Source organism: Raphanus sativus, unplaced genomic scaffold, assembly GCF_000801105.2.
Source record: "Raphanus sativus cultivar WK10039 unplaced genomic scaffold, ASM80110v3 Scaffold0164, whole genome shotgun sequence".
Classification (NCBI taxonomy): domain Eukaryota; kingdom Viridiplantae; phylum Streptophyta; class Magnoliopsida; order Brassicales; family Brassicaceae; genus Raphanus; species Raphanus sativus.
Genome location: NW_026615484.1, coordinates 1 through 57,041, shown reverse-complemented (window position 1 = coordinate 57,041; position 57,041 = coordinate 1). Strand labels below are relative to the sequence as shown.

The window sequence follows — 57,041 nt, the reverse complement described above, 5'->3', positions numbered from 1 at the left end:
TTATTTATATATATTTGTTTTATTTAATTAGTATATATTTTTAAAATTATTCATATATTTAAATGTTTAAATTACTATTTCAACTACAATAATTTTATAGTTTTCATGCTGTTAATTAACTAATTATTTCAAATGATCACACACATATATAATTTATTATGTATTTAATTTTTCCTATTGAATTTGATTTTGATGATTAAAAATGACATACTTGAGAATTATTTTATATTTAATTTATTATAATCTCGACCCGTAACGCAAGTTGCTAGATTTCTGTTAGTAATTTATTTTGTTTATTCAGTTTTATAATAGATTATTGTATATATAAAATTTTAAGATAAGTTTAATTTTTTTTATACATGTTATATGATTAAACAGAAATGGATATTGCTTTCTAACAAAATCTTTTTAAAATCTTTGTAAAATGTATTTTTGAAAATTAATCATTTTAAGTGGTTATTATCATTACAATATTTCATATAATTTTTATTTTTTGTTTATAAATCAAACTAAATTAAATTTAATTTCTGATTATATTTTTTTGACAATTAAAATTTAATTAATCAATTTTCGAAAATAATTTTGAAAAGATTCTGAAAAGATTCTTCTAAAATTTTGTTAAAATTTTCTTAAATTAATATTTATTTTATTTTAAATAAAAATAAAGATATTAAATGAATATTATAGTTAAGTTATGTTGTATTTTATAAATCTTCTAAATAATGGACCAACTTAAAATATCACACATGAAATGAAGTTGTGACTTCTATTTTAATATAATAGATATCCCTATAATTCACTTACACAATACACCTCTTTAAGTATTATACTAGATTTTGACCCCGCACAACCGTGCAAACATTTATTTTCATGTCTTATATATATATTTGTTTATTTAATTAGTATATATTTTAAGATTACTTATATATTTAAATGTTTAAATCACTATTTCAACTAAAATAATTTTATAGTTTTCATGCTGTTAATTAACTAATTATTCAAATGATATATAATATATATATATATATATGTGGTGTGTGTGTGTGTGTTTTTATTATGTATTAATTTTGTCTATTGAATTGATTTTGATGATTAAAAATGACATACTTGAGAATTATTATATTTTAATTTATTTAATCTCGATCCGTAATTCAAAGTGCTAGATTTCTTTTAGTAATTTGTTTTGTTTATTCAGTTTTTATAAATAGATTATTGTATATATAAAATTTTAAGATAAGTTAATTTTTATACATGTTATATGATTAAACAGAAATGGATATTGCTTTCTAACAAAATATTTTTAAAATCTTTGTAAAATATATTTTTTGAAAGTAATCATTTTAAGTGGCTATTATCATTACAATATTTTTATTTTTTTTGTTTATAAATCAAAAGTAAACTAAATTTAAATTTCTGATTATATTTTATGACAACTAAAATTTAAATTAATCAATTTTTGAAAATAATTTTGAAAAGATTCTGAAAAGATTCTTCAAAAGTTTGTTAGAGTTTTTTTAAATAAAATTTATTTTTAATTTAAATAAAATGAAGATATTATATTAAATGATATTATAGTTAAGTTTATGTATATTTTATAAATCTTCTAAATAATGGTCCAACTTAAAATATCACACATGAAATAAAGTTATGACTTCTATTTTAATATAATAGATTTTTTCCTAATATGCTAACCCATTACGTACTAAATCAAAACAACTTTCTTTTTGCTAAAAAAATCAAAACAACTTCTACCTGTCGTGAACTATACAAAAATATCACCCTAAGATTATCATTATTTTATTTGTGGTTTACTATTTGATACATTTATTTATAGAAATACATTTATTTATAGAAATGTATATCTAAAAAATTAATTTAAAACACGAGGACATGTTATGTTGACTACTTTCATAATTTATTTTCAATAGCATAGTTAAGTTATATGTATTGTTACATTTTATAAACAACATTCTCCGAATAGGGATAGGCGTTCGGGTACTCATTTAAATTTGGTTCGGATCTATTTAGGTTTAGAGTTTTCGGTGTTAAATATTTTATCTCCATTCGAGTATTTAAAAGTTAAATTCGATTTTGGTTCGAGCCTGGATAACTCATTTAAATTATCTTAAATTTTTTTTAGAATTCAGATATAATTTAAATTTCGCAAAATCTAAAAACAAAAATAATATATAACATATAAATTTGAATAATTTATGCCAAAATACCTAAAGTTAACATAAAATTTGATTTGACTTGAATATTTGGATGGAGAATCAATAGATGTTTTAAGTCTTTTGGATGTTTTGAGTATTTTTATCTATTTAAATATTTACTTTTGACTATTTGTATATATTTAAAAATATTTTAGATAACTTCAAAATATTTTATACATTTTTGATATTTTTGAATATTAAGTCTAGAAATAGATAAAATATTAAAGTATATAAACCTGATTCGAGTATATTCGGATGTCCAAAATATTTTGTTTCGGATTGGGTTTGGTCCCGTTTATTTAGATACCAAGATTTTGAACTCATTCGTATATTTAACCATTTTTCGGTTCAGACTACTTAATTTGAAAACCATAAATTTATGAACTAAATATTTTCAAATTGAAATTTTACAATACTTATTTTCCATATTATAATATTTTATCATCAAAATATGATATTAATTTTAATTTAAGTTTATAGATATAATCTCAAATTTCACAAACAGTGATATACTTAGTTTATAGATATAATCTCAAATCTACTACATCACAGAACCGAAACTGAAACCGAACCCAAGACTAAACATATTAGTGAACAAACAAACGGGTTGATAAATTTATCAATTAAAACAAATCCCGCGCTTTCGAAGTGCGAATTAAAATCTAGTTATCACTTATAGTTCAAAACTCACGTAAATAATATGATTTTCTCAAATATATAAAAGAAAAGAGTATATCATACTGGAGCCAATATTTTTTGTAATACAATATATCTTTTTGTCAAAGAAAAACAATATATCATACAATATCCAATATAATCTTTCTCTCAAAAAAGTGAACCAATATATCACAGTATAAACTTCATTTGTTGTTCAAAAAAATAATAATCATTTTCATCTGAATTCAAACCGGGGGCACAACATCACTAACTGACGAAGGTCCAGCGACAACAACTAAAATACTTTTGTTTCTAAAAACGACAAAACTAAAATACTGCGGCTTCTGTTAATTTACGAATCTAAATATATCACTTTGAAAATTAAAGAAATGGTTAGAGCAACACTGAAGATGCAAAAAAATCCATCTCAAGAATCTAAATATGTCTGTTTGAAAAAAAAAAAATCTAAATATGTCATATTTTCCATGTCACTTTACATGGATATTGACTACTGTATTTCTCCGTTTAAATACCAGAATAAAATTTATCTGTGGGCTGCATTTTTTATCCGCATGTTAGGTTTATGTCTTTAATAAATTCGGATTTAATCCTTTAAAAAGGAATTTGACACAGCATAAAATACAAATCATTTTCTTAAATCATAGGTTTTAAATGAAAAAACTTGCGATACTTTATATTAAAGATATTATTTTATATTCTATTCATTTAGTTATTAAAATCAATTCATTTTTATTCAATTACATACTTTAAATATATTATTTGTCATCAACATAAAAAAACTCATTAAAAATATGCAAACTAAACTGACAACTCTACGTCGATATGAACGGCAAAATACATTTGTTTCCAGGCACCGCATGCAAGGTTATCCGTCTTTGAATTCAATGTTAGAAATTTTTTTTATTTATGTTAAATATATTGCCTTTTTATATCAAATTATTTTTATTTATATAAAAGGAAATTAGTTTTATGAGATTACATGTTTAAATATTATATGCTATATACATATTTATATAAGATATTATATTTTTCATAATAAGGTGATTTAGAAACAAATATTAACAAAAAGTTAAACAAAAATATTAATAATGGTATTTTAATAATTAATTTAATTCATTAAGAATATTATTGTAATTAACATTATTAAATTATAAAAATATTGTTATAAAAATAAAATATTATTAAATAATTAATGATCATACTATTACTTTTTTTTTCTTAAACCTTGAAGATATCCTGTACCCATGGAGGGATTCAAACTAATCTTCAAAAGAGTGTTGGGGTACACAGATGGATTCTCAGTCTGAATATTCAAATGGACCGCAAAATAGACTCATAGTCACATCACCACAACTTAAAATGTAGTGGAATGCCTTCAACCCGGATTCTTAGCAACCCAAAATCCGTCTACTACTATACAACCATCATGTAGTTTACTACTATTACTTATGTACAAGATATTTACTTTATCGAAACAAATATACTAGAAAAAAATCCTAACAAAATTAATGAATATCTATTCTATTAAGACATAGATACTAAAATATATCTATTACTTTTGTACAAGATACTAGTAGATATTCATTAATTGTTTTAGGATTACTTGAGAACTCATATTAAAGAATTTTTTTTTTTGTTGACCAAGACATTAAGAAAATAATTTCATAATTGACAATGTATTTACTTGTCTTTGACTCACTAATCACGTTGTATAAATAGATGCTACACCCTATGAATTCATAATCATCTCCATTAAAAATATAAGCAGGACAATATAAAAGTAAATGGAGAAAATCTCAGCATTTCTTGTCATCCTCTTCCTGGTCTCATCAAGTAAACATTATTTGTTTTATGATCTCGATCATTTGATATGTTACATCCTTATTATGTCTAATTGTTTTGGTGTGTGCATGATTGATTAACAGGCATGGTTCAAGTGACTGTGACAATGCCTTCCATAAGATGTCAAACAGAAAAAGATTGTGCAGTGAAGTATGGAAGATGTAAGGTCACAGGGGAGATGCCAATTTGCCTCGCCTATTACTGTAGCTGTTACCATGAAATGCATACTCCTTCGTCGACAACCTCCAACTCTTGATGATTTTCATACATACATACATATATATATATATATATTCATATTGATTTGAATAATGAAAAGGCTTTATAACTCTTTCATTGTTATCTTTTCTCCATGCATCTTCCTTTTGCAGTGTATCTCTATAATAACTTAAATAACTAATGGCGTACTTGGCTTTGGACCGTTGTTTTTCTATTCCAGTTTAATAAAATAATACAGATGTTATATTGGATCTTTACTTAGAAATTAAAATTTTTAATGGTATTAAAGCTTCTGGTATGTCATGTAAAGAGCAGAAGTCACACTTACAAATTTTTGTAAGTTAAAGATGCATAACTTTTATAGACAAAATCTTAGTGCGCCTCCAGGTGCTGAAGCCTTACATTGATGCTCTAAATTCTGAACTCCAATGTGCTAAGTTATGTCACGAGTGAACATCAGAGTTTGCTAGCTCGTTTAGAAGAGCTCAATAAGGAACTCCCTTCATCAAACCGTTTGCAGGTTCAGTTAAGACTATACATCACATTTAAAGGATAAGTTAGCATCAAAACTTAGAATCCTGGGATAAGATATCAAAAAAAAAAACTAAAAGAGATGTAGTTTGAAAGATCACTCTCATTTCTTCGTTCAAACTCCAGATAATAGAAATAATGTAATCCCCAAGAAAAAAATAGGGCAAGAAGAGTTTTGTGATAACCTTGATGAAACAGAAAAGAGAAACATATCAAGAGGAATATCATCTCTGTAAATCCATAATTTATTCTAACCAATAGAGCTATTTAATAGTCAGTGTAATCAACTGGAAAATACACATCTTTAAAAAAATACTAAAAAAAAAAAAAATTATCAAAAATACACATCTCGTTAAGAGCATCTCCAAAAAATACTCTATAACTTCAAATATAGAAGGTTTTTGTTCTCTAAAAATAAACTTCAAATTTTCAAATTTGAAGTTTCAATTTTTCTATTTGCATTTTGATCCTTACAATCACACATTTTATTTATGATTTTTAAATATCTTCTTATTTCTCATTTTAATCTTTTTAAAAAAATATCTCATAAACTTCAGATTAATTTCTATAAATTTAAGTTTTACAGATAAAATTAAATAAAAAATTAAAAAACAAGCTTTATATTATTTTAAAAGTAAAATTAGACAACAATGATATTACAAAACAAACTTAACAAAAACCTTTTAAAAAGAAGACATTATAATTATAGAAATTTAAATATTACAACAACACTAATAACCTGGTAAGTTTTCTTTGGAAGCTCCAAAATCTTAAAAAAATATATTATCCAAACAAATTTAGTGTAACCGAAAATGATTGTTTTGTTGTTCTTGGTGTCTTATTCGTACGATTCTTTCTTGTTCAGAACGAATATACTCACGAGTGTTAATATCACCGATATAAGCTAAGGGGGGCCTAAATCTTTCAGTAATATTTTATTTTCCTCTTTTACTTCTTTTAAAGCTAAGCTTTTTTCTTTCATTTTGCATTTGTAATTCAATCATCATCATCATCTCATGACTTGTTTCCCTCCTTGTTGCACTTTCTTTTAAAAGTTCAAAGATGTGTTCGTTTGATGATATCAAAGTATCAGCGGCCATATTATCATCTTCGGTAGTTTTCCTTTTGAGTTTTACTTTCTTCGATCCAATAGGACATGAACTTGTTTCGCTATCATCACTACTTAAATTGATTGAAAATAAAAGCATTTTCGGAGATTGTGATGTTGGATAGCCGAAGTATTGCTTTCGGTGTTAAGAGTATGTGGGATAGAGATGTTGACAGTAAACTTTTGAATATCCTTCATCATTATCCGCACATGATCAAATTTGAAAAATTTTTTAGTTTTGGATCAGTGGCAGAAGCAACGGATGAAATGGTGGAAAATCAAGATATCAGTTTTTAACAATTTTTAACTGGTAATCTACAAAATAAAAATAAAGAGAATTATTTTTTACGTTGAATGCACTAGTTGATCACATATAGGAGCATTAAAGAAATAATTTTGTAGAATAATGTGGTATTTTGCTTGTAATTTAATATTTAATTATGTATTTTTACTTCTAGTTTTATATTTTACTGTAAGCTTTTATTAATTAATATTTCTGTAATATTTATATATATGTATTAGTTATTTATAAAAGTTTTATGAATTTATATTAGTTGTGACAAATATAATCAAAGACCATAGTGTAAAATACAGATAGTTTTAAAGTTTTATTTTTGGAGAAAAACATTTTAAAACTTCAAATATAGAGTTTATGAAATTTTAAAATAGAGAATGATTTTGGAGATGCTCTGATAAGCTCCCGATATCACACCGTCACGATCCAACATAGTAATGGTGCCAGAGTAACTGAAACTCTCAACATTTTTGGTATATGAGAGATACAAAGACTGTCAATTAACTAATTTTGTTATGATTTTTGGAAACTTTAATTAATAATCACAGACTGTAGAAAGACTATTTTTGGTTGACCAAGACAGTAAAGAAAATTAAGAAATACTTTGATTATTGACTAACTATATTGGCAATGTATTTACTTGTCTTCAATCCACTAAACACGCTGTATAAATAGATGTTACACCCTGTGAATCCATAAACATCTCCATTCAAACACATAAGAATATAAGAAATTAAATGGAGAAAACCTCAGCATTTTTTGTCATCCTCTTTCAGGTCTCGTCATGTAAGCATTATACGTTTTATGATCTCGATCATTCGATATGTAACATACTTAATATGTCTAATAGTTTTGATGATGTACATGAATGATTAACAGGTATGGTAAATGTGACAGTTACAATGCCTTCGATAATATGTCAACAGACAAAAATTTCTGAAGTATGGACTCCCAAGATGTGAGGACTCAGGGAAGATGCCAATTTGCCTCCACAATTATTGTGGCTGTCCCCCTAAAAAACTTCTTGCTCCCACACCCCTCATTCATCAACAACCTCTAACTCTTGATGATCTCCATATATATCTTCATGTTGGTTTGGATAATGAAATGTTAATATGTATGCATAACTCTTTCTTCGTTATCTTCTCTTCATGTATCTGCAATGTATCTCTATAATACCAAACAAAACTAATAGCGATGTTTAATAAAATAATGATGCCTACTCACATGGTTTTTAATTAATATTATGAAATGAACTAAATAACTAAAACCACTCATTTCTAAGTACGACACTTTTTTAAAAAAAAAACTGCAAACTCTGTAAATTTTCAAATCTAAATACATCTTTTTGAAAAATTAAAGAAATGGTTGGATCTAGACAGACAACAAGGAGAAGGCTAAGCTAAAAATGAGACTGATGCATGGGGACACAAGCACGCTCAGATGCAATCTGTATAAGGCACAAGCAGTCTTTTAATGAATCAGAACTTATGAGCAGGTAGTTCGTGGAAGCATCTGCAAAGCTAAATGACAAGTTAGCATCAGAAGCACTCGAAGTCCTTAACCTTATTAAGAAGCACAGAGTCAAGAACAATGTATTGAAATTCACCAGTTCTGGCCATTAATTTAATGAAGTTCATGTAAAACTGTAGAGGAAAAAATGAAACGTAACTACAGATGAGATTTTTATTCAAATATAAAATTACATGAAAATGATCTTATTAAAGCAAACAAAATGAATTCAAATGAAGCATTAAGCTATCATATAATAAAGTAGCATCACCAATGTAACAACTAACAAGCACCAAGCCTACATCATCATCAAGAATGAAGAGCACAATCTAAAGGCTGTAACTAGACTGAGCAGTGTACAATCTATGAAGCCGTCTCCTTCGGTATCTCCAAGCTACCTGAATCTGCCTAGCTGCTCGTAGCCTCCAATATGGAGATTCATACCTGATGGCTCCTTGCACTCTAGGATTCCTTAAGAATCTCGAGAACAAGCTTGTTACGTCTTCAAGATCTGCTACACTCAGGGAAAATGCCTCCACGTTTGTCACACACCTAACATTTCTGTTGCTTAGCAATCCCTTTGATGGCATTCTTATCCTCGTCCCATCTGCAGTTTCCAAAGCATATTACAAAATTTAGTAATGTTTCAAGTTTTTAACCCAAAACATTGAGAATTATGAGCACATAGAGTCTACAAGGGATGTACCAGGATTAACAGCAGATCGTTCAAGGCACCAAGTGAGGAGCTCTTCACCACAAACGTCTCCTTCTGATAAAGGAAGAATAGAACCGTCTTCACCAATGCTCTCCATCTCACCCCTCACTATAAATACCATTTTCTCAACTAGACCTCCACGGTGCAAGACTGTGCTACTACTTATGTATGTCCTCTGTTTCAGCCTCTCACGGATGGCATCTAAGATTGATTCATCCATTAACGAAAATATCCTCACCTGCAAACCCCCACCAAACATTTTTAATCCACACAAGTTTCAGACAAGACAGAACCAACACTGACTTTGATGTTTAACCTTCTTGAGAAATATGAAGAGGTGTCGTCTTATATCTCTTTGAAGGTCATCAGGCATATTCTCAAATAGCAATTCTTCATTAACTCCTCTAGTTGCAGCCCAGTTGAACCGCTCTGCCTCTCGCACCCTCCTAAAAATGTAGAAAGAACTATTCATTTAGCTTTATAGTGACAACACATAACCTGAGACAATGTAAATCTTCAACCTGAGAAGCAAAGTTTAAGAGGCATAGTCCACATACTTTCTTATACCTTCTGGCAACCTTCTATGGCTCATCCATTGCTCTACATCACGTCGTCTCAGCGTCATTTCAAGATTCCTAAGATGGACAAAACACAATAACCGAGAATACTTTGTTGTTTAGAAGCCATCGACCGTGTCTTTGAGATATCTTCTTATGTAGAATGAATGATATGGTAGTTACTTACCTTCGACCAAGAGCTTGAAGGAAGTTCTGCATATTACCAATAAGAAGCGCAAAAAGCAATAGCCCCAGACCTATAATTCCCATGGTAAAGAAGACCTCCCCAAGAAAGTAACTTGGCTCTTGGTTTCCAGCAAGCGTGCTGATTTGCTTTTGAGAGTTGTAAACAATTTACATTCATCAAGTGTTCAACATGTAACAACCAATTTAAAGTAGTTGAACAGTTGTGTAATAAAACTCAATTACCTGAAACCCCCAGAAAAGAGAATAACTATATCTTGTGAAGAGGCTAGTATGATTGGTGAGATTGACTACCTTCTTGTAGATTCCATAAGGAAAACCATCCTCATGAAAACAAGCACTTGCACTTGCGTTACCTTTCCACGCAGCAAACGCTTCATAGCTATCTCCACGACCACAGTCTATAAGATTTCTACATTCATGATCAGAGTTACCGCAAGCGTCTCGTAGGCATTGATTAACTCTCTGAAATATACAAAGGAGAAAAGGGAGGCAAACAATGATAAGAACCAATATAGCCACTACATAAATATATACATATTATATTGGTAAGGACAAGAGAGGTAATGTAAGCAACAAAATTAATGTTATATTTAAGTGACTGAGACTTTTTCCATACCTGCAGACCAAAAAGATACCAGCAAGAGCCAACAACATGACCAGCAAGCATAAAGGTGAGAAGATTAATAACAAAATTAGCCCAAGCAGACTCAAATATGAAGCCTGTAGGTGTTTGGCCAGCAAGAAATGGTAGTAGTCTATACAACTTTGGAATGTACTGGAAAAGAACTGCAGCGCGTAAAAGGTTCTTCGCATAGTTTGCCCCAGAAGCACCCAAGTGTTCTGGTATTATCCATAATATCAATATCTGTAAACAAAAAGAAATGTAAAGTAAATGAACATATACCAATTACTTCTACTTAAAAAGTTGTGGCTCTAACATTATGATACCTGTGGAAGTGGCATTACAATGAATAAGTCTAGTAAAAACTTTCCTCTAAAGTAATGCCGAGCTATTTTTCTTGGATGAGCAACTAACTGGCCAGCACCAACAACTGTAGACTCAGGAGCTACATAGGCCAACCGGAACTGCAACAATATACTATGAAATAATGAAGCATTTGTGAAGATAACATAAGTAAAAAGGAAACACACCTGAAGCAGAATGTTTACAGAGAATAAAACATCTGTTGCACTTCTAACAGCTACAAATGCTTTGGCCATCGGCCAATCAATCACAATGCATTTGTCATTCTGCATTATACCAAAGATTGTTGTAAACGCAAGAATACAAAACATGAGAAGCAAAATATAGAAGAAAAAAAAAACATACCTGTTTGACTAATATGAGAAAGAAGAAGAGAGGATCTATGAAAATAGCCAACAAGCATGAGAGGGCAAAGAACTTAGTCCAGCTCTGAACGAATTTGGAGTGAGGATTCATGATTCCTGGTAAGCGTCTATTAGCAGATGTAGCAAACCGCCTAGCCCAGCCTTTAGCATCATCATACAGAGCATTGTGGAACTAGTAAGATTAAAAAAAAAGAAAACTCTGTTTCAGCTATATTTACTTGATCCTCAAGCTATTTTTGTGGCTGTGTTAGAGATATCAAAAGAAGATACCTTGGAGTCAAAGAAGGCAGAAACTCTGGAACTGGGGATTTGGGTAGCTTTGCGGTTGTAATAAGAAGGACAAGTGGTACAGTAAGGATCATTACACATACCTAACTGTCCAGACCTCAAGAGATTTGCGTGTTTCAACACGAACTCCTCGTCTGAGTTTTTATGTTGGAGAGTAGTGAAAGAAGGATACCCTTCCGGCTGTGACGAGGAGACACCAACTGAATCAGAAGGAGGTGGGAGAAGAAAGAGAGGCTCAGGAGTGCGAGTAGAGGAAAGAGGACCACTCATTTGACCTGAAGGAGGTCGTCTCTGGGCTCGGAGAGGACCTGTGTAGCCTAAAACCACAGTGGAGCTGTCGAACCCGTCGATGGTGGAACAAGTGTTTGCGAGGGAAACGCTACGAGACCTGGAAGTGAAAGGCCTAGTACGAGACGTGTCTGAGATTGGAAGCATGGGGGCATCATCTTTCTCCTTGGGGGAAGCCATCTCGAGACAAACTCCTCGCCTAGAGACAAAAAATCAAGAAGGAAAAAAAGATAGAGCATATGAGAAGAGTCTGCGGCTGAGAGTTTCCAAGAAGAAGATGAAACAGAGACTTTTAAAACGTTTCCAAGAAGGAGACGATGACTGAGTCAGGCGTCTCCTATAGAATCAAATCTCGACAAGCCAAGTGTATTTAATTTTTATTCTAAAATTGATTGACATATTAAAAGTGGTTAAAAGTGTGTGTGTGAGTGTGAACTCGAAAAAATAAGCCACGTCAGACAAAAATCAAGACATTTGCGAAGATTTGACTTTTTAGTTCATTGTCTATGAATATGGTGGGTCCCTGTACTGTCGTGTTTTTTGATCTTGTAATGGAAATAAATCATTTGACGCTACTATTTAAATAAATGTAGCGAAATTATTGCCAAGATGTTTGATTTATTCCATTATTGGATCACCTACTAACTGTCACTAATAGGAGGCAAATTTGCCGTTACCCACTTACTACTTTTCAGTATAATTAGGCCCAATATAAAATGGGCCGCCTTAGTACTAAAACAGAACAAGTGCAAATCATCTTCTCACTTGGTGAATCAAAAGTAAATCCACCATGTTTTTTCTTTTGAGACACTATTAATGGAGTATGTTTACCCCTAGTCCAATGATAGCCATTGTAAAGAAAACATGCCCCACTAAGTAACTTGGTGATAGGTTTCCACTTTCCAGCAAGTGCCTATTTGCTTTCAGAATTGCAAAAACTATTTGTTCAAATTATTTCCAACACTACAAGAAAACAAACAGATATTGACGGCCAAAACTGTCGGAATTTCGTTGGAAAATCCATATTCCAATAAAACTGTGATAAAAATAGTCGTCGGTATTATTTAGTCGAAAAAAAATTCATCGAAAATCAGTCAGACATTCTGACGACATTCTCAAGAATGCCGAAAAACAGAAATCTGACGAATTTCGGACAATAGTCCAACCACAATTTTCATTGGAATTGTGTCGGTGCCTTTCCGAAAATGTTTTTTATCCGAAACACTAATTTCCGTCGACGTAGTTATTTTATAGCGAATGAAGATCAACTATGTCTTGAAGGGATAAGAAATTTTAAAGTAAATTTTAGCTGGATTAAAAAGCTTAATGTATCTAAATAATTAAAATTATATGTTTATATAGTTCAGTGGCAGGATCTATAAATATATTCAAAATAAAAAGATATCTAAAAAATCTTCTGTTTTAATAGTATACTCCTTTAGTTTTGAATTATTTGTCGTTTTAGAGTAGAATTTTCGTTTTAAAATAAGTGTCGTTTTCGGTTTTCAATACAAAATTTATTGACTATATTTCCTACCATATTTTTTATTGGTTGATATATGGTTAGGTGTATTGGTAATAGTATTTTTATTTTAAAAAATATGTAAAACTAAATGTTTTCTTAATCTGTATGTATAAACCTAGAACGACAAGTAATATGAAACGGAGAGAGTAGATGATAATTATCTTAAATTAAATAAATAATTAGCTTTAAACAAAATAATTTTCTCCATAATCGTTTCTTTAGGACCAATTGCTTCTTCTCATATATTTTTTTTTGTAACGACTCTTCTCATATTTTTTTCTTTTGTGTTTCTCTCGTTTCTTTTTGATTTTTTATTATTTATTTTAGCAAGAGATTCAGTCAAAACAGCATTGCTGGGGATGCTCTTAAGACACTTTTGGATGATGCGATTTCATCATTTCCACGTGTTGGCACAACACAAGCATGCATTTCACGTACCTAATGTTCATCTTGCCTTATGATCAAATAAAGTGGTTAAAATATATATGAAAATCTATAAAAGCATATACAATGAGCATGCGTATATATACTTAACAAAATGTTCAAATATAGTAATTCTGTCTAGTCTATGTATTTAGTATGATCAAATGTTATTTGTGCTTGTCTAGTCTATATAGTATGATCAATTGTTTACTTACCCATTATCATGTATTATCAGAATATAATCTAAACAGAAAAAAGAGAGAGAATCGTGTGCATTTTCAAAAAGAATTCCAGCGGTGATGAATTAAATTAGGCATAGGCATCCGGGTCTTCGGGTCGGGTTCGGGTCGGGTCCTATCGGGTCCGGGTCCTTCGGGTCCTAAAAATTTAGACCCATATAGGTACCTATAATTTTTTGGGTCGGTTCCGGGTCGGGTTTTGTTGGGTTCGGATCGGTTCGGGTCTATAATTTTAATACTTATAAAATACCCATAATTTTTCGGGTCCATATCGGGTCCAGTTCGGGTTCGGGTATTTAAACTCATAAAAATCTATGACATACTCAAATTCACTTAAATTAATTAATATTTGTCACATATATCTAAATATTTACAAAATAACTTAAATTAAACTATTAATAATTAACATAAAATATTTTTAAACTCTAAATTTTATATTTTAAAACTTCATATTATTTTCAAATGTTACAAACTAATAATTAATATCGTTAATAAAAGATATTTCAACTAAATAAAAAATAATATATATATATAAAACAGAATACAAAAAATCATAGTTCTAAATATACATGTTTTTAAGTCGGGTACAAATCGATTCTTATCGGGTTGGATCTATTCGGGTCGGTTCTTTTCGGGTCCGGGTCTATTCGGATAAAAGAAATTTAGACCCAAAAGATACTCGTAAACTTTTGGTCGGGTTCGAATCGGGTATTTTTTGACCGGTTCCGGGTCGGATCTTCGGGTCCAGATTAAAATGCCCAGGCCTAAATTAAATTACAAGAGCTCCCTTATGCTCTTGGTTTCGGACTCTTCATATCTCTCTTAACTGTACCTATTGGTATCGGTCAGGGGCGGATACAGAATTATATGTAGATAGAGGCACATTAAATTTGTTCACTATATCCAATTTTCTATATAATTGGGGGCACTCATCATGTTTTGTACTAATAATAACTATGGGAAAATAAAAAATGAGACGGGGCACATGACCCCATACCTTTGGTTTTGCGTCCGCCACTGGTATCAGCTAGCACCACACTACTGAGATTTTGATTCCATTTAGTTCTTAGTTTAATTTTTTATGAACAAATAATTTGTGGTTTAGTTACGGTCTGGTTTCTCATTATTATAGAGATTTTAGTTCATAAATGAAAGGAACCTATCTCACTTATGTCACAGATGTATCACTAATATGAAAAGAACAAAAACATCATATCTTAGATTATGTTTAATATTTTCTGTTTCAGTTATTGAAAAATAAAACACAAAATTCAATTAAACCAAACTAATCTTATTTTCAAATCAATTTGTTATATTGTTTGGTTAGGTTTTGTTCCAGGCAAACATATAGTGAACAAACCTACACTATAACTACCAAGTACTATTGATCAAGACTCAAACAGACTCTTGAGAAATCACTCTTATGGTTTATAATGCCATGAAATAAAAACAAAAACTTAAGTTCAATGGTCTAAATTAAAAACCTTATTACCATGACTGGTCCAAAAAAGAAGCATGGTCACTGACTTAGCCTTAGGCCCTTAACAGACAATATTTCTTTTGTTCTCCACGAGGCGTTTCCAATACTTAGCGATATCCTCCAACGACATCTTAGCAGTCTTCTCTTCACCACCACTAACCTTTGTAGCTGCTGCTATATGTGCAATCCGGCTAGGAAGCCCTTCAATCTCTTTCAGTACCTGTAAGATGTGTGTGATGAGTCTGTCTGCAAGGCCTCGGCTAAAGTCTTCCCTGATAACAACTCTAAGCACAGCAATGTGTTGTGCATCAGCAGGCATAGTGTAAGCTGGTATGATCCACCCAAACTTCCTCAGAGACTCTGCAATCTCAAACACTGTGTGTTTGCTACTGTCCTTGAGAGAGAATGCAACTAGTGGCACACCAATATCTTTAGACACAATGTTGAACTTCCCTGTCATCTCTATTCCTTCTCTTAGCCTCCTTGCATTGTCCATGCAGTTTTCCATTATGTTCTTGTATCCCTTTTATGATTATATAGTTTATTAGAATAGGATGAAACTGTAAAAATATATATATAATATAAGAGTAACAAGTACCTCAAATCCTAGGCGGATAAACTGATAGTACTGAGCAATGATTTGGCTTGACCCTGAAAAGAAACCGAGTTTTTATTAGAGGAAATGCGATGATGAAATTATTGGATAAGCTAGAAGTTAGAATTTTTCATAGTTTGTAATAGCATAATTAACCAGTATTAAAAAAAATTAGTGGGTTATACAAAACCTTTAGAAAAATTAAGAGTGAAAGTGGGTTGATCAGCTCCTAAGTAGTTGATGTGAAAGACAAGGTCCTCAGGCAAATCATCTTTGGTTCTCCAGACAATCCAACCAACTCCTGCATAGACAAGTCCATACTTATGACCACTGACGTTGATACTCTTCACCCATGGAAGCCTAAAGTCCCATTCGAGATCAGGGTAGAGGAAAGGAGCAATGAATCCTCCACTGGCTGCATCAACGTGAATAGCAACATCCCAACCAGTCTCTGCGTTTTTCTCTGCTAAGAGATCGTTTAGTGTCTTCACATCCTCAAATTCTCCTGTAAGTGTGGATCCTAGAATAGCTGCAACGCAGATTGTATTCTCATCCACCATCTCTACAGCTTTAGTTGGGTCCAGGACGTAATAGCCTTCACTTAGTTTCACCTCTTTGAGCTCTACCTCAAAGTACCTTGCAAATTTCTCCCAGCACACCTACCCGGATGATACACTAGTTACATAAAATGTACTAGCGGATGAGAAGTAAGGTTATATATATATATATATATATAGACCTGAACATTGGCGCCAGTTACAATGTTAGGATTATCAGTAGGCAGACCCTGAGCTCTTCTCCTCTGTTGCCATTTTCTTTTGAAAGCTAAACCGGCAAGCATTATAGCCTCTGATGAACCAACAGTTCCGCATCCAATAGCAGCCTCGTCTTCTCCAACGGGTGCATGGAACAAGTTGGCTATCATATTGACACACCGGTTCTGAAGAGGAGAGAGATCAATATGTATTACTTATAATGAAAGAAAAAACAGATGGTGAGAGACCAAAAAAAAGAGGAACCTGGAGCTCGGTGGTGACAGGATATTCATCCATGTCAACATAGTTCTTGTTCACAGCTTCCATCATGAGTTTGTCACACTCAGGTTCCATCCAAGTGGTTACAAAGGAAGCTAGGTTAAGCCTAGGGTTGCCATCAAGCATCAACTCATCATTGATTACTTGGTAAGCAGCGTCCTTGGGCATGGAATTTTCAGGCATCTTGAACCTATTTCAAGATATGCAAAAAAAATAGTGCAATCATAAAAAAAAAACACTAAAGATGAGGAAAGAGTCGAGCATAAGGACAGAGAGAGAGAAAACCTGGGAATAACAGCACGGACATATCTGGAAGCGAAAGTGGAATGTAAATGCTCCTCTGACTCCGAGTTTGTGGCGAGTGCCATTATCTTTTAACTTGTGCTCAAATTGTTGAACAGAAGAGAAGAATAAATGTTAGAAGTTTTATTTTACAGATAAATAAAGAAAGCAAAAACTATATTTACCAATTTAAGAACTAACTCCCTCTTTTCACTAGCCGCCCCCTTGACTCTCTCTTCCCCTTGAATTGTGTGTTGTATACTATTATTGTCAGAGAGAACTACATCACAGTAGTAAAACAAGAACTGGTGTAGTAGAATCGATCTTATGAAAATCTACAGATCCTTGTGAGTGTGTATACTTTGACAATGATAGTATACAACACACAATGCACGGCACTTTCAAATATGCTGCACAAGAGATAAGCATGATGAGTCTAAGAAGCTATACGGAAAATAAACTAATAAAAGGTTCCTCAAATATAAGATGAAGAAGCATTTTCATTTTCAAAGAAACCACCAATAGTCTCGGAGTCTCTCCGGAAGCTTATATAAAATGTCACAGTATTACGCACAACCAAACAAATGTTGCATAAAGGGAGAGCCCTCACAGAGTCTGAAAAATCTTTAAACATCATACACTAAGCCAATAGTTGCTACAACGAGCCTCTCTCACCAATATTCCAATTCTGTTCTTATCAAAAAGCAAAGACACATTACTACTGAAAATATACATCTCTTCAGTGTCAAAAGAAAAGTATAAGCAGCTCGCTGTCAAAAGCATTAGCTCACAGTGTTTGGAAGTGACTTCGGATTCAGCATTAGTTTTTAGCTCCGCATATGCTGTCTTGCAGAGGGGATTGTATTTGTTTTCACAAGAGAATGGGTAAATATCTCTCTCATTGAAAGCCAAACGCATGACCCAGATTATATAGTTTAAATAACTTCATGAGTTACATTATTCCGATCTGCTTGTCCCTCCCATGGCTCTGCTGATTAGAACATGTGAAACCACCACATCCACAGGTTGAACGTCAACCACAGCAGCACCAGGTTCTCCATGCCGAAATGGACATTACAAGTCAAGCTATGAACCACAACAATGAAACAAAATGGATTTTATGCAAAGAAGAGACGATAAAAATACAATTTGTTGGGAAGAAAAAAGAGTCCAGAGAGCATAGATACTCCTTTCTTTTTTCAGGGAATATACAATGCTAAAGAAAGCTTCAAGGAACAAACTCTAGACGTCATCACTTTTAGAGGCAAAGACAACCTAATTAAGATGTATTTGAGTGTTTCAGAGAAATGTGGGAAGAGATACAAATTAATAGTCAAAAAAAAAATGACAAAAGAAAACATGAAGTAAGCACGACAATAACAAGTCACTAGATTAGGGTGGTGTGTTCTTCTGTTTTCCTGGTGGCGCAGCTTGATTGATTCTCACCGAGCTTGGAACATAAGAGCACACAGTTGGCCAACCATCTACTTTTGCAAGACCTTCGAGATCCACTGTTTTGAAATATCTATTTTCGCCAATGATGTAAGCCATGTTACGAGTACCTAGGTTCATATCAATAAACACGACCATCTTCTTCTTCACGTCAACGAAGAAACTTGACGAGTAATTCACAAACTGAAAATTGGTGAATGGGTTCATCTCAACCGCTAAGAACAACTTGTTCCACGACACTCCACTGGGTCCAACCTTGCTACTAATCCATATGTTCAACGTGCATGCTGGTGCGTCAGATTTCTGTAACAAGACAGCAATCTGCTCTTCTCTAACGCTAGACAGAGACATTTTATCTCCGTAGGGACCGCAAAAAGGCAGAGGCAGAAGCGGTCCAAAACTCTCTGTTGTAAAGTTGAAACCTAGTAAAAAGCGCCTTTCTGTTGTTTCTTGTGGCGCAAGCTTCTCTTCGGCAAACCAGTAAGTATTTCCCTTGATAGACAAGCCACCGTGAAAATACTGTATATGCCAGTCTGGATTGACAACAACAAGCTTCCAAGAGTTAGAGTTTAAACTGAAGATTTCAAACTCCAATACTTGGCGATTTACTCTCCGGTAGTAACTGTTCACAAATCTCAGGACTTTGTGGCTACGCCGCGAGAACTTGGTCTTCTTCTCGTATCCGAAAGCATACCTGTCATATCTACTGTAAAAATCTCTGGGTTTGATCCACCTTGTTTGTCCATTAAAAGGGTTCCAAACAACAAGCCTATATTCTTTGGTGACGCATAACAACAAACCATGGCAGTGAAAGATTTCAAGTATTTTGACTCCGTCATGAGCAGCGTCGTCTAGGCTAACAAGTTTACCAATAGGCTCTATAGATGGAGATGGATCGACGGGATTGACACTCATCAAGTAAACCTTGTAGTCGAGCATCATCACCACCTGAAACTCCTTCCTCTTTGCTGCTTCACCTCTGTACTTCTTTGTAAAACTCCTATCTTTTGATATAGTGTTCCACTTTTTGCAGGTGAATCTCACTCCTCGCAGCGATGTCATCGGAAGCTTAGAGAGCACCTCCTCCGCCATGTCCCTTGGAAGTTCCGATATCATCGTCGCAGCTATTGTTTCAGTAATCGAAACCAGCCTCTTTCCTTTTCGGATCTATATATATTTATAGCTATAGCTATAGCTATGCACACCAGATAAATTTATGACCGTATTTGGATTAGGGTTTTAGGGCTAAACTTAGTGTACAAGGTGTTTGGAAAAAAAATTTGCTAGTACCAAACCATTATTTATGTTGTATTGTAATAAAAAAAGGTAAAGTCTATCGTCTTATTAATTTAATATTCAAAACTAATTAAATAATTTATATTAAAACTAAAAATTATGTTAAAATTTTAATTAATTGAATAATTAATCCACACAAATATGCAGACCATCATCTAGTATTCTAAATCTATGGTTTGTAGGTCTCAGCATCATTTTAATCACCCAATTTCATTAAAAGTGCTGGTTTTCCTTTTTCAAAATACCAATAATAATTCAAAAATAAACATACAAAATGAATATAATCTATATTTATTAGTGTATAGAATCTAACCAACTTCGGTTCTAAAGAATTTTATTCTAAATACAGTCATAATCAATAATCAACATAAATTTGTGACACCTAACAAAATAACAAAAGAAAACAGTGAAATTACATTTATAACTAAAAGTACATATATACTTTCCACTGTTCATTCAAATATAAAATGTTTGTAATGTATTTTTTTCAATATACTGTCCCGTCTGTAAAACAGATTTACCCTCATAAGTAATATTCTACCGTAGTTTTTAGGCAAAAAATAACAATAGTTCTCTTTTTTTAATAGAGTAGATAATTATTTTTGAGTACTTGCGTATATAATGTGGACTTAATATTCTACGACATTTTTGACAAACAGAAACCAAACCGAATCATATAACCCAATCTGACATTAAATTTAAGGCTGGACAAATAAACCAAACCCGATCCAAAAAATATCAAATGGATTTTGTTTTATGGTATTTTGGGTTATGGATATTATCCGAATCAAATCCGGATATAAATGGATATCTGATAGAATCCAAAACATTCAAAATCTCGAAATATTGTACCAAACATAGGATCTCAATTCTTAAGATGTATCTAAAATACACTAAGATATATTGAATATCTAAAATAGTTATCTATTACATGAAGGTTAGTAGTTCTATTACATGAAAGTTGATGGTTGAAAATGGCGGCTGAAACTTGAAGTTTTTAGATTTGGTTTTGTTTTCATTGAACAATGTTTCTCAGTTCATGAGAAATTGATTTTCGTTTAATGCTTCCATTTATTTGGTTTCATTTCTATCAATAAATATATTTTTTTCGATTTTGATTGATCATGGTGATGTTCCTTTCTTACTTTTGAATTGATTTTACTTATGTTTTGGTTACAAAATAAATACAAATCTAGCATTTTAAAATCGAAGAACCGATTTTACTTATTTTTTTAGTTATAAAATAGATATAAATCTAGTACTTTTAAACCGAATAATCGATTGATACCCAAACTCGAAAATACATCGGATTGTACCAGTTTTTAAAGATTTATTAATCCCGATCCCAATCTGATAAAACTTGAACCGAATTTTCATATAATCTAAATAGGGCTGATTTTGATAAATCCTAAAAATCAAAACTTGATTGGACAAAACCGAAATCCGATTGGGATCGAATGACCAGGAGATCCATTTGTGGGTTAATAGGCCGTAAAAGGCCCATTAATTAAAAGAAAGGAAAAAAAGAAAGTCAAAAGGACAAGCCGGCACTCGCTTTCTGCGTAAATACGTGTCGGTAGCGCGCAGAATCCAGATCATAAAAGAAGAGGACCGAAAGAAAGAAAGAAAGAAAGCGAAAGAGAGATCTAGAAGAAGAAGATGGCATTGCAATGGCTGATCCTGACGTATGTGGTTGCAGCGGAGGTCGCGATCGCCGTCATATTGACTCTCCCTTACCCTATGCTTCTGAAGAAACGCGTCGTGTCACTCGTCTCCCTCATACTCCAGCCTGCCGCCTCCATCGTCGCCTTCGCCGGGTTTCAACTCCTCGGTAACCGCTTCTCTCTCTCTATCTGTCGTTGATCGTTTTATTCGTGATTCGATATGGTCTTTATAGTTAGGGTTTCGAGCCGGAATTGATTTTGGTATTAAATGAATTGATTTGGCTCTCATGCGTGTTTTCAGATATTTATTGGAAGAATGAGCATAGACTAGAGTGCTCATCTGAGGTTTGCACTGCTACAGAGCGTGATCGCTACGAGAAATCCGTAAGCTTAAGATCCGTTTCCTCACATTTGATACTTCTTGATATGTTTGTTCGTACTTATTTTTTCATTGCTGAAGATGATAAAATCATTCGAGGATCGAGTTTATTGCTTAAGTTAGTTGAATGAAACTAGATGTTGAGTTCTTCAGTAGCTTCAATCGATTGTGTATTTTGTCACAGACTCCCAGGGATTTTAGTAGTTCATGTGGTTTAGTATTCGTCTCTAATGAGCTAGCTTATACTGTATAACATAGCTGTGGAATCTTATTTTAGTAGAACCATCAGGGATGTACTTTCTTTGATAGATTTATCAGAATAGAACTGGTGCCAATACTGTTTGTGTGCCCTGTTCTTGTGGATATGTTGGTGGTTGATCGTTGATGCGAGATAACCACTCTTCTCTGTTCTTGAACCGAACCTTAGTGGTATTCAATCTGTTATTTGCGGCTTCTGTTTGTCATTCCCTAAAATGTCTCGGTTCAGTAAAGTTACAAGTTTTACTTGTGTGGCAGATCTACAAGGCTCAGAGGAATGTGGTTCTGTGTGCGGCGGGGATCCTTCTCTACTGGTACATCATCAACTAATCAAACACCTCACACTCCACACTTACGTAATTGAATTGACTTTATATTCTCTCATCATGACAGGTGTATTCATCGCATCTGCAAGTACAACAAAGACCTTGAGCATTTGGAGGAACTAGAGAAGAGATGCAAGGCAGAGTAGTAGTCTCCCTCTTCTGTTATTATATCACCTCGGCTTGTTAGTAGACCACGATTTCCCTCGATGAATCTTTGCACAGACCTTATTTGTGTTTGATCTTGCAACTTTGATTTACTTTTCGAGAAACAGCATGTTTTATTTCTATTTTCGTGTCCGGAAAATTGACGTTTACATATTAGTTGCAATTATATGTGCATTTGCTTTGGGATAGCCTTGCGAGAGCCAAACCTGGTTAGGTTTCTAGGGGTTGATGGTCCCGTCCGGTTTGATAGACCTATTTGCCAGGATCAAACTGTCGAATCAATTTGTTTATAGTATTTGGAAGCTTAGCTACAAACTGGTTTTGTCTAAAGAGATGGACCGAAACAACCGTAACGGATCATTGGGATTTCCATTTTTATGACACATTCTAACCTCGAGTAAACAATAGATTTAAACCTTAGCTTTAACAGAATAATTAAAAAACGGTACTGGAAGTGGAACAGTGACAATAGTGTCGTCATATGGTAGGTTGTAGCAGCATTGTCCGCTGTTAAAACTTGTCTGAGAGTGAGTATGTGGTCCACTAGCAATGCTACCTCGTGACTCAATCTTTTCCAAAACATTAAAAGAACCAACCCATCATATGATTGGGCACGTAACGTTTCCACTAGTTACCGACCTTCTTATAGATGATTAATCAAAATTAGACAATTGTACCGAGCCAAAAAAGAACATTTCCTATAGATCGCCGTGTAATACTTTTTATTAGTTTTACCGTAAACTTTAAACCACAACTTCATTATTCATTTTTACTAAAAACTCAAAACCTAAACATAGGGTTTTGTATATATAATTTTTTAGAATTTGAAATCTTCCACAAACAAAACCAATTCTCTGAGATTCAGACAGAAAATGAGAGGTGGGTCTGAAAATTGAAGAGCAGAGGATGAAAGGAATAAAAAAAAAAGATGCGGCTACTGGTTGGAATATCCTTCAGCATCTCTTACCACACCTTCTTTTTCTCTACCTTTAATCATTTTTTTATGTTTAAAAAGCATCTTCTTCTTCTCCCTCCTTCCTCATCATCATCCTTTAACCATCCAACATTCATCCTCTCTATTTCTCAGTATATACATTCATAGAGAAAGAGATAACAGATTCTCTTCCTCCAAGCCACTCAAAGTCTTAGATATCATATTTTACCATATATATTATTGTTAGCCTTACGTATGGATTCTCATCAAACGTTAATATCCGCTACAGCAGCGAGCCTGTATTTTCTATTATGTGTCTGCATGACGAACGGTGAGCTTCACAGATTCATCGAGCCGACGAAGAGCGACGGTTCCGTTAGCTTTATAACCATCGGCGATTGGGGTCGCCGTGGCGACTACAACCAGTCTGTTGTGGCCTACCAGGTTTGGAATATTCTAAATAATATACCATAATTGAAAAGTCTTGTTATTATTCTCTCGTACATAATAACTGTCTTAAAAAAAAACTTTTGTCTTAAAAAAACATTTGTCTTTTTAATTTACATTTTTAAATAGTTAATTAATTAATACAGATGGGAAGGGTTGGAGAAAAGATAGGATTAGATTTCGTGGTGTCCACGGGAGATAACTTCTACGACAATGGATTGTTTAGCGAACACGATCCTAACTTCAAAGAGTCTTTCTCTAACATCTACACTGCTCCAAGTCTCCAGAAACAGTGGTACAGTGGTAATAATCCAAAACTTCTACTCTGTTTTTTGATGAGTTTATGTATTTTGTAATCACTCTCTTACTGATATACACAAATGATGCAGTCTTAGGGAACCATGACTACAGAGGTGACGCAGAAGCTCAGCTAAGCTCTGTCCTCAGAGAAATCGACAGCCGTTGGACCTGTCTCCGCTCTTTTATCGTCGACGCAGAGTTGGTCGAGCTCTTCTTCGTTGACACGACTCCTTTCGTGAAAGAATACTACACAGAAGAAGATGGTCACACGTACGACTGGCGTGCGGTCCCCTCTCGCAACTCTTACGTTAAGCATCTCCTACGTGATGTCGAAGCTTCTTTGAAGAGATCCAAAGCGACGTGGAAGATTGTGGTTGGTCATCACGCGATGAGAAGCATTGGCCATCATGGAAACACTGTTGAGCTAGTTGAAGAGCTTTTGCCGATTATGAAAGAGAACGGTGTTGATCTTTACATGAATGGACACGACCATTGTCTCGAACATATTAGCGATGAAGATAGTCCTATTCAGTTTTTGACGAGCGGTGCTGGTTCCAAGGCTTGGAGAGGTGATGTTGACCCGACCACTAACAATCCTAAGTCTGTGAGATTTTATTATGATGGTCAAGGGTTCATGTCTGCTAGATTCACTCACTCGGATGCAGAGATAGTCTTCTACAATGTGTTTGGTGAGGTTTTGCACAAGTGGGTTACTTCTAAGGAGCTTCTTCATTCCTCTGTTTGATCAGAAGTATAAATAATTTTTTGTTTCCTTGTAATTTTTGTAACATATCTTTCAAGTCCTATTGCAGGCTAGGTAGGCTTCCTGCTTAGTTTAGCATCATTTAGCTATAGCTTATCCCAATAAAACATTATTTAAATGTAATGTAATGATTGTCTTAATGATTTTCTTCTTAATGTTATTGTCTTGACTCATTTGCATACATAATCATTTTCTAGTTTAGTACAAAGTGTTACCTTGCATCTACATGGCTCTCATCTCAACATCCCAGAGAAACGAACCGAAAGTCACAGCCTCCAAGACAAGACAAGCCTCTTCATTCCACCAAAACTGATCTTTATCTGTTCGTTACCTTCCCTTAGTACTAACTTCAATTCTGGGATTCTCCTATGAGAACATAAAAATATTCTCATTCATAATCGAACTCCAAAGTATATGGAAGCTTCAAACACTAACTAGTGGACCAAACCAAACTGCTAGTCACTGAATTAGTCGAAACAAACACTAACATACACAAGTAAAAGCTCACATCAAGACTCCTTCACATCTTGATCAAGTAATTTTTTTTAATATAATGTTAAATTTATTCAAAGAAAACTGCTTTTGTACATCATGTGCAACGTTTTTTAAGAAGTAAAAATAAATATTTTCCTAAACAGAGCAAACTCAAATACAATGTTAACTTCAGGCCCGTGTCTCTGTGCATAACTGTATTTACTTGTGTTCATAAGATTGTAGCAAAACCTATAGAGAACGATGTCAGTTCCAGGTAAATACGATGAATCTTTGTTCTGTCACTCAGAGTCTCGATCAGTTTGGAGCTGATCAAGCTGCTGTTTGAACAGCCGCTGTGATAAGATGAGGATTGCTCACCAAAATCTGAGAGCGAGACTGATAGGCCTACCGGAGACTGTGGGAAGTATGAGCCATTAGGCTTAACAGTCCATTATATATACAATATGGGCCCATAAACTCATATCTCTTAAGACGCAACCTTAGCCTAACGGTGGATTCGGTTACGTACATCTTACACGAATCTTTAGTATTTGGCGTATAAGTTCAATCTTCTATCATTAGTTTATCCACACGGTTGACCCTTCACGAATCGGTGACAGATCAGAAAAAATGGGAGAGATAAGATACAGAAAATGAACTGTTAAATACAAATGATTAGAACTTAAGATTAATATGGATTCTCTATCTTATAGAAGATGAGAGTCTATTATTATTTGGGTCACTAATTAATTAATTAAGTAATTAGGAACTCTCTTGTTGTAAATTTCAATTATTTCTCCACATGGCACCCGAGAGAAGTTGGAAACCAACCAATTATTACAACACACTCCTTCTCTTGTCTTCTTAACTCCTATCTGATCAATTTCGAAATCCTACGCTTTCTCAAACGTCTTATCTTCTACCTCTACCAACACTCTGTTCCTCGGATAAAAATCTATACAGTTTCCACATTAATTCTATCAACCAATTGCATCCATGAGTTTCGCCTTGACTCGCTTCTCTGGACTCTCTTCTAAAACCACCTTATCACCCGACTTCGATCACTCCTCCTCTCGCCGCCGGAACGTTCTACCTCCGAACAGAGTTGGACTCAAGATCTCTTCATCTTCCTCTTCCTCTGAGCCTGATCTCAGTGTCACCGTAAATGGCCTCAAAATGCCGAATCCTTTCGTGATCGGGTCGGGTCCACCCGGTACCAACTACACCGTCATGAAGAGAGCCTTCGACGAAGGCTGGGGTGGCGTCATCGCTAAAACCGTAACCTCCAATAAATTCATTTGACCTTTTTTTCTCGAATCTGTTTCTGCGTTGACTTTTTCTCCATTCTGTTTATCGTTGACTTTTTCTCCATTCTGTTTCTGCGTTGACTTTTTCTTGAACCAAGAACAGAGTATTTAGGTTTGTGTATGATTATGATGATGTTGATTGAATATGTGATTTGTATTGGTTTAGGTTTCACTAGACGCATCCAAAGTCATCAACGTGACACCTAGATACGCCAGGCTACGTACCGGATCAGCAAAAACAGATGTGATCGGGTGGCAGAACATAGAACTCATCAGTGACCGACCTCTCGAAACCATGCTCAAAGAGTTCAAGCAGCTGAAACAAGAGTACCCTGACCGGATCCTCATCGCTTCCATCATGGAGGAATACAGCAAAACCGGCTGGGAAGAGCTCATCGACCGCGTCGAGCAAACCGGTGTTGTGAGTATCCCCACAAACACACACATTCTTTTAAAACTCGTAGATTCTTAATTGAGAGTGATTGTGTTTGTTTGTATAGGATGCTTTAGAGATCAACTTCTCGTGTCCTCATGGTATGCCAGAGCGTAGAATGGGAGCTGCTGTTGGACAAGACTGCGCGCTTCTTGAAGAGGTTTGCGGATGGATTAATGCTAAAGCTACAGTTCCTGTGTGGGCTAAGATGACTCCTAATATTACTGACATAACAGAGGTTTGTTTTGTCTTTTGTTCAGTCACTACACTTGTTTAAGTTGTGTGTTTTAAACCATGTCCGTTTTTCTTTTAGCCGGCCAGGGTATCTCTAAAATCAGGATGTGAAGGAATCTCAGCCATCAACACAATCATGAGTGTAATGGGAATTGATCTCAAGACGTTGCATCCTGAGCCATGCGTTGAAGGGTTAGCTTAGTCTTTCTAATGTCAACGTTTTAGCAATCTCTTGTAATGGCGTCTTGTTGATGTTTGTTACTTTTTTTGCAGTTACTCAACTCCAGGAGGCTACTCTTATAAGGCTGTTCGTCCTATTGCGCTTGCGAAAGTTATGAATATTGCCAAAATGATGAAGTCCGAGTTCGGTGAGAACAAAGACTGTTCGCTTTCTGGTATTGGAGGAGTTGAAACTGGCTATGATGCAGCTGAGTTCATTCTCCTTGGATCAAATACTGTACAGGTGGCTAAACTCAACACTGCCCCTCACTTTAGACCCTAAGAGACTCAATAGTTGCTTTTGGTTGGTATGGTAGGTATGCACAGGTGTGATGGTGCATGGCTATGGTCATGTGAAAACTCTATGCGCCGAGCTTCAAGATTTTATGAAACAGCATAACTTCTCGACGATAGAAGACTTCAGAGGGTATGAGCAACGCTTTTTTCATAGCTTTTTTATTTTTAATATTTATCCTTGCTTGCTTGTCTCATGTTTGTTGTTGGTATTAGGCATTCGCTTCAGTACTTTACAACACACACAGACTTAGTAAGGAGACAGAAAGAAGCTATTGAGCAGAGAAAAGCCGAGAGGAGAGGTTTGAAATCTGATAAAGATTGGACTGGAGATGGATTCGTTAAGGAGACTGAGAGTATGGTTTCTAACTAAGTTCAGTAGCTTGATCAAGTGATGGAATCAGATATTCAATAAAAGTTTACAACTTCATTCACAACTTCTTAAATGTCACTTGCAAAGAAAAAAAAACAAATGTATATCTTATTTTCTTAACATTGTGTATCATTCATTCATTTGTATAATGTATCCACTGCCACATTTCTTTGTTCTTACGAGATGGCTTAAATTTGAACCCATAGTAATGAAATTGCTTTAAAAAGTGAATTTGGTCGGTAACATGTCTGGACGAATTTTAACACTTTAAATTATCTAGTTAATCAATAAAACCTAATAACGTTAAACTTTTGTTCTATAAACGATTCTAAGCTTTAAGATTCTGCTAAACATGAGCTTTCTACCTCTTTAAATGAACGAGAAAAAATATTTACATGTACTTCTTGAATTCTTGTTTGGATTCAATAAGTTTTGAGTTGTGTTTAATTTTTTTTTAAAGATTATAATATTTTTCTAAAAAGAAATTTCTACTTGGACCACAATTTAAGATGGATTAGTCTTTTTTATCAAAACAATACTGATCTTTTAGTTTCTCTTTATTATAAGCTTCATGTATTTCTTAAGCTTGTCCACTCTTGGTTTGTGGGTCAATGAATATTGAATTTAGTTATATTACAAAGTCAGAAGCACAGTAAAAATTAGTATGTTGAATGTCTATTGTGACACAAATAGTTGTAGAAGAATAGAAAAAAGGAGACTTAAAATCACAAATATATAAAAATAGGCATTGCAAAAGTTAGAGTTTCAAAAAAAAAAAAAAAAAAAGGCATTGCAAAAGTTAATAAGGCTATTGGCTGGAAATACTATGTTCAACACATAATATAATCGTCTAATACATTCGTAAACAACAATTTATGAATTTTGGAATCAAAGAAGCATTAAAGAAAACATCTTCATTCGCATATGGGCTAAATATTATTTTTGCGATTTTGAGTACCGAGTTTTCAAATTGATTCAGTATGGTAAATTGGTAATCAGTTTTATGTTTGAGCTTCTTGTTTTTCTCCCTTCCATACCAAAGGAAAAAAAATAAATACATTCACAAAATACCATTGGATTAAATCTATTTGGAAAAAGATCAATGATTCAAAATACAAGATGATTGAATATAACTTAGCTATTATGTACGTAAAAGACAAAAATAGCTATTAATACAAGGGAACTCGGTTAGTTACCTAACTAGTTTGCATGTTCATCAACAATTCTAGTTATACTATTTAATCATAGATTTACATATATTAAAATATTGTTATCATAATCTGTATCTAAACAAGAGAAGAATCTTAACTGAAACAATATAATAGTACTAATTAATTATTTAAAAGATAAACATTGCTACGCAACAATGAATAAATCACCAATTTACTAGAATCATGTATTGACCACCGTAAATATCTGAAAACAATCATAAATAAATAAATAAATAAACAGAAATAGCTCTATAAACACTCAGAGAAGTTTTAATGATCGACTCTTCCCTAAACAACGCTGATTGATTAGTAACTTTTGTTTCTCCTACGCAGCCATGTCTCTGCTCTCAGATCTCGTCAACCTCAACCTCTCCGACACAACCAAGCAAATCATCGCCGAATACATATGGTTTGATCTCCCTTTCACGACAACTCTCATTATCTCTGTTCTTACAATTGCTACGGTCAGAACGCTTTGCTTTTTACGTTATTTTTTTTTGCTATCGATCTCTTATGTTGGTTTTGCGAATTTTGGTTTGAATATGATTCGTTTCACTCGGTTAACGCTGTCATGCGGCGATGAGATTGACGTGTGCAACAACAACATAAACTTGTCTCTTCTTTTTCTTTTATTTGTCGTCTTCTTGGTTTGTGATGTTTCTCGTGTGAATTGTGAATGAACAGGATCGGTGGATCTGGAATGGACATTAGAAGCAAAGCCAGGGTAAATCAATACTCTGTTTATCTATCCTCTGTTTTCTTACTCTGTTTTTTACTCTGTTTCTTGTATGGTTGATCTATACGATTTATTCTGGTTTGCATAGACACTACCAGGACCAGTGACCGATCCATCAAAGCTTCCCAAGTGGAACTACGACGGATCAAGCACCGATCAGGCCTCCGGAGATGACAGTGAAGTCATTCTATAGTATGTTCTTCCATCATGTCTATATACAGCATTTAATATGAAATAAATAAATAAACATATCTTGTCTTTAATTTTAATCCTGTTTTGTTTCAATTTATATAGCCCTCAGGCTATATTCCGTGATCCGTTTAGGAGAGGCAACAACATTCTGGTGATGTGTGACGCTTACACGCCGGCCGGTAACCCAATTCCAACCAACAAGAGGCACAACGCTGCTAAGATCTTCAGCGACTCAAAAGTTGCCTCTGAGGAGCCTTGGTACTCTCCTCCTCCTCCTCTTCTTGGTCTTATCAGTTAATCATATACTAATACTCTTTCTCTCCATGTGACTCAAAAAAAAGGTATGGAATTGAGCAAGAATACACACTGATGCAAAAGGATGTGAACTGGCCTATTGGTTGGCCTGTTGGTGGCTTCCCTGGCCCACAAGGACCATACTACTGCGGCGTGGGAGCTGACAAAGCCATTGGTCGTGACATCGTGGATGCACACTACAAAGCCTGTCTTTACGCAGGTATTAGCATCTCTGGTGTCAATGGAGAAGTCATGCCTGGCCAATGGGAGTTCCAAGTCGGTCCTGTTGAGGGTATTAGTGCTGGTGATCAAGTCTGGATCGCTAGATTCCTTCTGGAGGTACTAATCTACTTTAACCAGTTCTGTACCCATTACAAGCTTAACTAAAACTTTACCAAATGGCTCATCCATCTTCTCTATTTTTACAGAGGATCACTGAGATCTCTGGTGTAAACGTCAGCTTTGACCCAAAACCAGTCCCGGTTAGTGTCTCTTAATGTGTTATTGTTTGATTTTATTTATTTTATTTATTTATTTTCATGTGTTAATGTTTTTGTAACGTATTGTTTGCATGGATGTTCAGGGTGATTGGAACGGAGCTGGAGCGCACTGCAACTACAGCACGAAGACGATGAGGAACGATGGAGGGTTAGCGGTTATAAAGAAAGCGATAGAGAAGCTGCAGGTGAAGCACAAGCAGCACATTGCTGCGTACGGTGAAGGCAACGAGCGTCGTCTCACTGGGAAGCACGAGACGGCAGATATCAACACGTTCTCATGGGGAGTGGCGAACCGTGGAGCTTCGGTGAGAGTGGGACGAGACACTGAGAAAGAAGGCAAAGGTTACTTCGAGGATCGTAGGCCGGCTTCTAACATGGATCCTTATGTCGTCACTTCCATGATCGCCGAAACCACCATCCTCGGTTAAGTAATCAACCGCATTTTATAATGTTTGGTTTGTCCGGTTTAGTGTTTTTTTAAAAAATTTTTTAATTTGCGAATTTTCATTTGCACTACTAATAATTTATTTTCATGCCCTAGTAGTAGTATTGACGATGCTTTTTTCATTTCGAATAATTAAATAAAAGGATGTTTATGTTGGAAATTTAAAACTAAAAATGTTATTACTGGGTTTTTTTGTTGTTGTGTTTGAACTCGTCAGGAGGAATAAGATTTTGTGATTATGAGAAATAATATTTAAACTAGGTGTTTTGCCCGCATTTGCGGGCTTAATAATTTTCTAAATTACTAAATAAATATATTATCAATTCGAGAACCATTAAAATAAATTATTTTCATGCTTTTTATATATTTAATAATTAGTTAAATATTAGTTTTATATAAAATAAAGTTTTCTTATTTTAATAAGATATTTTTATTACATAATTTTTTGAAAATATTCATATATACATAAAACTATACATATGTATTTATATTTATTTTTAAAATATTTTGATGTAAAATATTTTGGATCACATAATATATAATTTTTTAGATAATGATGAGAATCAAATTAATGAAATTCATTTTTAATTTGTGAGCAATTTTATATTAACAAATCTAATCTAATTATTTATTAAAGGTAATGAAGATTTTAAATGCTTTAAATTTTACCGTGAGAAAAGGAAAATCGTTTTGAAAATAGTAATATAAACTACTTGTTTTTCAGTTATTTAAAATTAATATTTTTTTGGATCACATAATATATAACTTTTTAGATAATAATGAGAATCAAATTAATGAAATTCATTTTTTAGATTTTGGATAAATCTTACTATTATTAATTTTAATCAGTTACTAATCAAATAAATTTTTTATTTTTTATTTTTAGCTTAATTATATATTTTAAGTCACTTAATATTCTTTTTTCAATTATTTAAAACTAAGAATTTTATTTGATTAATATTTAGTTATATACTTTATGTTTTCAACTTTACATTTTAAAAAATTTCAGATAACAACACAACATTAATATATGAATTATATTTATATTTAAAAATATTTTTAGATTTTGGATAAATCTTACTATTATTAATTTTAATCAATTATTAATCAAAAATAATAATTTTCGTTTTCATTTTAGCTTAATTATATATTTTAAGTCACTTAATATTCTCTTTTCAATTATATAAATTAAGAATTTTATTTGATTAATATTTAGTTATATACTTTATGTTTTCAACTTTATATTTATGTTTTCAACTTTATATTCAAAGAAATTCAGATAACAACACAACATACATATAAGAATTATATTTATATTTTAAAATATTTTTAGATTTTGGATAAATCTTACTATTATTAATTTTAATCAATTATTAATCAAATAAATTAATTTTCGTTTTATTTTTAGCTTAATTATATATTTTTAGTCACTTAATATTTTCTTTTAAATTAAATAAAATTAATAATATCATTTAATTATATTTAGTTATATACTTTATGTTTTCAACTTTATTTTAAAAAAATTCAGATAGCAACACAACATACATATAGGAATTATATTTATATTTTAAAATATTTTTAGATTTTGGATAAATCTTACTATTACTAAATTTAATCAATTATATAATCAAATAAAGTAATTTTCGTTTTTATTTTTACCTTAATTATATATTTTATTCATTAAGGGTAATATCGATATTAACCACTCTAACTTTTAACGTGAGAGCTCCGTCGCGAGAATTTACTTCGCAAATAATAGTATAGATACTGCTGAATATTCTCTTTTCAACAATATATAATGTATGTGACCAACATACGAATTTAAGAAGAAAGAAAATAATAAGGAATCCAAATATTAATTTCGAAGACGCATGAGTGGTGGAAAACACCATTATATTAGCGCACGTGCTCTGTACTCCCGAGTCCCTAATCACATGCATTGTTTCGAGACTTGCTTGATTTGATAAAGTCAAATCAACTTTAGAATTAAACACATCTATGTGATTTTTTTTTATCAAATCTATGTGATATTTGTTTATTGAGTGGGATATCCGTGAATACTCCAATACTCCAGTAAGAAAATGTTTTAATCCTCTTCAATCCTTGACGTATTTGGCCATGCTAACTAAAAAGAAAAAAAACATTGACGGGAAGTGGTAATAACGTTTTAATAAGATCTAGCAAGTCATATGATACGACGCAAGGACATTTGTTAGTACTTAAAAGTTTTATTCAATGCATTTTAGTATCACACTTCAACACGGGTTTTCTTTTTAACTGAATTTTCTTGTAAAGTTTTTTTTTTTTTTTGTAACTTGCTTTCATAAATAAAGAAAAGACTAAAAAACGTTTTACAAGCCCAGTGACTATAGTCAGCCCAACCCCAAGTTTGAATCACATTTAGAACCCACTAGTAGCCCAAAAGAAATTAAAGAGAAGCCCAAGTTTAGAGTCTGTTAATCTTCTGATCGATGGCTTTGGCGAACCTCGATTGTATCGAGTGGAGAAGAGGATAGTTGCAGTGATGGAGATCAAGTACTTCGCAACCAGCTTTGCATCATCTGTGATGATCTGATTGGGTTGTCCCCTCTGAAGTTCTGAAGCTTGTTCCTTAGTTGACTATCAATCACCTTGAAGAGTTGTTCTATGGATCGGAAGGTGTTGGAGTGTAGTCTAGCGTTTCTCTCATTCCACACCCAATAAAGCGTCGATTGTCATGCCAATAGAGTTAGAGATCGTTGAGCAGTCGGTGAAGGCAAGGAGTTCATTTGTTGAACAGTATCGGACCAGTTCGGGTGAGCTAGCAAGCGCAGCCTGCCAGTTATCTTCCTCCAGAGGTTATACCCATAGTCACAGGCGAAGTAGATATGATCCCTGGACTCCTGAGCCGAGTTGCAGAGCAAGCAAGCTCCATCAACTCCCAGTCCCCAACGTAGAAGGCGGTCTCTTGTTGGTATCCTGTCTTTACCAGTTCTTGTAAAGTTAGTGACTTAATAATCATGATGTCTGACCTACTTTAATTTCCCGCTTTGAAATTAATAAACAGAAATAAGATAAAAATTTCGAACAAATAAAAAAGAAAGAGAATATCAAAGTAATGTTGAAGTTATCGACCAACCAAGAAACAACAAAGAAAACCTACAAGTAGTTCGTTATATGCCTGGAATTGTGAAATGGTATTTTCGTTATTGAGATATTCTTTAAATTGGATTTTTTCATAAATTATATTAGTATCTAATTAAAGGGCATCTTAATAAACCAAAATAACGAAAGAGAATCTAAAATTGTTAAATAGGAACTTTTTTTTTGAACACCCGTTAAATAGGATCTTAAACTGTTTAAAAATGGGTGCTGTCTTTGACAAAAAAAAAATGAATGCTGTCTTATTGGGTATTATGTTTACCATGTTAAGCCCAAGAACCTAAGGTTTGTAGTGATCATTGCTTTGTAGTGAAGGTTTTGATCCCTAAAAACCTAAGTTTGTGTCACGTCACTCCCCTTGTACCCCTTTATATCATATTTTGTTTGCTAACAAACTTGAAACAACGTAAATGAAAGCGAGAGAGACCGCAAGTTGGTAGAGGAATACTCGTCGCTTAGAAGATCTAGCAGTATAAAACACTATTCGAATCTAATTTAAAACTAATATTATATCTGATCTACCAAAATGAATATGACCACAAAAGGAATAAGAGAAAAAAAGATAAAATGAATGAAGAGTAACAAAATAATAGAAATACTAATTCTTTAATGTTTTTACCAGATTTGATAAAGTTATTTTGCTCTATAATTTATTAATTTTTTAAAAAATGAGAATGAACATTTAAAAGAAATATTCTTCTAAGCCAAGTTACAAAAAAAAAATATTCTTTATAAATAGTATCAAATTTGAAGAATGAAAAGGAATTAGCTATTCTCATTGTTCTTTTGCTCACCATTTATAATGAATAGCTTAAGTTAACTATAGAGAAATATATTTGTTCTATTTTCTGGCACATAACATGTTATTGTAGGCTTGTAGCCGTTGCTTCCCCGACGCTCAATTACATAACACTGATTGTGGTGACAAATTTCATATGGGACCCCTTGTGATTGATATTACAGACTGGATCATATCCAAAAAACACATCTGTATGAACATTGTACTACTGAAATGGTAGATTTCTAAGATTATTTTTATTCATGGGAATCATGAATATATGAAACGAATAACTATAGAAGCCTTTTTCTTACCTTTTTCTGGCAGATAACATAATTTACTTATATTTGGTCTTTTATTCTTGTCAGAAGCCTATAATACCCGATCTTGATAAATTATATATTTCCCGACTAATGCATCTTCAAGAGTATAACTATAAAATAATTAGAGCTTCACTAGACTTTGAATTGGATGCAAGAAAGGATTACAGTTTTAAGTTTATTGTAGCCGTTGCTTCCCGAATTGTAACGCTCAGTTACATAACACTGTGACAAATTTAAAATGGGACCCCCTTGTGATTGATATTACAGACTGGATGGATCATATCGAAAATAACACATTGATACAGAGTGGAGAGACAGTTACAAAATAAAAGAGAATGTGTTTTCTTTTGTTATGTAAAGCTTTAATGCTGTAAATTATTGTTGTTGGCTTTTTTTTACGTGTTATGGTCCTCCTACCAGTCCTTTAACCCACCACCCATGTTCTTTCTTCATTTTTGCCTTTACAACCATGCATCATTGATTACTCTACAGGAAAAATCAAGTTTACATGAGAAAAAAATAAAAATAATCAAGTTTATTTATGAATAAAGAACATAGAAGTAAGTGTGTATCTTGAGAAGGGGGCTCCACTCTGCTCAAATGCAGAGAATATCATGATCTTAATTCTTAGCTTAGCACATTTTTTTTAATAAACCCTTTGGATTCCATTAAATCCAATATTAAAATTAATACTATTAGTCCCCAACTAAACTGATCCACTTGCTAATTTCTTCATTTTCATACGAGTGTCAATCAACTGCGACAGATTTTTTTTTGGGTAAAGAATCTTTAGTAGTTAGAGAGACAAAGCAGGTAGATTAGATAAGACAATAACATAACTAAGGTCCCTCACATTGACAAATCACATTTAGATACCAAACATGATACATAACCAATCACATTATTCCTGTCCCAAGCATAGACAAGAGAGATGACGTCACTGTAGTAATAGAAATATCGTTTTTGTCGCATTTAAAAATGTAACAAAATATTAAATATTCAAAACCCTAAAAGAAAAAAGAGGAGACCGAGAACTTTAAGGGGGATGTATTCAACTGAGAGTTTCAGGTGATTTGTATTAAAATGACAAATCCACTGTTATTCAAACATGAATTTTAAAAACTCATTTAAAATCCACTGTTATTGAACTTGACATTTCGTAAAGTACTCTGAAATCCACTGTTATTGAAAATATTTTAAGTTGTGGGATTTTAAAGTTTTGAGGTGATTTTAGGGTGTTTGGGTGGAGTTTCTTAGTTAAAATAAATAAAACTCAAATCTCATTATTTTAGGTGATATTCTAGAGTAGTTTAACAAAGATCACCTAAATCTCTGCAACTTATTAAAATCATCTAAAACTCCATTAAAAATCAAATCACATCAAATGCTAAATTGAATACATCCCCCTAAGTGTTTGACTGCTAGCTTTCACTACACTCACTCCTCTCTGTAATAATAACCACCACACCTTTCTTCTTCAGACATCTCTAGGGTTTCGTTCTCTCTTCTTGATGACTCCCTCAATGGCGAGTCTCTCCACATTCCTCTCGATTCTCCTCCTCCTCTCTCTCCCTCTTCCCTCAACCCAAGACCTCGCCGCCGACAAATCCGCCCTCCTCTCCCTCCGCTCCGCCGTCGGCGGCCGCACATCCCACTGGAACACCGAACAAACCACGCCATGCAACTGGACCGGCGTCGCCTGCGACGCCGCCACCAACCGCGTAACCGCCCTCCGCCTCCCCGGCTTCGCCCTCTCCGGCAACATTCCCGAGGGTATTTTCGGAAACTTAACGAATCTCCGCACACTCAGCCTCCGCCTCAACGCGCTAACCGGCGCTCTCCCTACGGATCTCGCCGCCTGCTCCGACCTCCGGCGTCTCTACCTCCAAGGAAACAGATTCTCCGGAGAGATTCCACCCCTCCTGTTCGGTCTAAGCAACCTCGTGAGGCTGGATCTCGGGGAGAACGAGTTCACGGGAGAGATCTCCTCGGGGTTCAAGAACCTCACGAGGCTCAAGACTCTGTTCTTGGAGAACAACAAGCTCTCTGGGCCTCTTCTTGATTTGGGCTTGGGCTTGGGCTTGGATCAGTTCAACGTCTCTAACAACTTGTTGAACGGATCTATACCGAAGAGTCTTCGGAAGTTTGGTTCTGATTCTTTCCTCGGGACTTCGCTCTGCGGTAAGCCGCTCGGTGTTTGTAGTGACGAAGGGACTGTGCCGAGTCAGCCTATCTCCGTCGGGAACATTCCCGGAAAGAGAAAGAGGAAGCTCTCCGGCGGAGTGATAGCCGGGATTGTGATCGGTTGCGTGGTTGGCTTCTTCTTGATCGTTCTTGTTTTGATGGTTCTCTTCCGGAAGAAGGAAGACGAGAGAACAAGAGACATCAAGCAGCTTGACATCGAAGTTCCGGAGGAGAAGACGACGGCGGTGGAAGCAAATGAGCCATCCACGGCGGCGGCGACGGCGACCGCGACGAAAGCGGTGGAAGTGAACAGCTCAGGGACGGCGAGGAAGTTAGTGTTCTTCGGGAACGCGACGAAGGTTTTCGAACTGGAGGATCTGCTGAGAGCTTCGGCGGAGGTTCTTGGGAAAGGGACGTTCGGGACGGCGTACAAGGCGGTGCTTGACGCCGCGACGTTGGTGGCTGTGAAGAGGCTGAGGGATGTGACGGTGGGGGATAGAGAGTTCAAGGAGAAGATTGAGGTTGTTGGGGCGATGGATCATGAGAACTTGGTGCCGTTGAGAGCTTATTATTACAGTGGAGATGAGAAGCTGCTTGTGTATGACTTCATGCCTATGGGAAGCTTGTCTGCTCTCTTACACGGTTAGAGTTCTTCTCTTAGTCTCTTTCTCTGCTAAATAACTGATTTTTTTAAATGCTAATATTAATATTATAGTTTCTCTGCTTAATCTTTAAAAGTCCTTGTAATAATTTTTGTAGAATTAATAGTTTTTTGTAGAATGTGTTGTGTTATAGTCTCAGTGAATATATGATTAATGTAATCGCTATGTTATAGGAAACAAAGGCGCAGGACGGAGTCCACTAGACTGGGAAGTCCGAGCACGTATCGCTCTTGGAGCAGCTCGTGGACTAGACTATCTACACTCGCAAGACCCATTGAGCTCTCACGGAAACGTCAAGTCTTCCAACATCCTCTTAACGAACTCACACGACGCACGGGTCTCTGATTTCGGTTTGGCTCAGCTAGCCGGTTCCTCATCCACGACACCAAACCGGGTTACCGGGTACCGTGCGCCGGAAGTAACTGACCCTAGTCGTGTCTCGCAGAAAGCGGATGTGTATAGTTTTGGTGTGGTGCTGCTAGAGCTGCTCACGGGGAAGGCGCCGTCTAACTCGGTGATGAATGAGGAAGGGATGGACTTGGCGAGGTGGGTGCATTCGGTGGAGAGGGAAGAGTGGAGGAGTGAGGTTTTTGACTCGGAGCTGGTGAGTTCGGAGACGGTGGTGTCCGTGGAAGGAGAGATGGAGGAAATGCTGCAGCTGGGGATTGAGTGTACGGAGCAGCACCCTGACAAGAGGCCAGTGATGACGGAGGTGGTGAGGAGGATCCAGGAGTTGCGCCTACCGGGTTCGGATCTGGTGGGCTAGACCATTGGATTGGAGAAGCTTCAGAGGCTTATGATGGATGTCTTTAAGGAATCTTTGCTGTTTAAATGTTGGTTTAAGAGTATGGCAGGGAATTAGAGTTGAGGTCGTTAATTAGATGTTCTTAATTTTGTTTTTTTTTCTTTCTTAATTTTATTCTCATGTGTGGGCACTGATGATGAGGAGTTCGTTGTGGTTGTAATTATTATTGCTTTTTAACTTTAACTTTGTTTCAGTATTGTTTCAGCCTTTTATCTCTTTAATACCAGTAGTATGCAGCCTAAAATGAAGACGGATAAGCTGGTAACTACAGATTTATATTATCAACTACTCCTAACACAATAGATATTGATGTCTTTATGTTCATACTTCACTAGATACGATCATACGACTAAGTCTGGAAATTTTAATTTTCCCAAAGAAAAACAACAAGGTTGGGTGCAATGAATGTGTAGCTAACATTGTGGCAGACCAAGTTCGTAAATACAAAATTATTGAAGTTATGTAGGGTTGCCTTTCCTAAATGGCATTTTGTAATCATTAATATATGTTACAACTTTTGAGGTCTCACTTTATCTTTTACTACGTGTTACTCTAACGCAAACGCTTCCTCATCAGTCTCATGTCCTTGTGGTTTATGAGAACATGGAGGAAAAAGATACCGATATCTCTTCCCATGATGTTTTAATATCCTTTGTCCCCTCTTTTCACATCATGTCATTGTAGACGTAATAAATTAAGCACAGATTCAAGTTCACTGCAATGGAAAAAATAGTTGCTCTCTCTTGATTTTTAATCAAAATAATGTCTCTGTGATTTATTAATATACATGTACTTTGCATTCTCACTGGCTTTGGCTAAGAAAAGCTTGTTATTAATGTATTAGTATCACATTTGACGAGAGTTTAGTTGTGGCTCTTATCCTTTATGGAGGAGCTAGGATTCGATCTTGTATATGGATTATGGATTGTAAAACAGAGTTTGAATGCAACGTCTTTGGCATGTTAATAGCGAAACAGAGGGTTACTCAAGAAGAGGAGCAGAAAAGAGCTATTCATGAATGTGTTTTACTGCACAACTGATTATTTTGGAAACAACAAGTGATTAGAGAGAGAGAGAGAGACGATCTCTTACCGGTCTATAATATCATGTGCTTCAGCACTCATTTCTTCACGGACATGAGGCCATGGTATGTTACGTTTGAGAATATTGTCAGCTGCTAGGCTATCCTTATGCCTGAAGGTCTCTGCTAACTTGTCAAGAGTTCACAGCAATTGCCATGAGCCGCTCATCAACACTCAGTCCTTTCTGGTCAGATTTGTCAGCTAATGTACAAATTCTGGAGTGATCTTCAACATGGCTAGTGGGAACTTCCTCCTCACAGATGCGGCACATTATTGAACTTTCCTCCGAGACGAGTGGCGGCTCTCCCCAGTAACCCCAAGTGATACTGTGCCGATGCTTGGGCGAATGTTCACGAGTTGCTGGCGGGCAGTTTAGAACAGCAGTAGTATCATCACTAGGTTGTCGATTTCTAACCATATTTGGAGGTCATGTTTGGTATCATTCTGCTCTTCTGATGGAAGTTTCTTCCAGGAAGACGTTCTATCAATGTTCGCAGGAGATTCAGATTCCTTAAGAACATAATTTTCAGGAGGACAGATAGGAGGAACTGAGCGTACAACAACGTCTTCCTTCCACTCCAAACCATGCTGTTCCTGACTATAAGCTTTCTTGGTGGATAGTGGTATCTTCAAGATTTTTGCAGCACTTGACTGACGTAGTTGTACAACTTGTTCCTCTTCTACCCAACTTTCTTTCTCGTACATCTGGTAAGTATATAAAGCATCCGAGTATGAAGCAACGCCCGGAGGGACCTCTTGACGTCTATCATCTAAGTCCTGAACAATGCCTTCACACTGAAGCCAGAAATCTCCAGGAGTAGTCATACCACAACCGCGAGCCAATATTAACAAGCCACTCAGGATGACTTTCTGCATTTTTTCTCAAGAACTCCCACACGGTCGGAGAGTTTACTTCTTCCTTTGCTTTATCACATTTTGCACGAATTAGAACCAATATCTCCTGGAAAAGACAGACACTATTAGACTCTGCATACAGCAAACCTCACAAGAGATCAAAAGAAATAGGAGAGTCTAGAATACCTCCACATTATTCGACCTACGAGGCTTCCACAATGGAAAGGGACGTACACCTTTTGAGTTCAGTTCACGAGAAAAGCTTTTAATGTCACCAGGAAATCTCTTCCGCGGAGCACTGGTCGGTCATACGAAATAAGGCTTGTTAACGTGGTGATTCTGACTCTTTTAGATTTTCCAATTCATACGAATTCTAGAAAGAAGTCAAAAAAAGATCACTTAAGACTACTTCAAGATTATATATTATGATAGAGAATGAGGTACCTCTGGGGTGCAGAATTCTGAATTTCTTAAGAGGGCCAGTGCGACCTAAGAAGTACCATCATAAGTTACTCTAACAGGAGAGACACAATATCAAGAAACAGTTGAGAATAACTGTTTACTGGGCGGGCCAGTATCAGGAGATATGCCATCACATAACTCACTCGAGCGTGGCCTATGTTCTCTCTCTTCAAACCCTAGCTTAATACTCCCAGCTTCCTTCTTCTTATTAACCTTAACCCAAGCCCAAGCCACCATCAGTAACCACCTTCGAGAGTTTTGTTGATGTAAAGATATCCGCCCTGAAGTAGTTGCTGACATAGTTGCTGAAGCACACGTCGGGTTGAGTGGTGAAGACCATGTGGAGTCGAGATGTTGAGCTGGAGTCGTGTAGACTTGGAGAGCAAAGGAGTATCTTGGAGAAAAGGCAAAGAGGAATAAACTTGAGGAGCAAGTTTATGACTTAAAGGAAGAGGAATAACTGCATTCCAAGAAAAGTAAAGTTGCACTTATTGATATGGAAGATGTCCATATTGTGGTTCCTTTGAGACTAGAGTTTCGGGAATGTGGAGAACTATATAAGATAGCTATGGGTCGTCTGTAGAGAGACAGAGACACAAAGGCTGATCTTATAGAGAGAGAGAAGCGCTTGGAAGTGTTCTGGGTCGTGCTGAAGTAGGGGCTGAAGTACTTGACGGTGGAAAGATATAAGCGGGTAGCTTAGGAATTGTTCAGTGGCGTGTGTTAGGGTGTAACACTAGACATGTAAAGCTGATTAAGCAGAACTTGTAATTAAGTTGTACAAGGCGATTTCTAATAAAGCTATTGGTGTGTGCTTGTGTATTTTGTCTCTCTGATTTACCTTCTGCAGTACTATTGTTTGTGTCGTCTTTGCACTTACAAGTTTGCTCGTAGACAACAGAGGAGGAGTTTCTCCATCACTCCTAAAATTGAAAAGTCTCTCATATGGCAACGGTCTAGATATCGTCTTGATCCGATTCAATCCAATCCCAGAGAGGAAGGCATGATCGGAGAAATGAAAGCATGTCCTCCTTCCCTCGCGTCATGTCCAACGGTTACTTTCTACGACTCAGAGCTAGGAGACAAGTTCGATTTGCAACTTGAGCTTGAGCTTGGGATTATACAATCTACTAGTACTAATCAACACAGACCCCATTTTGGTAATTCCATGATTATAAATTTTGAAAACTGAGTTACGCCTCTATTTATATTTGATCATTTTACTTACAAGAATCCTCCATTTATTGGGCTGTTATACTAATGGGCTTAGGCCTTATTTTTGTCTAACTTGCATTGTTTTTAGAATTGATTCTCGAATTTAGGAATTCATTTTCTTGTGTTGATATTCAGATTTCAGATTAAGCAAATTACCGTATAGAATTTCTAGAAACATTTGAATTTTTAACTTGGAAATATACATGATAGCATATCATATAATAATCAACATGTTCTGGCTCTCTACTAAAAGTATATGAATCGTATTCTAATGATTTCCATTGATAGCTTCATGCATGCAAAATGACAAAAGAAAAACATAATATGTTGTGGTACATGTAGAGTTCTTTTCTGCTCCTATTTGAATGAAGATATTGATGATCTCTGGGTTCCTCTCTCCATTACAAAATTCTGAGAAAAAAATTGAAGAACAATAATGGCTTGATTGGTGACATGAGTTACCATAGATTTAAGTTGAGTTAGAGTTGTAACTCAAAAATGTTACCAATCATGCATTAATTTTTTTTTTTTTAGTTTGGATTTGATTTAAGATGTGTTGTACTTGAGTTACAATTTTGACTTATCTCCTTTATAAAATTGTTAACTCAAATCATAAATCTACATCAACCAAAATCCCATATTTTAGAAGTTGCATTACAAATTTGTTTGATTCTTTGTTTAAAAAAATGAAAATCGTGACCAATAACTTCAGTGCTCGTGCCTAAATTAATGCTAGTCAAAGATTTTATAACAAATTCTTTATTGTTCCTAATTTTTTGAATTATTCAAAAATTTAACCAACTATTATTATAACAAAATTTAATTAACTATTTTTATTATTATTTAATTTAATTTATTTTATTATTGATATTAGAATAAATATTATTTTTAGATTATAATATTTAGAAAATAATATATATTAAAAATTATTTTTCAAATTTAGTACTTATTTAAAATATTTTAAAATGTCTTTATGTTTTATTTGTTTTTAATAAATATTTTACTGTTTATATGTTTTTAATAAATATTTTACTGTTTATATGTTTTGGATAACTTTTTAACTTTCTCAAGGTCTTCAAAAAATATTAAGTGGTTGAATAGAAATGTCTTCCTGATCACATCATTTTGCATTTGAATACCAAATATACTGATTGTAATAGCCTTTCAGCAAAAGCATGTGTACCCCCTTAAGAACAATAGATAATTTTTTCACAAAAATATACTCCCTAGTTTCATATTATTTGATGTTATAACTCAATATACATATATTAAGAAAATAATTTTATTAAAAATATTATTAAAGTATTATTGAAAAAATATTATATTTAATTATAAATAGAAATAGTAAAAATAAAATTGAGTGCACAAGTTTTGATAAAATTAAAAAATTTCTACATTTATGCTAACATTTTTTATTGTGAAATAAAAAAATTCTTAAAACATCATATATATTGAAAATGTGGGAGTATATTATAAAGCTAAGTTATTGTAAACACTCATGAGACTTACCCTCGATAAATTTCTCATCACATTCGCTCCATCTTCAAGATGGATGTCAAGAGACTCCATCAAATGGTGTTTGCCTATTATCATAAATTTGCTTGTATTGTAAGTCCAAATAGTATGTGAAAGAGGTTCACTCAAGACAAATGATTATAATCTGAAGTTCACTCAAGACAAATGATTATAATCCGAGGATTCTAGTAGGCTTTGTAAGATGTGGATGTACAATTCCTCCTTGCAATAGTTCCTGGAAAAAACATACATAAAAAGTATAAAACAAAAAATAATAATATATTTTTAAATTATGTCTAGCTTGACATATAATTGTAATTGGTTCACAATATTTCTTTCTTTTAAGCATGTGCATCCTGACCTACTACTAGGAGATGTGACAGAGTCCCGTTAGCCTAATAAGACATACATAAACTAAATGATGTGAAATTGATTCTAACTATATAGATAGAGTGAAGTTGTAAGAAAAACAAAAAGAAAAGAAATCTCTTTCATAAATTTACCAAATGCTTAAAGAATTCAGGTGAACATCCATTGAAAAGATACCATATGGATAATTCCTTCAATGAAAATTTTATTTATCTACAAATAAAACATACATCCAAGTTTGATATATTTGGGAAGACCTAGTTGTGGCAAATTGATAATACATACATCCGGTTGTGTGTATACAGTATAACTAGATGGCCATGATCTTTATGAACATGACGAAAGCATAGTTGAAGCCTTGAACTTTTCAAGCTTCTTTCCTCTTACAACCCGAACAATCTTAATCCAGGTTAACTACTTCCACTACAAAAATATAATGTACACCAAAAATTAATGAGCCAAAGTAATATAATATATTGATTCTAAAAGATAAATTGTTTTTACAGAATAGATGACTAAACTTTATATGCATATTTGACTCTTCTGCTGCATATAAGAATCATAAAAGATTTAATTTTCAGAATGTACCTGGAAGATATAAGCCAATGGGATAGCAACTACAACTACAATTTCCAACTTCCTAGCATTAAGCAACATGATCCTATATCAAATTTTCATATTAATGCACTGATTTTTAGAGATAAAACAATTACAAATATTTATGAAATATTAATAAATAGATATAAGCATAATAAAAACAAAATACACATATATTTGTATAAACAATTAAGAGATGCAACTTTTCATATATATGAATAGTCACGTCTTTTTAGTTTAAAGGTGGCTATTTTGAAATGATAATTATATGAATAGTTGTAACTTTTCAATTTAAATAGTCACATCTTTTCAATTTAAAATTAGTTATTTTGAAATGATACATATATGAATAGTCATAACTTTTCATTTAAATAATTACATATTTTCAATGTAAATACTAACTACTACACAGTTCTTAAAACAAATAATGAAATGACACATCTTAAAATATAATGAAAAAATAAAATTCCTACAAAAATACATAATTTTTTAACATTGTTTTGGGTTTTCTCATGAAAAAAATTTATGAGATGCAATTTTCATGTATAAAACTTAAGCGATTCAAACTTTCATATTAATACACTGATTTTTAGATATAAAACAATTACAAATATTTATGAAATATTAATAAATAGTTATAAGCATAATAAAAACGAAAAGACATAAATATTTTTATAAAAATTAAGAGATGCAACTTTCCATATATGAATAGTCGCATCTTTTTAATTTAAAGGTAGTTATTTTGAAATGATAGTTATATGAATAGTTGTGACTTTTCAATTTAAATAGTCACATCTTTTCAACTAAAAGTAGTTATTTTGAAATGATACATATATGAATAGTCACAACTTTTATTTAAATAATTACACATTTTCAATTTAAATACTAACTATACACAATTCTTAAAATAAATAATTAAAAGATACATCTCTTAAGATATAATGAAAATACACAACTTTTAACAAAAAGAAAAAAAATTCCTATAAAAACACACAACTTTCAACATTGTTTGAGATTCCTATTATTAGTAGATATATAGAACTAATGAGAAGCTAAAAACAATAAAACTTTTCATCTCTCGAGTTAAGATTGACCATCCATATAACCGAACCAAAGCCAGCCAAACTAATCTAATTAATATTCATTTTTTTAGTATCGGAAAGACCATCCACTAGTATATATTGAGAAGTGATTTGCCACATGTATTCTCTACAATCGTTTTCACAAAAAAAATTGTGACGTGGCTATTAAGATTGATGACATGTCATATGGTTAAATATGACATGGACAATTACATTTAATACTAATATATTTTTGAAAATCTTATTAGAATATGACAATAACTCATATATTACATTTAATATTGATTTATATTTTTGGTAAAGTTTGTAAAATATGGTAATAACTCATAAATCATCACTAAAATAAATATATTCAAATATGACATTTTGAATTTCGAAATATTATATAATTTTACTTTTATAATTATAAAATTTTTATTATCTAAAATTTTCTAAATTTTCTGAATTAAAAAAAAAAATCGTTATATCATTAGTTTCTTTTAGATATCTACAAATAATATAAATATTATTTAGTTTTAATTTTTTGATAACTATACAATTTTATATGATTTTTAGTAATTTTGTACAAGTTGATTTAATACATTTAACCAAATGAAATAAATAATTTGTTTATCTAAGATTTAAACTTTATATATATACATATATATTCTTAAATATAATTTAAAATACAAAATATTTTCTCTTAATTTTATGCTTAATTAATGATATTTATATTAATTATTGGTCAAAATAATAAAATATATGATATTAATAAATTAGGTTTTAAAATATAAAATTTAACTTTTACAAAATTCATCATTACACATGGTGCAAGAAAATATCTAGATTAATAATTGTGACATGACTACTAAAATTGATGACATGTCTTATAGATTAATATGATATGGACAATTATATTTAATGTTAATTTATATTTTTGGTAAACTTTTTAAACTATGGTAACTCATATATTACATTTATTATCGATTTATATTTTTGGATTTTTAAATATATGGTAATAACTGATAAATCATCACTAAAATAAATATATTCAATTATGGCATTTTAAATTTTAAAATATCATTTAAATTAAAAATATTTCAAAAATATATACATATTTTTATAAAATTATAAAAATTAAATCATAAAATCAAATTAAAACGTAAAATCATTAGTTTTTTATATATATCTACAGATTTTTTAAATATTGTTTAATTTTAATTTTTGACAATTATGAAATTTTACATATTTATTTAATATATTTAATTAAAATAAATAGATAGAAAATCTACCTATGATTATAATTTAAATATATATATATATATATATATGCACATTCTTAAATATAATTCAAAATAAACAAAATTGTTTTTATCTTAATTTTAATGTTTAGTTAAATCAAATTTATATTAAAATATTGATAAAAAAAAGAAAATTTATAATTTTAATAAAAAAATAAAAATAATTTATATTTATCTATTAAAAATATTTTAAAAATATTTTACTGCACATGGTGTAGGAAAACACCTAGTATCTAGTATCCTCATCGTTGGTCTTTTTTTTTTACAACAATCGTTGGTCAATCTGGAGCAAGCCGTGAAAGATACGTTTATTTAGCATCTTTTGATATCATCCTCACTCGGTAGGTCCACATTTGATCTGATATTATCTAATATGAAATGTTGTGTTTTCGATTCCAAGTTGTCTTGGCCTAGTGGTAAAGGGGCTCCGGCTGGAGCTTCCGCCCTGGGTTCGATTCCACCTGGCCACCGGAGCTAACGTTAAATCGCAAGAATACGTGGGTTGCCGTCGGTCTCAGGGGGATTAGTCTTGGGCCTAGAAAGCCTTTGGATCACCCCTGGTTAAACAAAAAAAAAAATGTTGTGTTTTAAAAGAGCACTACATCGTGGTTAGTTACTTTCATAGCAATGAATATTTTATATTGATATCAATATCGAGGTTGTCCAAAAAAAATATCAATATCGAGAAATAGATAAAGGCTGTAGAAAATGACGTGTGCTATTTTTCTCCAAACAGAAAGAACGATATTATCGTGGGCAGAGATCGGCAAGTTGTTGTGTGTGCTTGACTGCTTCCAGCTTACATTTGATAAATTATAAGACTTGCTACTGTATTAAAACATTGCAAAACGTTAATTATTGTATAGGTTTACTAATTCTTCAAGAACGTGACGCACGAAATGGCGTAATTTACTCGCCAGGACCACATGCAAAATACTACTCAACAAAACGATGTCAACGAGTCGTTTAAGTATTATTTACATTTAAAAAGAAACATTTTCAAAAAAGCAAAAAAAAAAGAAACATTTTCTTTTGGTACCAATAGTTACATAACTTACATTAATACAAGTATAGTTAAAGCAACATATATTACTAATTGATCCAAAATAATATACAATGTTTATTATTATTGAAGTACACTGACAAAAATAACGATTTTAAAATTAATCGAATATGTGAGTTGTAACATAATCACATGGTGTATTAAGCTATTAGTTAGTTTACAAAAAAAAAGTATTAAGCTATTAGTACTATCCGGTGATTTGAGGATTAAACTATAGATTTATAAAATACAGAGAATATAAATTATTTTTGCTTGCAGAAAAAGATTGAACGTGCAAATGTTTTTCTTGATCAAGAGAGAACGTGCAAGGAAGTAATAATATTAATTAATACTTTAAATTAGAAAATCGATAAAACAAACGAGTCTACAACTCACGCGCTCCATTCGCGAGTCAGCCGACAATTTCGAGTTTTGTTACGAATAAAGTTTAAAAAAGGTGAATGAATTAAATTGGCGCTTCGCGTCTCGTGAATCATTCACGTCGAAATTTGACTGGAGCTCGTAAAATAACCCACGTGACTCACCACGTGTCGACAACTAAAAGAAACGCCACACGCATAAATGGCACTTCGCGACGACGCACGTGCTTTTCGACCGTCTATATCCGGTGACGTAACCGGGAAAACCTGTAGCGGTCTTTTTGCGCCAATAGGAAAGGAGAAAAGGAATCTTTTTCGTTTATTTTTAAATTTCTAAAAAGCTTCAAATAAATAAAATCGTGGTGTTCACATGCCTCATGCGATGCTTAAAAGGAGAAAACTCGGTGTGTGTGTTTTAACTTCATCCCACGTTTTTCATTTTCCTCCATCACACAAGTTCTCATTTCTTCCCTTTTCCGGTGACTCTTAAGCTTTTCCTTCAGGTAGATATTTGTTTGGTTCCAGCGGTTGCATATAACATGGAGAGAGATTTTCTCGGGCTGGGTTCAAAAAATTCACCCATCACTGTGAAGGAGGAAACCAGTGAAAGCTCCAGAGATTCAGGTTAATTTTAAATATCTCTCCCTTCGGCTAAACTCTTCAACTATATTCGTCAATTTGTTCTAGATCCTGATCAAAATTATGTGTTAGGAGTTACTACTAGATTAAGAATCTGTTTTTGGAAAAAGAACTATATGGTTTTGGTCGGGAACTGGATTGTCAGTTTGTCTCTTGGAGGATAACATATTGTCCGTCCCTTTCTCGGGAAACAAAGAACTGTTGAATTTATGAATATTAGTAGTATTAATACTCCCACTGTTTCATAATAAGTGTCATTCTGAGCTTATTTTCTTGTTACACAAAGAGTGTTACTTTACAATTCTAATATAAATTCCAATGAAAATTAATTGCAAACTGCATTAATTTTATAAATAATTTTATTTATCGAAAATACTACTGGTCAAAGAAGTATAATTAATTATAACTTACATATATTTCAACAACTTTTTTAATCTGTGTGAAAAATGTCACAACGACACTCTTTAAAAAATGGAGGGAGTAGTACTATTTTGTTTAGATAAACGGTGAAAAACATGTTGAAATTCGAAGATTGTTTTTTTTTTTGATAAAAGGCTTAACGAGAACAGATCTTAAGCTAGTTTTTTTGTTAAATAAACAAAACTCTAGGTAGAGATTTTGTTTTCATGAATCTAGTACTAATCGAGGACAAAATTTAATTAGTAGTTTATTTTAAAAAAACGAATACGTAAAATGCTGGAAAGGAAGGCTTGAATGAAACGGATAAAAAAAATAAAGTAGAATAGAGACGGTTGGTAGTAGGAATAAGATTATTTTAGGAGAAGATTAGTATACAAAAAAAAAAGTTCCAGTTGGATTGTTTTATGCAGTGATTAAATATTGATTTGTGTGTTGATTAAGTGAGAGTGGTGTCAGGGTGTTATTATAACACCTATAAAATATAGTTGAAGGTACATTGAGAACGAATAGTTTTCTCACCACGATGAATAAACAAATTACGTCCGATTTGTTTTCTTATTAGTCAAAACGTGGCATTCCATAATAGTAGTGCATCGACATGTGCTGTGTTATGTATAAAGTTGAATCTCTCTTTAATTTAAAATTAAATAGTAATAGTATTAAACTATACTCGTTTCGATATAATTATTTTGAATAATTTTATATTTATTTGGGACATGGTTTCTAAGGTGGTTTTGTTGCCTCGTTGAATTTGTAAACATTATCAGTTTCTTTATTTTACATAGTTGGTGACATCTTTTTCTTAGGTTGGGTGTTGAATTATCTCTCTTTATTTTATTTATATAGATCTCGAGACATTAATGGTTTAACGGTAACCACTTCATGTCTGACTTTAAACTGATAAAGTTCGTTTGTTTTCCTTTTACAGCTCCGAGTAAAGGAATGAAGTGGTCATTCCCAAACAAAGCCTCTGCTACTTCTTCTCCTCAGTTTCTAGCTTTCAGGCCATCCCAAGAAGACAGACATAGAAACTTTGCAAACTATCATCTCCCACACTCTGGTTCCTTCATGCCATCATCAGTAGCTGATGTTTATGAGTCCTCCAACCGGAGCACTCCTTACAGTTCTGTTCAGGTATTTGCCGAATCATGACCTATATGTCAAACCAATTGTCAGGTTGATTAGGGTCTTGTTTTAACTATTGATTCATTTGGAGTGTGGACTAAGATTCTCATTAGCAGTTTCCTTGCATCTTACGTTATGGCTTTTTCTGGTTTCAGGGAGTTAGGATGTTCTCTAGTTCCAATCCACATGAAGAAGCTACCTCAGTTTCATTCTCTAGGCCGGGTCTCCAGTCTCATTATGCACCAGGAGGAACAAGCTTCATCAACAATAGCGTAAGCTCGCAACCTTTGGTAGGAGTTCCTATCATGGCACCTCCAGTATCAGTCCTTCCTCCTCCAGGTTCCATTGTTGGAACAACTGATATTAGGTACCCATTGCTTCTATCCAATTTTGTTAGTAATTGTGGCTAAAGAATCTCTTTTGAGAAAATCTATTCCATGGCTGACTCAAAACTTCTTCTTTTGCTAGATGTTCTTCCAGGCCATCAGGATCATCACCTGCTCAGCTGACCGTCTTTTATGCCGGTTCAGTTTGTGTTTATAATGACATATCTCCTGAAAAGGTAACTCAAATCACTTTCTCCCATATATGCTTTACTCATTTTGCTTTAATAGTGTTACTGATTCCTCCATCACAGGCCAAGGCGATAATGTTACTTGCTGGAAACGGTTCCCCTATGCCACAAGCCTTTTCACCACCTCAAACTCATCATCAACAAGTGATCAATTATGCTCGTGCCTCCGTTGATTCTTCAGCTATGCCTCCTAGCTTCATGCCTACAGTCTCTTATCTTAGCCCTGAAGCTGGAAGTAGCTCAAATGGGTTCGGAGCAGCTAAAGCAGCAAGAGGCTTTACAACAACAACATACCACAACCACCACCAAACTAACGCATCCAATATCAACTCTTCCGTGGCGGCTTCTTGTTCTGCCAATGTACCTCAAACAGGTAAAATAGGTAAAGCAAAGTCTTGTTAACTAATGGCTAACTAAACTCGCCTTCATGAACGCGGCTTCATTCTGCTTATGTTTCTTATGCAGTGGCTTTACCTCAGGCTAGGAAAGCATCTCTGGCTAGGTTCTTAGAGAAGCGCAAAGAAAGGTACACACACACAACCATTCTTCTTCACAGACTAAACCAATTAATGTTTTCTTGACTTAACTCTTAACATTTTTTTGGTTTTGCAGGGTAACAAGCGTATCTCCCTATTGCTTAGACAAGAAGTCATCAACAGATTGTCGCACACCAATGTCTGAATGCATAAGTTCTTCTCTCAGCTCTGCAACCTAATCAGTGATACTGCTTCAGACCACTCCGGATCCGTATTTGCATTTCAGTGGTGGTTATTCTGTTATTTTATTTTATTTTTGTTACCGAATTTTCCTTCTCTGGTTACACGGAGTTGCTTCTTAGCTTGTACTATATACTACTATAGTGTATACTTTGATCATATCTGATTTTGATCGAATGGAAACTATGATAAAATTCAAAATTTGTTATTCTAAACTGAAACAAAATCAAATCAAAAATAATTTTTGGTTCTCTACTTCATGATTATACTGCAAATGAAGTACTCATGTCCCAGTGAATTGTCTGCACTTAATCAAATCTCAATAAGCTCTTGTTAGACACTAAATTCAGTTGATTAAGCTATTAACCAGCTTGCTTAAGATTGTTTATCCCGTTTTCATGTGCATTACTTTCCTGAAAAATTATGTAAATCCAGACAAGAACCATAACCTCCCAACAAAAAAAAAAATCAGGGCATGATATTTAATGGAAACTCATGGCGTATTGACATATTTTTATCTTCTGCTGATCTAATGATTTAACATTGAAAGACGGAATGAAAAAATAGAGTTTAGGAGTAAGATAACATATAATGTAGGAGCAACAGAGTTCATAAGCCGAGGGAAGACGGCAAACGAAAGCATTAGTGCTCGTCTCAATTTTGGCAGCTAAAAGGACTGAAGCACCACTTTCTCAAGCGCTCAGTGACGTACTGCCTTCTATCAACTCAATAACATAAAATTCATAGACGCAGAGACTTCACAGAGACTAACTAACTAACGATTACTTGTTCTTGATATGGGCGTGTATTATATATACAGTTACATAACTGACAGCTACATCTTGAAAACCCTAATTTGTACGCTTCGTGAACCCTTGATGCTGCTGAGCCTATTTTCCTCTTATTGGGCCTTTCAGTCTTTCGGCTAGTAGGTTGCTAAACTCCTTTGTTTGTCCAGTAGTACTAGATTGGTTCTGGTGGTTGGTACTTGTTAACTTCAAGGCATTTAATAATACTGCCTTTGTGGTTACAACTTACAAGTGTTGTTGATATAAATCTTAACCAAGTAGTGTATCTACTCGTTTACTCGTTTTTTTCCCTTGAGCACCTTAGTTTTAACATCTGTGATTTATTTGATTCAAAGTCCATAGATGTTACCTTATGCTACAAGTTTTTTTTATGAAACCAATGACAAACCATAATTTCAGCGATAAAAAAGATACACGGTTTGCCGGCAGAACTAGAGGAAGCACCTCAAAATCAATCAAGAAAGTTTCTAGAGAAGAAAAGTGAGTTGGTGGTCATTACTGAATTACATTTACAGACTTGGTTATCCTCTATTACATCTTCAAAATTTATTTTTATTATGACCATCTCATTAAGTTACTAACTCCTAATTATTACAGATTTTAGCTAATATCAAAACACTTGACATGTTTTTTTTTTCTTCTCTGTTTAGGGTTTTTTTGTCATAATTGAAAAATAAAAAATTGAGCAGTGATGAAGTTTAAGAAATAGTTGTCATTACTGAATTGCATTTACATCTATACTAATAAAGAAGGATCCTATTGGTTTTTTTACTAAAAATACCATTTTCTTTATTAACATTGCATATTTCATTAAGGGCAATCAAGTAATACTAATAACACATTAATATTGGGTCAATTTTTTGGATCAAGCCTACTGCCCACATCAGATGTCATTTGGGCCATTTGAGCCGATTAAGAAAAAATCAGATCCAATTCTTATTTTTTTTCTCCAAGTTCAAATAATTTCTTTTCAACCATTCTTACTATTTTGTGTAGTGACAAAAAATTAATCACTTAATTATTATGTTTTTTCTCCTTTTTAATATAATTTAAGCATTCATAAAAAATAGATTTTTTCATTGAAAAGTATAAATCTTTATTAAAAGTATATAATTTTTATTTAAAAAATTAACCACATAAAAAATTAATTTATCAGAGTTATACCAACTTAATTCATTAAAAATAAAGTTTAATTTTCTAAACGTAAATACTCATTAGACCTGGACGTTCGGGTACCCATTCGGGTACAGATCGGTTCTTTCGGGTACATATCGAGTTTTTCAGGTTTTGAAATTAAACCCCACTCGGGTATTATAAAATTTTGGGTCGGGTTCGAGTCGGATCTTTCCGGATCCGGGTGGGTTTAGTTCTCATGCATAAGAACCTGAAAAATAACCAAATAACCAAAGTATCTAAAACGGGTTCGGTTATTTGTACTCAAAGTAACCAAAGTATTCGATTAGGTTCAATTTTTTTGTATCCAAATTACTCAAAAGTAACCAAAAGTAACCAAAATATCCATTCTATACAGTTTTTTTGGGTAAACTTTTATCCAAATTATCATATTTTATCCAAAAATATTCAAAAATATCGAAATAACTACTATAGTTAACTTATAATATTAATTTAAAATATTAAAATAATTATAAATATAATTATAACATATATTTTAAGATATATATTCACATTTCGGATATCTCTGGGTACTCATTCGGTTCTTGGTTTGGGTCGGATTTGGGACCAATTCTTCGGATATAGCAATTTAGAACTCATTCGGATATTTACCCCGGGTCTGATCGAGTTCGGGATCCTGATTTTTGGGTCGGTTTCAGGTTGGTTTTTTCGGATCCGGATATTGTGCTCATGCATATCTATGCTATTAAAGCAGGGTTCTATTGGTTTTTTTACTAAAAATACTCCTTTCTTTAATAACATTGCATATTTTATTAAGGGCAATCAAGTAATATTAATAACACATCTATATTGGGTCACTTTTTAAAAATCCAGCCCATTACTCACATCATCTCTTTTGGGCCATTTGGGCCGATTAACAAATCAGATTCAATTTTTATTTTTTTCGGATCGGGTTCGAGTCGGATCTTTCCGGGTCCGGGTGGGTTCGCTTCTCATGCATAAGAACCTGAAAAATAACCAAATAACCAAAATATCTAAAACGGGTTCGGTTATTTATTCTCAGAGTAACCAAAATATCCGATTCGGTTCAAATTTTTGTATCCAAATTACTCAAAAGTAACCAAAAATATTCATTTTATACAGTTTTTTGGGTAAACTTTTATCCAAATTATCATATTTTATCCAAAAATACTCAAAAGTACTAAAAATGACTACTATAGTTAACTTATGATATTAATTTAAAATATTAAAATAATTATAAATATAATTATCACATATATTTTTAGATATATATTCACATTTCGGGTATCTTCGGGTACTCATTTGGTTCTCGGTTCGGATCGGGTTCGGATTGGTTCTTAGGATATAGCAATTTAGAATTCATTCGGATATTTACTCCGGGTCTGATCGGGTTCTGGACCGTGATTTTCGGGTCGGTTTTGGGTTGGTTCTTCGGATTCTGATATTGTGATTAGGCCTATACTCATTTAAAATGAAACACGATAAAGAAAGATAAAAAGCTTAAGTATTTTATAAAAAAAAACAAATATATGAAAATATGACATTTACTAAGTATTTGTCAATTTAAAAAATAAAAGAAAATAAATCTGCGCTTTGAAAGCGGAGGTCAAAATCTAGTACTGGATTATACTCTAATCCATTCTTCAAATTTTATTTTTATTATGACCATCTCATTAAGTTATCACTCCTAATATTTACAGTTTTAGTTACATTTTTATTAATGACCATCTCATTAAGTTATCACTCCTAATATT

At 33.5% G+C, this 57,041-nt stretch overlaps 9 protein-coding genes and 1 pseudogene across 12 annotated transcripts; 6 read left to right on the top strand and 4 right to left on the bottom strand.

The window, feature by feature from the left end:
* Positions 1 to 8,547: 8,547 nt before the first annotated feature.
* On the bottom strand, positions 8,548 to 12,089 carry LOC130494368 (probable cyclic nucleotide-gated ion channel 20, chloroplastic). 3 transcript variants are annotated; one of them, XM_056996213.1, is made up of 11 exons: positions 11,498 to 12,085; positions 11,208 to 11,399; positions 11,030 to 11,128; positions 10,826 to 10,963; positions 10,494 to 10,742; positions 10,100 to 10,339; positions 9,858 to 10,003; positions 9,671 to 9,748; positions 9,430 to 9,559; positions 9,105 to 9,351; positions 8,548 to 9,005 (listed from the first exon to the last, which is right to left on the bottom strand). In XM_056996213.1, exons 1-11 carry the CDS (start codon positions 11,981 to 11,983, stop codon positions 8,728 to 8,730), a joined length of 2,283 nt encoding a protein of 760 aa, XP_056852193.1. In that variant the 5' UTR covers positions 11,984 to 12,085; the 3' UTR covers positions 8,548 to 8,727. The 3 variants fall into 3 exon arrangements, with proteins under 3 accessions (XP_056852193.1, XP_056852194.1, XP_056852195.1); XM_056996214.1 differs by lacking the exon at positions 8,548 to 9,005 and having other exon boundaries at positions 9,214 to 9,351; positions 9,681 to 9,748; positions 11,498 to 12,088; XM_056996215.1 differs by lacking the exons at positions 8,548 to 9,005; positions 9,105 to 9,351 and having other exon boundaries at positions 9,428 to 9,559; positions 9,635 to 9,748; positions 11,498 to 12,089.
* A 3,266-nt stretch (positions 12,090 to 15,355) lies between these two features.
* LOC130501324 (glutamate decarboxylase 5-like) lies at positions 15,356 to 17,515 on the bottom strand. Its single transcript, XM_056996220.1, has 6 exons — positions 17,385 to 17,515; positions 17,085 to 17,289; positions 16,805 to 17,005; positions 16,256 to 16,724; positions 16,069 to 16,121; positions 15,356 to 15,993 (listed from the first exon to the last, which is right to left on the bottom strand). The coding sequence occupies exons 1-6, from the start codon at positions 17,465 to 17,467 to the stop codon at positions 15,532 to 15,534; spliced, it is 1,473 nt and encodes a 490-aa protein (XP_056852200.1). The 5' UTR covers positions 17,468 to 17,515; the 3' UTR covers positions 15,356 to 15,531.
* Positions 17,516 to 18,656: 1,141 nt separating this feature from the next.
* LOC130501323 (F-box/kelch-repeat protein At3g16740-like) lies at positions 18,657 to 20,038 on the bottom strand. The gene has a single exon (XM_056996219.1). It carries the CDS (start codon positions 19,947 to 19,949, stop codon positions 18,774 to 18,776), a length of 1,176 nt encoding a protein of 391 aa, XP_056852199.1. The 5' UTR covers positions 19,950 to 20,038; the 3' UTR covers positions 18,657 to 18,773.
* Positions 20,039 to 21,675: 1,637 nt separating this feature from the next.
* On the top strand, positions 21,676 to 23,043 carry LOC108812447 (uncharacterized). Its single transcript, XM_018584706.2, has 4 exons — positions 21,676 to 21,960; positions 22,095 to 22,177; positions 22,689 to 22,744; positions 22,824 to 23,043. Exons 1-4 carry the CDS (start codon positions 21,789 to 21,791, stop codon positions 22,900 to 22,902), a joined length of 390 nt encoding a protein of 129 aa, XP_018440208.1. The 5' UTR covers positions 21,676 to 21,788; the 3' UTR covers positions 22,903 to 23,043.
* Positions 23,044 to 23,659: 616 nt separating this feature from the next.
* On the top strand, positions 23,660 to 25,525 carry LOC130501327 (purple acid phosphatase 17-like). Its single transcript, XM_056996222.1, has 3 exons — positions 23,660 to 24,299; positions 24,449 to 24,605; positions 24,692 to 25,525. Exons 1-3 carry the CDS (start codon positions 24,111 to 24,113, stop codon positions 25,345 to 25,347), a joined length of 1,002 nt encoding a protein of 333 aa, XP_056852202.1. The 5' UTR covers positions 23,660 to 24,110; the 3' UTR covers positions 25,348 to 25,525.
* A 1,130-nt stretch (positions 25,526 to 26,655) lies between these two features.
* Positions 26,656 to 28,874, top strand: LOC130494369 (dihydropyrimidine dehydrogenase (NADP(+)), chloroplastic-like). The gene is made up of 7 exons (XM_018584708.2): positions 26,656 to 27,117; positions 27,313 to 27,567; positions 27,647 to 27,817; positions 27,893 to 28,005; positions 28,087 to 28,276; positions 28,350 to 28,459; positions 28,543 to 28,874. Exons 1-7 carry the CDS (start codon positions 26,836 to 26,838, stop codon positions 28,697 to 28,699), a joined length of 1,278 nt encoding a protein of 425 aa, XP_018440210.1. The 5' UTR covers positions 26,656 to 26,835; the 3' UTR covers positions 28,700 to 28,874.
* Positions 28,875 to 30,138: 1,264 nt separating this feature from the next.
* On the top strand, positions 30,139 to 32,266 carry LOC108838761 (glutamine synthetase cytosolic isozyme 1-3). The gene is made up of 7 exons (XM_018611642.2): positions 30,139 to 30,319; positions 30,595 to 30,634; positions 30,735 to 30,838; positions 30,941 to 31,096; positions 31,180 to 31,471; positions 31,561 to 31,614; positions 31,716 to 32,266. The coding sequence occupies exons 1-7, from the start codon at positions 30,246 to 30,248 to the stop codon at positions 32,058 to 32,060; spliced, it is 1,065 nt and encodes a 354-aa protein (XP_018467144.1). The 5' UTR covers positions 30,139 to 30,245; the 3' UTR covers positions 32,061 to 32,266.
* Positions 32,267 to 37,745: 5,479 nt separating this feature from the next.
* On the top strand, positions 37,746 to 40,174 carry LOC130501326 (probable inactive receptor kinase RLK902). The gene is made up of 2 exons (XM_056996221.1): positions 37,746 to 39,145; positions 39,339 to 40,174. The coding sequence occupies exons 1-2, from the start codon at positions 37,831 to 37,833 to the stop codon at positions 39,929 to 39,931; spliced, it is 1,908 nt and encodes a 635-aa protein (XP_056852201.1). The 5' UTR covers positions 37,746 to 37,830; the 3' UTR covers positions 39,932 to 40,174.
* An 873-nt stretch (positions 40,175 to 41,047) lies between these two features.
* Positions 41,048 to 46,125, bottom strand: LOC130501325 (probable serine/threonine protein kinase IREH1; annotated as a pseudogene).
* Positions 46,126 to 50,243: 4,118 nt separating this feature from the next.
* Positions 50,244 to 53,482, top strand: LOC108810465 (protein TIFY 6B-like). 2 transcript variants are annotated; one of them, XM_056996217.1, is made up of 7 exons: positions 50,244 to 50,473; positions 51,837 to 52,042; positions 52,189 to 52,400; positions 52,502 to 52,595; positions 52,671 to 52,989; positions 53,073 to 53,133; positions 53,220 to 53,482. In XM_056996217.1, exons 1-7 carry the CDS (start codon positions 50,389 to 50,391, stop codon positions 53,320 to 53,322), a joined length of 1,080 nt encoding a protein of 359 aa, XP_056852197.1. In that variant the 5' UTR covers positions 50,244 to 50,388; the 3' UTR covers positions 53,323 to 53,482. The 2 variants fall into 2 exon arrangements, with proteins under 2 accessions (XP_056852197.1, XP_056852198.1); XM_056996218.1 differs by having other exon boundaries at positions 50,246 to 50,473; positions 52,671 to 52,980.
* The last annotated feature ends 3,559 nt before the right edge of the window (positions 53,483 to 57,041 follow it).

Coding starts and splice junctions, on each gene's coding strand:
- LOC130494368 (XM_056996213.1), bottom strand. CDS start 11,983: ATGGCTTCCCCCAAGGAGAAAGATGATGCCCCCATGCTTCCAATCTCA. Junction 10,964..11,029: donor CTGTAAACATTCTGCTTCAG/GTGTGTTTCCTT, acceptor ATATTGTTGCAG/TTCCGGTTGGCCTATGTAGC. Junction 9,006..9,104: donor ACGATCTGCTGTTAATCCTG/GTACATCCCTTG, acceptor TGGAAACTGCAG/ATGGGACGAGGATAAGAATG.
- LOC130501324 (XM_056996220.1), bottom strand. CDS start 17,467: ATGGCACTCGCCACAAACTCGGAGTCAGAGGAGCATTTACATTCCACT. Junction 17,006..17,084: donor CTGTCACCACCGAGCTCCAG/GTTCCTCTTTTT, acceptor TCTCCTCTTCAG/AACCGGTGTGTCAATATGAT. Junction 16,725..16,804: donor TAACTGGCGCCAATGTTCAG/GTCTATATATAT, acceptor TCATCCGGGTAG/GTGTGCTGGGAGAAATTTGC.
- LOC130501323 (XM_056996219.1), bottom strand. CDS start 19,949: ATGATATCGGAACTTCCAAGGGACATGGCGGAGGAGGTGCTCTCTAAG.
- LOC108812447 (XM_018584706.2), top strand. CDS start 21,789: ATGGCATTGCAATGGCTGATCCTGACGTATGTGGTTGCAGCGGAGGTC. Junction 21,961..22,094: donor CGCCGGGTTTCAACTCCTCG/GTAACCGCTTCT, acceptor GCGTGTTTTCAG/ATATTTATTGGAAGAATGAG. Junction 22,178..22,688: donor GTGATCGCTACGAGAAATCC/GTAAGCTTAAGA, acceptor CTTGTGTGGCAG/ATCTACAAGGCTCAGAGGAA.
- LOC130501327 (XM_056996222.1), top strand. CDS start 24,111: ATGGATTCTCATCAAACGTTAATATCCGCTACAGCAGCGAGCCTGTAT. Junction 24,300..24,448: donor AGTCTGTTGTGGCCTACCAG/GTTTGGAATATT, acceptor TAATTAATACAG/ATGGGAAGGGTTGGAGAAAA. Junction 24,606..24,691: donor CCAGAAACAGTGGTACAGTG/GTAATAATCCAA, acceptor CAAATGATGCAG/TCTTAGGGAACCATGACTAC.
- LOC130494369 (XM_018584708.2), top strand. CDS start 26,836: ATGAGTTTCGCCTTGACTCGCTTCTCTGGACTCTCTTCTAAAACCACC. Junction 28,006..28,086: donor CCTGAGCCATGCGTTGAAGG/GTTAGCTTAGTC, acceptor CTTTTTTTGCAG/TTACTCAACTCCAGGAGGCT. Junction 28,277..28,349: donor TTGGATCAAATACTGTACAG/GTGGCTAAACTC, acceptor TTGGTATGGTAG/GTATGCACAGGTGTGATGGT.
- LOC108838761 (XM_018611642.2), top strand. CDS start 30,246: ATGTCTCTGCTCTCAGATCTCGTCAACCTCAACCTCTCCGACACAACC. Junction 30,320..30,594: donor ATCATCGCCGAATACATATG/GTTTGATCTCCC, acceptor GTGAATGAACAG/GATCGGTGGATCTGGAATGG. Junction 31,615..31,715: donor TTGACCCAAAACCAGTCCCG/GTTAGTGTCTCT, acceptor ATGGATGTTCAG/GGTGATTGGAACGGAGCTGG.
- LOC130501326 (XM_056996221.1), top strand. CDS start 37,831: ATGACTCCCTCAATGGCGAGTCTCTCCACATTCCTCTCGATTCTCCTC. Junction 39,146..39,338: donor CTTGTCTGCTCTCTTACACG/GTTAGAGTTCTT, acceptor GCTATGTTATAG/GAAACAAAGGCGCAGGACGG.
- LOC108810465 (XM_056996217.1), top strand. CDS start 50,389: ATGGAGAGAGATTTTCTCGGGCTGGGTTCAAAAAATTCACCCATCACT. Junction 52,043..52,188: donor CTCCTTACAGTTCTGTTCAG/GTATTTGCCGAA, acceptor TTCTGGTTTCAG/GGAGTTAGGATGTTCTCTAG. Junction 52,990..53,072: donor ACCTCAAACAGGTAAAATAG/GTAAAGCAAAGT, acceptor TTTCTTATGCAG/TGGCTTTACCTCAGGCTAGG.